The sequence below is a fragment of the Aotus nancymaae genome, unplaced genomic scaffold, assembly GCF_030222135.1.
Source record: "Aotus nancymaae isolate 86718 unplaced genomic scaffold, 86718_ANA_hifiasm-v0.15.2.pri h1tg000015l_1, whole genome shotgun sequence".
In the NCBI taxonomy this organism is placed as follows: domain Eukaryota; kingdom Metazoa; phylum Chordata; class Mammalia; order Primates; family Aotidae; genus Aotus; species Aotus nancymaae.
The window spans coordinates 7905091-7972501 of record NW_026988427.1 but is presented as its reverse complement, the minus strand read 5'-3'; the positions used below and the strand labels follow the sequence as shown (position 1 = coordinate 7972501).

Genomic DNA, 67411 nt, shown 5'->3' with positions numbered 1-67411 from the left:
AATTTGGTTCAGACATAGTCCTCTGATCTCAGGTGTTCCAGAGTCCCAGTCCTGGTCATTTTATACCATCTCCTGCGGTTTGTAGAAAGGACTCTTAGGGAGAGAGCCTGCATGTGAATGCAGCCAACACTGGAGAGCAAGACTAAAAGATGGAAGAAAGCGGCCGGGCATGGTGGCTCACGCCTGTAATCCCAGCACTTTGGGAGGCCAGGACGGATGTATAACCTGCGGTCAGGAGTTCGAGACCAGCCTGACCAACATGGAGAAACCCTGTCTCTACTTTAAAAAAAAAAAAAAAAAAAAAAATCAGCTGGCCGTGGTGGCGCATGCCTGTAATCCCAGCTACTCGGAGGCTGAGGCAGGAGACTTGCTTGAATCTGGGAGGCGGAGGTTGCGGTGAGCTGAGATAGCACAATTGCACTCCAGCCTGGGCAACAAGAGCAAGACTCCACCTCAAAAAATGGAAGGAGGAAGGAAGCCGGGTGCGGTGGCTCATGCCTGTAATCCCAACACTTTGGGAGGCCAAGGCAGGCCCATTACGAGGTCAAGAGATCGAGACCAACCTGGCCAACATGGTGAAACCCCATCTCTATTACAAATAAAATAAATTACCCGGGCGTGGTAATGTGTACCTGTAGTCCCAGCTACTCTGGAGGCTGAGGCAGGAGAATCGCTTGAACCCAGGAGGCGGAGGTTGCAGTGAGCCAAGATCATGCCACTGGACTCCAGCCTGGCAACAGAGTGAGACTCCATCTCTAAGAAGATTCCTGACGAAATCCAGCCATACCTGAAGTGAAACACTCCTTATTTTCTCCTTCTGCATGCCAATAAATCCTTTTAATGTGTGTGCTTGTTACTGTGAGAGGTTTTTAAGACCTGCAAACACAAGAGTCCTGCTTCATTAAACACCTCAGAGGAAGGCTCCCTGACTGTTCTCTATCATTCTAGAAAGTTTTCTAAATTCGTAATAGTCATCACACTGTGTAATTATCTTGTTTACTCAATGAAACTCATGTGCTGACAGTATGATGATGCTCATGCCCCGACAGTAGGGACCTTATCCATCATTTTTTCTTTTTCTTTTCTTTCTTTTTTTTTTTTTTTGAGATGGAGTCCCACTCTGTTGCCCAAACTGGAGTGCAGTGGTGCAATCTCGGCTCACTGCAACCTCTGCATCCTGGGTTCAAGTGATTCTCCTGCCTCAGCCTCCCAAGTAGCTGGGATCACAGGCACACACCACCACACCCAGCTAATTTTTGTATTTTTAGTAGAGACGAAGTTTCATCATGTTGGCCAGGCTGGTCTCGAACTCATGACCTCAAGTGATCCACCCGCCTTGGCCTTCCAAAGTGCTGAGATTACAGGCGTGAGCCACCATGCCGGCCAACCTCGTTCGTCTTAATCACCACTCTGTCCCCTCTGCCTGTGGGCGGAAAGATGACGCTACAGTCTCACAGTCTCAGCAAAGCAGGCAGTGGCAGCAGGGCATTGAAGATGCTGGCAGAGGACTGCATAGCACAGTCACAGTGTGGGGCCAGTGGTGGGGAGTAGGGGTAGGGAGACAAACCTGCATCCCTTCTCCGACCAGCCACAGAACTTTCTCCTTGTGAGAGAAGACACCCTTCCCTGTGCTCCAGGATAGAGAGGTGAGAGATGGGCTGTCTCTCCAAAGTTAACAGATCCTACAGGCCAAGCCCACTTTTCACCCAACCCTGCACTTTTGTGGACCCAGTAGTGATGCCAGCTACTGTTAGGAACCAATGGGATTGTTCCATCATAAAGGGTTAGGGGCCAGGTAAAAGAGCACGCACAGAGGTCAGCCCTGCATGTGCAGGAATTCACATTTACTGAGGTCCCCAAGTGAGATATGCTCCATCCTTTATCTCATTTTTTGCCTCCACAACAAAACAACCTGGTGAAGATGAACTCAGGCTACAAGAGGGGAAGTGACTAGCCCATGATCCTGCGAGGAGTTGTCCCGGGAGCTTCACCAGCACCCAGGCTGTCTGATGGGGACACACCCCAGGGGACCTAGATGCTGTAGAAACTCCTGATGGGGCTGGGAACAGTGGTTTATGCCTGTAATCCCAGAACTTAGGGAGGCCGAGGTGGGCAGATCAAGAGGTCAGTTGTTCGAGACCAGTCTGGCCAACATAGTAAGACCCCACTGCTACTAAAAAAAGAAAAATGCAAAAAGTTAGTCAGGTATGGTGGTGTGTGCCTGTAATCCCCGCTACTCAGGAGGCTGAGGCAGGAGAATCGCTTGAACCTGGAAGGCGGAGGTTGCAGTGAGCCGAGATCATGCCACTGCACTCCAGCCTGCTGACAGAGCGAGACTCCGTCTCAAAAAAAAAAAAAAAAGAAAAAAGGAAAAAAGAATCCCCCCGATGGGAGCCAGGGCCCTCTTCCAGGAGAATACAGGTTACTCCAGGGGACACTTTGGGAGTTTCTGCTAAAAATTAAAAACTGTGTGTGACCCCAGTGATACCACTAGAGAATCACTCACTCCCAGGCATGAAGGGGCCTTTCCCTGCAAGGTTATCTGTGACCCAAAGACAAACAACTCTATGTGGCTGGGGGTGGGCATAATAAAACACACTGTGGCGTGTCCATGCTCTGCAGTACCACACAGCAGATAAATAATTGGGTACAGCATGTTCTAATGTGGAAAATCCTCCAAAATGTGCTGTTGTTCTGTGAAATAAAGCAGAGCAATACACATGACATGATAACTTTATATAAACCACAAGCACACAGGCACTTATAAGTGTAGAGAAAGAAGACAGAATGTTCTAGAAGGATACATGCCAAACTAGCAGGGAAACAGGAAGGGGACCAGGATGGGGGGTAGTGATCAAAAAAGACTTTTACCTTAGCTTTAATTTTTTTTTAAGAATACAATTTTTAATAATTACAATAATACAAAGGACTTCCCAAGACCCCCTCTTTGTCCCTGCTGGGCCACCATCCTTTGGTGGAGCCCAATCCTTCCTTTGGAGACTGGAGCCCACCACCCCTCTTGGCCCATTTTAGTTGGCAGAGTGTGCCCCTCTGCCATGATTTCCTCTGAGACTCTTTTCCCAACATACCCGCTGAGGCAGCCCTGGGCTGAGGGAGACCTGCTTCCTTCCTCCCAGTTTCTGTGCTCCCAGAATCTTCACCTCCCAGTCCGGCCAGGCCCCATCTGTGGGGAGAGAGGCCCAGATCCATGACCTCCTCCTTCAGACCCGGGGCAGAGTGAGGGGTACCAGCTGGTCAGCCCATGGGCCTGTTTCACAGCCACTGCTCCAAGCTGACTTCTAGGTGGTTGAAAAAGATGGTGGAGCCACTCCCCGACCCTACCAGGTAGGAAGCCAGGAGGGGCCAGTCCACCCAGTTCACAGCATGGAGGAAGGGACAGCACACACAGTTTTGTTTTTTGGGTTTTTTTTGAGATGGAGTCTCACTCTGTCACACAGGCTGGAGTGCAATGACGTGATCTTGTCTCACCGCAACTTCTGCCTCCCGGGTTAAAGAGGTTCTCCTGCCTCAGCCTCCTGAGTAGCTGGGGTTACAGGCACTGGCTAATTTTTACCATGCTTGGCTAATTTTTACCATGCCCGGCTAATTTTTCTATTTTTAGTAGAGACAGTTTTACCCTGTTGGCCAGGCTGGTCTCAAACTCCTGACCTCAGGTAATCCACCTGCCTTGCCCTCCCAAAGTGCTGGGATTACAGGCATGAGCCACTGCTCCTGGCCCACACACTGTTGTTGGTTGACTTCGCTGTATCCTCGCAACACTCCATTTAGCAGAGGGCCTGGCTAAGAGTGCAGGCATGACTTTCTTGAGGACATGCAGGGGCCCCAAGCCCATGTGGCTCCAAGTCCCCAAGAGATAATCTGCTACTTGTCTCTGGTTCCCCCCACCTTCACCAAGTCTTGGGGCTGGGGAAGAGGATGGCACAAGATGGGCATAGGCCAAGCACAGGGCACAGTGTCCTGGATTCTGGGCCAGGGTTCCAGGGGGCAGGAAAAGGCGCTGGCTGCTTTTCTGGAGCCCTGCTGGAAGTGCTGATGCAGCCGGCCCAACCCCTAGGGGGGTGATCACAAGACGCACCCCGCAGGTTGTCTAGCCTGGTAGTCAGGTGACCCAGGCTTCTGAGGAGGTGTAGAAGATGCTGGAAGTCAGCTTCCACGGGGAAACAAAGGCCCAGGTTGCGGGGAACACTCTTGGTTCATTACATTGAATCAAATGCGGCTCAGGCTGAGCACAGGACTATAAACTGCACAACTCCAGGGGGCGTCATTCATATCCTCGATGGTCCTGGCGGGGCCCAGGAAGAGCTGGAAACGTGAATTGCCCATGTGGACTGTGAAAACTGCAGGGTCTGGGCGAGGGTGCTCAGTAACCATCTTAGCACTTGTCTCCAGAGAACTGGCTTGGGGTTAGAGCAGGGACAGAAAGCCAGGGAGGACCGCCATAGAACCAGCATCACCCCTGAGGCTGGCCCAGTGTGCTGGCTGCCAGCGTGAAGTCCCGGCTAAGAAAGGTAGGTGGGGATCACTCCACTAGCCAAGGAGGTCACCGTGTTCCTGACCCAGTGCTGACCTGGAGCCCAGACCACAACCAGGAGCCTGGAGTGTGGAAGTGGAATCGGAGCCCGGAACCCAGAAGCTGGAGCCCAGACCACAACCTGGAGCCTGGAGTGTGGAAGTGGAACTTGGAGCCCGGAACCCAGAAGCTGGAGCCAAGAGCCTGGAGCGCAGAACCTGCAGTCTGGAACGTGGAATCGGAGCCGGGAACCCAGAACCTGGAGCCCAGTATCTAGAACCAGAGCCCCAAGCCTGACATCTGAAGCCAGAAACTAGGGCCAGGGGATTGGGTCGCAGAACCCAGAGCCCAGAACCCAGAGCTTGAACCTGAGAATTTAGAGAGCAGGGCCTGGAGCTCCCAGCGGGGAGAAGATCCCAGAACCTGGAGAAAAGCTCCAGGCCTGGAATACAGAGCCCAAGATGTGAAGTCTAAAGCCAGACCTCAGAGCTTCATGTCCAGATCTGGACACCAGACCCAGGCCTGCTTTGGTGCCATGTACTCAGCCTTGCTGTCTGGCCTCGTCCTGAGGCCAGTGTGATAGGCTGGAGCCACATGAGGAAGTAAGCTGCAGGGAAAGAGGTGACTTCTGAGAAAAGCCCAAAGCAGCCTCAGCTCTTTTGGCCACAGACTTTGGCCTTATCAGTAAATGAGTGACCAGTGCCTGGGCCACCAAGATTAATAATAAGCACAGGGCACTTATCCCCTAAACAGGCACGAGGCATTCTCAGGTCAGCCAACCCTGCCCTAGGCCCATAGGATTTATTTTAGCCTTAGGTCCTCATCTGGAAAATAGAACTTGGAACAGACAACGTTTTAGGGCCAGGCGGCTCCGATTGAAGGCCAGGCTCTCCAAGAGAGGACGAAGTCAAGGGGGCCAGGAGAGGCACTGCTTTGTTCCCCAAAGGGAACCCACTGGTGAGAACCACTTTTTTGACCAGAGATACAGAGGAGATGAGCCCCTGATGTGTGCAGTGTGTACTCGTGACTGTGTGCACAGCAATTGTGCTGGTCTGACTGCCAGGATGAGATGTTCTCTGTCATACGCCCAACATACAGCACCATCCTGACTCATCACGGAGCTTAGATATTTGTTGAATAAATAACTTGCTTGTGAGAAGAGGCAGGAGCTCTCAAACTACACTGATGGGAAATCCCCCCCAGGTTACACTGGTCATTAGTCAGTTTCCCACCCCTGCAAAACAAAAATCCAGGTCATGGACAGAATGGTTCGTTCGTTCCTTCCTTCCTTCCTCCCTCCCTTTCTCTCTCTCTCTCTCTTTCTCTCCTTCCTTCCTTCCTTCCTTCCTCCCTCCCTCTCTCTTTCTCTCCTGCCTTCCTTCCTTCCCTCTCTCCCTCCCTCCCTCCCTCCCATCCTTCCTTCTCTCTCTTTCTTTTCTTTTTGTTTGACGGTTTCACTCTTCTTGCCCAGGCTGGAGTGCAGTGATGCAATCTTCGGTCACTGCAACCTCTGCCTCCTGAGTTCAAGCGATTCTTCTGCCTCAGTCTCCCAAGTAACTGGGATTACAGGTGTGCACCACCATGCCCGGCTAATTTTTGTATTTTTAGTAGAGATAGGGTTTCGCCATGTTGGTCAGACTGGTCTTGAACTCCTGACCTGTGATCTTCCTGTCTTAGCCTCCCAAAGTGCTGGGATTACAGGCATGAGCCACCACACCTGTCTTCTTCTTTTTTTTTTGACACAGGGTCTCACTCTGTCACTCAGGCTGGAGGGCAATGGCGCAATCACAGCTCACCGTTGCCTTGACTTCCCAAATTTAAGCAATTCTCTCAGCTCAGCCTTCCCAGCTACAGACACATGCTACCACACCTGGCTAATTATTATTTTTTTTTTCGAGACGGAGTTTCGCTCTTGTTACCCAGGCTGGAGTGCAATGGCGCGCTCTCGGCTCACCGCAACCTCCGCCTCCTGGGTTCAGGCAATTCTCCTGCCTCAGCCTCCTGAGTAGCTGTAATTACAGGCACGCGCCACCATGCCCAGCTAATTTTTTTATTTTTAGTAGAGACGGGGTTTCACCATGTTGACCAGGATGGTCTCGATCTCTTGACCTCGTGATCCACCTGCCTCGGCCTCCCAAAGTGCTGGGATTACAGGCTTGAGCCACCGTGCCCGGCCCTGGCTAATTATTTATTTATTTTTTTAGAGGCAGGGTCTTGCTATGTTGCCCAGGCTGGTCTTGAACTCCTGGGCTCAAATGATCCTCAGACTTCAAGTGCTGGGATTACAGGTATGAGCCACTGTGCTTGGCCAGAAAGGTCTTGAATGTTGGGTTTTTTCCTTTTTTTCTTTTTTTTTAGATGAAGTCTCGTTCTGTCACCAGGCTGGAGTGCAGTGGCATGATCTTGGCTCACTGCAACCTCCACCTCCCAGGTTCAAGCACTTCTCCTGGCTCAGCCTCCCAAGTAGCTAGGACTACAGATGAGTGCCACCACACCCAGCTAATTTTTGTATTTTTAGTAGAGACGGGGTTTCACCAGGTTGGCCAGGATGGTCTCGAACTCCTGACCTTGTGATCTGCCTGCCTTGGCCTCCCAAAGTGTTGGGATTACAGGCATAAGCCACCACGCCCAGCTGGATGTTGGTTTTTCTTCCCTTGACTGTCTTCAAACTTTAGGTCCTGTGGAAATCCCACATGTAGCAAACTGTGCATTTAAGGAGCACATAGATCTGAAGAAGAATTGCAGAAACGGTGGGTTGTGCCAGCCTCCACAGCTTGCTCAGTTCCTGGATGCACACGCTTGTTCTTGGATCGTTCTCTCCCTCTGTTCAGCAGTTATGCTGCTCCTGGAGAAACTGGTTTTTTTTTTTAGATGGAGTCTTGCTCTGTCACCAGGCTGGAAGCAGTGGCACAATCCCAGCTCATTGAAACCTCCACCTCCTGAGTTCAAGTGATTCTCCTGCCTCAGCCTCCCAAGTAACTGGGATTACAGGCATGAGCCACCACGTCTGGCTAATTTTTTTGTATTTTTAGAAAAGACGAGGTTTTACCATGTTGGCCAGGCTGGTCTTGAACTCCTGACCTCAGGTGATCCACCCACCTCGGCCTCCCAAAGTGCTAGGATTACAGGCATGAGCCACGACGCCCGGCCTAGCTTGGCATTTTGAAAAGATTGCTGTCTGCTGTTTTGGAGCATGGATTGGGGGCAGCAAGGGCAGAAATTGGGACAGAATGCTTAGGAGACCACCATGATGACCCAGGGGAGATGATAGGCCCAGTCCAGGGAGGTGGCCACAGAGATGCCTGACAGCAAAAGATCAGGGAGCTCCTGGAGCAATAACATTGGGAGAATTGGGGAATGGGTTGGAAATAAGGAAGTGGAGGGGAAAGAAACAGCAAGGATGCCTGCTTGGTGTCCGGCCCAGATGGATGGACCGTGTGCTGCACATCAAGATCAGGAAGGAGGAGACCCAGGTATGGGGTGAGAACTCAGGAGGCAGAGGTTGCAGTGAGTCAAGATTGTGCCACTGCACTTCAGCCTGGGTGACAGGGCAAGACTCCATCTCAAAAAAAAAAAAAAAAGACTCCTCTCCTCCAGGGCTTGAATTCAGCTCTGCACACCCCACCACAACAGCCAAGGACACCGGGACAATCAATGTGGGGAGTGCTTCGGCAGACCGGGGCGCCTCCACCCCAATAGCCGAGACTCCCGGGGCAGTGCGGGAACAAGGCGGCCTGAAGCAAGCCTGTCAGTGTTTGTTTATTGCCTGTTGAGGGGGTAGATGGGGAATGGAGTTCATTGTGAGGGCACATTCCCCATTCTCTGAGCACAGTGTGTGCTTCTGCCTTGCAGAGCCAACTGCTTGTGCCAGAGGCCGCTCAGACAGCCTGAGCAGACGGAGCTTGGCATCTTCCCTCCAAAACAGCTCCTCCTGCTGGGTACCTTTTCACAGCGCTAGACACCCCCAGCCAGGCAGGCTCTCAGCCCAGAAAAGGTCTGGGGAGGCCATGGCCAGAGCCCAGGTGCACAGACAAGGTGGGAGTCGCCACCCAGGGGGACACACAGACTCTGTCACTGACCAGGGAGGAGGCAGGCAGTAGGCAGGGAGGCACTGAAATGGCAGAGAGGTTGGGAAGAGACACTTTGGGCTGAAATGGAGCCGCCTTCTCTGCTTTTATGAGTCCCAATAGCAGCTCTGATCAGATCCAGCATTTTCTCACTTTCGCTGGGGCTGTACCCCCAAAATAAATTTTTGGAAGTGGTGGCTGTGTAAATCCCCGGCATTCTGGGATCACATCTCTTATGATGGATTTGATCGATAACTAACTGCCTCCCCCACTAAACCCAGAGCTCCGTGACAGCAGGGAAGGCAAAATTCCAAAACATCAAAAAGCACAACCTTATTAAAAAGGAGAAACACCCCCAGTTCACCAGGAGCACCCCGGATTTAGCTGCACCTGCCAAGGGTCTGAGCTGCGTGAGCGGGGAAGAGAAACAGGTCATGTGGGCCTGGGTCTCTGGGTCCACTGTGGGGATGTCAGCTTGCTCGTAGGTGGAGAAACTCGATGTGACATTAACAGCACCTCCGAGCCCAAGGACCCAGCGATTCTGACACAAGAACTCAGAAATGATTGCATTTCCCTGACTCAGAGACACCCTCCCACCTGGGCATGAACCCAGCCCTTGCCAAATATCCAGAGACCTGAATGCCATCTATTTCCTTCTCTCCCTCCCATCACCAATTCTACTGGCCAGGTGTCCCTGGGATGCACCTGTTCTCCCCAGCCCCTCCATTCCCATCTTAGTTCAGGCCTTTTCATCTCTCGCCTGGACCACTTCGTCAGCCTCTTAATTGGCCTCTCCACTTCCAGGCTCCCTTCGACGTGTCCTGGCTCCACCCCAGATGGGCCATTCTAAAAGGCAGATCAGGCCCTTCTCAGTGGGGCCAGCGGCTCCACATTCACTCAGACGCATGTCGTGGACCCAGAGTCGGGCATGAGAGACCCGCCACGATTCAACATTCTGTGGCCTCTCCGGCTTAGGGCCTCATCTCACACTCCCTCTCCTCTGATCTCCCCCAACCCCAATCCCCACAGACTCACAGACACCCTGACGCTTGGCAAAGCCATACGATGTTTTTGGAGTCTCTCTGTCACCCAGGCTGGAGGGCAGTGGCGCGATCTCAGCTCATGGCAACCTCTGAAGGCCACAGGATGTTTAGGTCACTCCCTGGGGAGTCCTGTCAGGCCAGGAATGAGGGGACCCTGGGAACAAGGTGCTGAGTGGCATCAGGGTCTCTGCCTGGGGGCGGGGGATGTGTCTGGGTTGTGGTTGACGGGAGAGCCTGACCACAGATTCCCCATGCAGAGCTGACGATTAGCAATTAACCGGGAGGAATCTCAGGGGTGAGGTTAATCGGGGAACAGAGGGAGGGCAGCTAGGGTTCTAGGGACTTTGCCCTTGACCTGAGGGTATAAAGGAGGAGGGTCCCAGTTCTCCTCAGGGTCCTGGAGGCTTCCTTGAGCTGCTGAGCTGAAGCGGAAACACAGAACCCCAAGGTGAGCCCAGGGCCCTCACATCCCAACCCTACCCCCAGCTCTGAGTAGGAAACAGCCCAGCACTCCAGCCCCTTCATCTCTGTCCTATCTGTGCCCACCCCAGCCTGCCCCATATAACATGTCAGTCCAGCCAGGCACTTTGGGAGGCCAAGTGGGCAGATCGCCTGAGGTCAGGAGTTTGTACAAAAATTAGCTGGGCATGGTGGCAGGCACCTGTAATCCCAGCTACTTGGGAGGCTGAGGCAGGAGAATCACTTGAACCTGGGAGGCAGAGGTCGCAGTGAGCCAAGATCTCAGCATCTTTTATCACCACTATATCTCAGCATATCTGGTTCAGAGCCTGGGCTAGAGCTCAATAATACTCACTGAATGAGTGAATGGGTGAATGAACGAACACCTCACCACCACCACACACACCCCGCCGAGACTCACCTGCAGATGTCCAGCACAGATGTGCACATGTGAGTCTCAAAGGGGTGTGTGTGGTGGTGGTGAGGTTGGAGGGTGTGCCTTGCCAGGTGTGCGTTTGGGGGTGTTTGTGCAGGTGAGGGTGTGCGGGCGTGAGTGTCCAGGACACAGCCATTGTCATTCAGTGTTCCTGTGATCCACTGACCTGCAGGCCTCACAGCGGTGCCCAGGATGCTGTCCTATGGAGAGAGGCTGGGGACCCCTGCTGTTTCCCCACTCCCAGTCCGTGGGGGGCACATGATGCGAGGGGCAGCCTTTGCCTATGTGCCCAGCCCTCAGGGTGAGTGCTGCTCCCACACCCTGGACCCTGCTTGCCCACGGTTGCCCACATCCCGGGTGAGACCACTTCTCCTCCCTGTCCCTCCCCACCTCCCTGCCTTGAGGCCTCTAGGAGTTCCTGACCAGCCTCCCTCCCCAGTCCTGCACAGGATCCCGGGGACCTCTGCCTATGCCTTTCCCAGCCTGGGCCCTGTGGCCCTTGCCGAGCACACCTGCCCCTGTGGGGAGGTACTGGAACGACATGAGCCACTGCCTGCCAAGCTGGCCCTGGAGGAGGAGCAGAAGCCAGGTGGGCCTGGGCGGGGGCAGCAGGGGCAGCAGAGTTCCTGCTCTGGCCTCTGCCTGCTGTGCTCATGGCTGACCCCTCCAGAGCCCAGGCTGTTCCCCAAGCTGCGCCAGGCTGGTGCCATGCTGCTCAAGGTGCCACTGACGCTCACCTTCCTTTACCTCTTCGTCTGCTCCCTGGATGTGCTCAGCTCAGCCTTCCAGCTGGCTGGAGGTAGGGCCCAGGTGCAGGAGACCCAGGAGGGGTTCCTGAAGAGCCTTGGACAATGCTGGCTTATGCTCCCCAGGAAAGGTGGCTGGTGACATCTTCAAGGATAATGCCATCCTGTCCAACCCGGTGGCTGGGCTGGTGGTGGGCATCCTGGTGACGGTGCTGGTGCAGAGCTCCAGCACCTCCACATCCATCATCGTCAGCATGGTCTCCTCTGGCTGTGAGTTGGTCCACCAGGGTGGGGAAGAGCCTGGAGGCACTGGGTCGTATTGTCTGGGGACTAGGGCAGCGAGGCAGGGCTTAGGTCTGGGGCAGGGGTGGAATAAGGGCTGAGAGCAAAGGTCAGGGCTCCATTTCCCACCCTGTCCCCTAAAGCATGGCCAAGAGTCTGAGCCAGCAGAGGCGCCTCAGGAGCTGGGAAGGGTGGCAAATGGGGAGCGTGGCCACAGGAAGGCTGGCCTCCATTCAGCCTGACTCCTGTATCAGCCAGGGACACCAAAGGAGCCCAGACTCCAGCTGTATGCAACCTGGATGATTTATAGCAAGGAACTGGCTTCCCAGATGGTGGGGCTGTCTGGGCAAGTCAGGAATCTGTAGGCCAGGGCATTGGAAGGGCAGGTGGGAACTCTCAGGCGGGCGCCCACGCTGCAGTTCACATAGGGTTTCTCCTTCCTCAGGGAAACCTCAGTTCTGCTTGAGGCCTTTCATCCTATTGGATGAGGCTGATCCAGGTTACCGAGGATAATCTCCTTTCCTTAAATTCATAGACATGAATTGCATCTACAAAACGCCTTACAGAACACCTAGGCCAGTGTTGGGTTGAATAACTGGGTACCACAGCCTAGCTAAGTTGACACATAAAACTAACCATCACACTCAGGGACACGTGTGCACACACAAGCACAAATCCCTATTTGCACATAGGACACAAGCCCATGAGCCCTCATAACGCAGGCCTCACACGCGCACACGTTCACATCCACGCACCATGCGCGGTGCATGTACGTCTACTCGCGTGGATGAATGCACATACCTGTACATGCACAGCACAAGCCCACGTGCACCTGTGACACCAAGGTTAGGCAGACTCAGCAGCATGGCAGTAGCAGCCACTGGGGACTGGGACGTGGGTAGGGGGCCTGAGAAGAAATGTGGTGGGGCAGGAGCTGGGTGACCCCCAAATTCGTTAGGACGCCTTATCTTCTACCAGTGCTGGAGGTGAGCTCTGCCATCCCCATCATCATGGGCTCCAACATCGGTACCTCTGTCACCAACACCATCGTGGCCCTGATGCAGGCAGGGGACAGGACTGACTTCCGGCGGTGAGGGGGGCTGGGGGTTGGGGCGTGTGCTTGCGGGAGGGCAGCCCCAGATGCTACGAACCCCAGGTGTGTCTGTGCTCTGGCTCCGGACTGCCTTGCAATGTGGCCTCCCTGCCCAGGGCCTTCGCGGGGGCCACGGTGCATGACTGCTTTAACTGGCTGTCCGTTCTGGTCCTGCTGCCCCTGGAGGCTGCCACCGGCTACCTGCACCACGTTACTCAACTTGTGGTGGCCTCCTTCAACATCCATGGTGGCCGTGACGCTCCTGACCTGCTCAAGATCATCACAGAGCCCTTCACAAAGCTCATCATCCAGGTGACAGCAGAGCCTGGCGTGGGGTAAGGGTGGGGGTAGCAAGGGACCCGCCCTCCCTCACTCCCCCACTCACATCTTGCCCACAGCTGGACAAGTCCGTGATAACCAGCATTGCCACTGGTGACGAGTCCCTGAGGAACCACAGTCTCATCCGGGTCTGGTGCCACCCAGACTCCACAGAGGTACGTCTCAGGCCTAGCCCCAGGTAAGAGGACTCCCTCTTCAGACTGTTGGTTGCATTGTCTGTTAAAATGCTCCAGACAGACCTTGAAGATCATTTAGCCAGGAGAGGGCAAATATGTGGCCCTTCTACTGCGCTGACAGTAAACATTGCTAATTCCTCCCAACTTCACACATTCCCTTAGGCAGACATCACCAATCAATGAGAGTTGTTATGTAATTGACCTAGCCCAGTGGTTCTTGAAGTGTGGTCCCAGACCAGCATCTTGGGTACCGCCTGGGAAGAGATGCAAATCACCCTGCCCTTCTCTAGACCTACTGCATCCGGAAAACCTCTGGGAGTGGGGCTCACTGGCCTATGCTTCAGCAGTTCCTCTAGCTGGGCTCTGCGCTCAAGTTTGAGAACCACTGATGTAGCTCAGCCCTTGGGTTTCACAGGTAGAGACACAGATTCAGAGAGGCTAAGAAACGTGCCAGAGCTTGTCCTACAGTGTCAGGGCCTGAGAACCCCAGAGGGGTTAGTGACTCAGTTGGGCCATGTGTTGGGACCCAGGTAATGTGGGGAGGAGGCAGAGTGCTATAAGGATACCCAGGAAAGTAGGGTGAACAGGAAGGTGGGCTGCATGGGGACCTCCTTGGGGATACAACAGCCCCTTGTGCTGGCATTGGGGTTCCTTCTCCTGGAGACTGCCACAGGCAGGAGTTCCTTGTCCTTCTGCACTGTTTCTGCTGCTTCTAATGCTGGGGAGATCTGTTTGAATTGAGTGGACACTCACGGACCACTCATTATGCCAGGCTGGCGAGGAAGCAGGCAATTAACACACTTCCTTACTCAGCCGTAAAAAGGAAAATGCTTCATCCAAACCACAACCCACCACATTTGCTCCTCCTCGATGCTTACATACAAGCTGTAACTCCATGTAGAAGGAGATACGAGGAAATCCGGAGCCACAGCACAAGCACAAGCCTTTCCCCCCACCCTTTCCACTGGCTGCTCCGTGTGACTGGACCTTTATCTTGGTGCAAACAGAAAACACTCATCTGACTCGCCCTGCGATGTTCCTTTGCATCTGAAGTTGCTCCAGCTCAGCCTCTGAGCTGTTCAGAGCAGCCTGACATCAAAAAGCCCCAGCGGACAGCTTTTACGCTGACTTCATGACCTCTTTAATACATCAACCGCCTTTTCACGAGCTCTCTGGGCACTCTCAGAGCTCTCTGAATCACCACAAGCCTCCACTTCATAGCAAAATCTGGAAGGGAGAGAAATCACACACTTTGATCGTCTCAAAAAGCAAGCCATGGAAGAGAGCTCTGTTCCTCGCTGCCTCTGAGCTCCCCGCCGGCCACCTGCTGCGGCTTCAGGCCGTTCTCAACCTGCAGCCTCCGCGTCCTCACCTGAAGTCATCCTCACCCAGGCTCAGTGTGCGGAGGCCGCCCTCGGGCTTTCTCTATGGCTGAAGCTGCCACTTGTCCAGCTGGTTTCTCTTCCTCGCTCTAGCAGGAAACACTTTCCTTAATAGCAGGGGAGGGGCTGATTTCCTCGGCTTGGAGAGTAGCTGGTGGGTGGGACCCGAGCTCTCACTTTCATCCTCTTCCTGGGACGGTGCCCCGAAGGAGTGTGACTCACGCAGCGATAGATGGATAGATGCGCTTGCTTTTGCAAAGTGTGAAGTGCGTCCTGGCTCCTCCTGCCTGAAGACTTGGGTTTGTCCTTTGGCCACAGAGTCTCTCTGTGCTCCCTTCCAACCTGTTCCCATCGACTCCAGCTTTCACCACGCTGGACCCAAGCTCGCCCAAACCAGTCTCCAGGGAAGTGATGTACCAGGGAGAGGAGGCGAGTCTGAGGCCTTCCAGATGGGGAAAGAAGAACCAGCGGCAGTCGTAGTGTTCAGACACATGAGTCTCTCGGGACCCCGACAGTGTCCTGGGACTCACCTTCTTAAGTGGCCACGCTGTGGATTGTCAACCATACCTGCCTGGTTTAAACAAGCATCTTTTGAGGACTTGCAACCTAGGAGGCAGAAATTATCACATTCCCCATTTTACAGATGAGGAAACTGAGCCCCAGAAAAGTGCAGTACCTTGCCCAAGGTAGGATATAAATCCTGATAGAATCCTATCTCGTTGCCTCTCTCACTCACCAGTCTGACATTCTACTACGTATGTCTGCTTCCCATGCTGCCCATCAGGCCTGAACACCACCAGCTGACCACAGCCAGGTGGAGACCATTCCAGAGGTAGCGGGTGTTGTTCTAAGGAGGAGTTCTCCTTTTCGCCACCGGGTGGTGCTGCTGGCACAGTGCTCTCCCTCTGCTTCCAGAAGAACAAAGGCCCTAGAGCTCCCCTTCCTCTGCAGGGGAACTACTACTGTACAGGCCCACATCCTGACAGTCTCCTGTGAGCTTAATCATCTCCTTCAGTTCCCAGAGGGGCCTCTTTAATTTAGGGTGTCCCTGTAGGCACTTAAATCCCAATTATCTCTTCCAAAATGCTTCCAACTAGCCCCTGGAAAAAGGTGGACAGCATTATGGACTTCATGTGGCAGAGGAGGAAACAGGCCCAGAGAGGTTAAGTGTTTGCTCCGGTGACACACAGCTTGGGAACGGCTTAGCTGGGGTATGGGCATAGGGCCGTCCACAGGCCCATTCTGTTCTTCCCATGGAGCCGCTCCACCACCCACTTCCGGCCCCTCTGGCCTCTCCACCCAACCCCAGGCCCAGGCAGGGATGGGCACATCTTGGGAGAGTGCCCCAGATCCTGGGCCTCCCAGCTCTTTTATCTAAGCTGACTTTCCATCTTCTCCCTCTGCCTCACAAGGAAGCCACAGGGCCTGCTCCCTCCCCGCACTTCCCTCTCCGCTTGGCTTTGTCCCTCCTGCCGCCTCTACCTTCCTCTCTTGTACTTTAGGGTCTCTGGGCTTTCAGCTGGGGCCACATGTCCCCAGCTAGGGAGGTCAAGGTTCTAAAAACCTAGAGGGCTTGGCCCTCAGCTCTGTCCTGCTGCTGCCTCTGACAGCCCTAAGTCCAGCCCTAAGCTGGAACCCCAGTAAAGTTCCCCATTCTCCCCCACCCTCCCCAGGGCCCCACAGTCCTCCCCCTGGAGACAGCTGGGCCCAGCCCAGGTTAGGTCAGTGGGGCACAGGTTGATCAGGCACCCACTCATTTCAGGGGCTTGTCTGCTCCCTGGGCCTCTAGGCTGGGGATTCCCAGGAAGGTCCAGCAGGCTCATCCCCAACAGGGCCAGGGTCCTCAAGTTCGTCTGCAGGGGCCACTGGTCCTGACCTAGGGAGTCAGTCACACGTGCAGCCTCCCCACAGTGTGATCCTGAACGGGCCCAGGGAGGGAGAGGGTCGCTCCGTATTGGAAGGCAGTCTACCAAAGGCTCGTCATGAGCCGTGCCCAGCGATGAGCGCTTTAAACACATTTCCCCCTGAAACCTTTGCAGCAGCTCTTCTATTACCCTGCTTTAGAGAAAACAGGCTCTGAGAGTTGGCATGGCTTACCCAGGGTAGTTGGTATAAGAAGCAGGATTTGAACTTAGATCTGCCTGACGGCAAACACCTGGCTTTCTGTCTCCCTTACCCTCGTGGCAGTTACCATCACTTTCCCGGCCTGGTTTTCCCATCTAGCCCATCAGAGGCTATTTTTTCTAGGCTTCTTGGCCTGCCATTCAGGCCCAGGCTTGATGGGTCCCCAAGGCCCTGATGTGGCGAACTGGGAGCAGAGACGAGCACAGTGTCCAATTCAAGGGAGCACATCCCACTAAAATAAACCCTGACGTTACACCAGACGCTGTGAAAGTTCTTATCTTGGCCAGTCACGATGGCTGATGCCCGTAATCCCAGCACTTTGGGAGGCCGAGGCGAGTGGATCACCTGAGGTTAGTTCAAGACTAGCCTGGCCAACATGGAGAAACCCCATCTCTACTAAAAATACAAAAAATTAGCCGGGCGTGGTGGCAGATGCCGGTAACCCTAGCTACTCAGGAGGTGGAGGCAGGAGAATCGCTTGAACCCAAGAGGTGGAGGTTACAGTGAGCCAAGATCATGCCACTGCACTCCAGCTTGGGCAGAGCAAAAACACTGTTTCAAAGTAAATAAATAAATAAATAAATAAATAAATAAATAAATAACTTCTTAACCCGACAAGGCTACAAATTAGTTGTCCACAGGCCAGACTGGGCTGCTTCTGCTGATCTTCATTGAATTGTAAAGGATATCTCAAAGTGGTTGCCAATATTTACAGATTGGGAGTTTGTTGCTTTTGAAGGGGTTTCGTTTTTTGAGATAAGGTCTTGATCTGTCACTCAGGCTGGGTGTGATCATAGTTCACTCCACCCTCGACCACCTGGGCTCAAGAGATCCTCCTGCTTCAACTTCCTGAGTAGCTAGGACTGCAGGCATACACCATGCCCCGACTAATTGTCTTTGTGGAGACAGGGTCTTGCTATGTTGCCCAAGCTGGCCTCCAGTAATCCGCTCACCTTAGCCTCCCAAAATGCTTGGATTACAGCCATGAGCCACACTGCACCGGGCCCAGATTGGGAGATTTTTTCTAGAACTTCAGAGTTGTGGCTTCTTTCATAGAAATTGGGCAATTTAGCCATGCTAGGCTGTGTCCCCGGATGGTGACAGTGACCAGGAGCTGAGTAGTTGCTGACTCTATAGGGCCAGGAGAAACTCTCCCCACCTCTTCCACACATAGCCCAAGCTGCTCACTTAGTTACCCACCAGCCCTGTGGACCTCTGAATCATAGGGCCTCCCTAAGGGGCCCCTTTGCCCCACTGACAGTAGGTGGACAGAAGAGATGTGTGAGCTGGGCCCTCTGTCCCCGGCACCCCCGAGGATAAGGAATTGATCTAGAGGAGCATGGAGCTTGGGCTAAGGGTGTCTTGGAGGAGAGGATGGAGCCAGGATGCTGGGAAAGGGGCACCAAGAAAGGGATTGGTAATGAAAGATGAGGAAGGGGGTGTTTTCAGACAAACAGGAGCGTGTTCAGCAGCACCCAATGCCACTGAGACAGGGAGGAAAACAAAGACAAGAAGCCACTGGGTGTGGCCCGGGGAGTGACAGGGCAGAACACACAGAGGGCCAGATTCTTGTGTGGCAGGTACTTTCACCACGTGTCCTCAGTGGAAGAGACAGGCTCAGAGAGGGCAAGAGATCCATCCACGGTCACAGAGCAGGAGGCCCATCTCCATCTTCCCTATCCCTCCCAACCCCCATCTCAGCCCCAACCTCAGGCTGTATTTTCCTAATTCACTGAGTCACCCTCCTCTTAATCTAGGCTCCCACCTCCATGTCCAGGGCAGAGGCCAACTCCAGCCAGACCCTTGGAAATGCCACTATGGAGAAATGTAAGTGCCTGCAACATGGGAGGTGTCCTGCAGGCAAGGGCAGAGCCTGGCAGTGGCAGGGCCATCCCACGCCCAACCACTATTGTGTCCAGACCCAGGAAGGATGGCTGGCAACCAGCCCAGCCCCTGAGCCTGGATCAAGCTCTAGTGTCGAGGCTCAAGGAGCCTGAGTGGGGCCTTAGGCTCAGAACCCAACTGGGTGGCAAAGGTGGGGACCTGGGAGCCAGGTGTGGGGTCAGCTGTCAGGAGCTCCAACCCCTGCAGGCAAACACATCTTTGTGGACACGGACCTGCCAGACCTGGCTGTGGGGCTCATCCTGCTGGCAGGATCCCTGGTGCTGCTGTGCACCTGCCTCATCCTCCTCGTCAAGATGCTCAACTCCCTGCTCAAGGGCCAGGTGGCCAAGGTCATCCAGAAGGTCATCAATACTGGTGAGCTGTGAGCAGTTGGCTGGGCAGGGCTGCAGGATGGGCCTGTTCAGATCCTGCTAAGTCCTGCCACTGCCTTGATTTGGGTAAACCCTACCATCTCTGAGACTCAGTTTCCCTATGTGAAGAAGGTGGTTTCTGAGGCCAATGAGGTGCTGACAGCTGGAGACCTGTGGCTGCCTCTGGCTGTGGTTCTGTTTTAGCAGGTGGAGATGCTTAGGGACCATTGTTTGATTCAATCAGCAAACAGTCCTTAAGCCCCCATTGTGTGACAAGGAAGGTGTAGTGCCAGGGATAGAGGTGAGACAAATAGAGATGGGTCCTGCCCTCAGGGGCTCACAGCCCAGCAGATGGAGGCAAGCAATGAAAACTAACTGGGATTGGCAAGTAGCTCACACCTGTAAATCCAGCTCTTTGGGAGGCTGAAGCAGGAGGATCGCTTGAGCCCAGGAGTTCAAGACCAGCTTGGGCAACATAATGAGACATTTTTTCTTTTGCATTTTTGTTTTGTTTTGTTTTGAGACAAAGTTTTGCTCTTGTTGCCCAGGCTGGAGTGCAATGGCACAGTCTAGGCTCACTGCAACCTCCACCTCTCAGGTTCAAGCAATTCTCCTGCCTCAGTCACCCCAGCAGCTGGGATTACAGGCATTCGCCACCACGACTGGCTACTTTTGTATTTTTAGTAGAGATAGGGTTTCTCCATGTTGGTCAGGTTGGTCAGGCTGGTCTCAAACTCCCGACCTCAGGTGATCCACTCGCCTCGGCCTCCCAAAGCGCTGGCATTACAGGTGTAAGCCAATGCACCTGGCCAACTTTGTCTTTTTTTTTCTTTTTGAGACCAAGTTTCACTCATTGTCCAGGTGGAGTGCAATGGTGCAATCTTGGCTCACTGCAACCACCCTCTCCTGGGTTCAGGTAAGTCTCCTGTCTCAGTCTCCCAAGTAACTGGAATTACAGGTGCCTGCCATAATGCCCAGCTAAATTTTTGTATTTTTAGTAGAGAGAGCGTTTCACCGTGTTAGCCAGGCTGCTCTCAAACTCCTGTCCTCAGCTGATCCACCCACTTTGGCCTCCCAAAGTGCTGGGATTACAGGCCTGAGCCACCTCGCCTGGCCAAGACTTCGAAACTTTGTCTTATTTTATTTTATTTTTTTTGAGATGGGGTCTTGCCCTGTCACCAGGCTGGAGTGCAGTGGTGTGTTCTTGGCTCACTACAGTCTCCACCTCCTGGGTTCAAGTGATTCTCCTGCCTCAGCCTCCTGAGTAGCTGGGACTACAGGTGTGCACCACCACGCCCAGCTAATTTTTGTGGGTTTTTTTTTTTTTTTTAAAAGACGGGGTTTCACCATGTTGGTCAGGCTGGTCTTGAACTCCCGACCTCAGGTAATCCGCCCGTCTTGGCCTCCAAAGTGCTTGGATTACAGGCATGAGCCACCACACCCGGCTTAATTTTTGTGTTATTGAGTAGAGATGGGGTTTCACCTGTTGGCCAGGATGGTCTTAAACTCCTGACCTCGTGACCCGCCCGCCTCAGCCTTTCAAAGTGTTGGGATTACAGGTGAGAGCCACAGCACCCAACTGAGACTTTGTCTTTACAAAAAAATTTAAAATTAGCTGGGCATGGTGGTGTGCTCCTGTAGTCCCAGGTACTCAGGAGGCTGAGTGGGAGAATTGCTTGAGCCTAGTAGGTTGAGGCTGCAGTGAGTTATGATGGCACCACTGCACTCCAGCCTGGGCAACAGAGTGAGACCCTGTCTTGAACAAAATAGAGAAAAAGAAAGAAGGAAGGAAAATAAATGAATTAGGGGGATAAATTCAGAGAGAGGTACCTGCCAAGGACATAGCAAACATGGCAATGCGGTAGGTATGGAAGAAACAGCTTCCAGTGGGCAGTCTGAGGCCACTCAGAGCAGCTACACTAGTAGCTATGATGCGGATGAAGAGCACTCTGGGTGGAGGAACAGTATGTGCAAAGGCTCAGAGGCAGGAACCAGCTTGGCAGGTCGGTGGCACAGAAGGGTGGCCAGTAGCTGGAAAAAGCAGGGTGAACAAGGGGATTGGCTGAGTGGGGTCAGTGAGACGGCAGGGAAGGGGCCAGAGCATGGGGTCTCCAGGCTCTGCTCAGAGCCTGGACTTTATTGAGAGGTACATGAGTACTCAGAAGACTTGGGGCAGGGGAGCAACACCATCTGATTTTTCTTTCCCCACCTTCTTTTTTTTGAGATGGAGTCTCCCTGTCACCCTAGGCTGGAGTACAGCTGCATGATCTTGGCTGCAACCTCCACCTCCTGGGTTCAAGCAATTCTCCTGCCTCAGCCTCTCCGAGTAGCTGGGACTACAGGTGTGCGCCACCACACCCAGCTAATTTTTTTCTGTATTTTTAGTAGAGACGAGGTTTCACCATGTTGGCCATGCTGGTCTTGAACTCTTGACCTCAGGTGATCCACCTGCCTTGGCCTCCCAAAGTGCTGGGATTACAGGTGTAAGCCACCGTGCCTGGCCCCTTTTTTGTTTTTTGAGACAGAGTCTTCCTTGTCACCCAGGCTGGAGTGCAGTGGTACGATCTCAGCTCACTGCAACCTCTGCCCCCCAGCTTCAAGTGATCCTGAGTAAACTGGGACCACAGGTGCGTGCCACCACACTTGGCTAATTTTTGTATTTTTAGTAGAGACAGGGTTTTGCCATGTTGGCCAGGCTAGTCTTGAATACCTGGCCTCAAGTGAGCCTCCTGCCTTGGCCTCCCAAAGTGCTGGAATTACAGATGTGAGCCACTGTGCCCAGCCTGTTTTTTTTTAACCATAAATTTTTTTTTAATAGAGATGGGATCTTACTATGTTGGCCAGGCTAGTCTTGAACTCCCAGCCTCAAGTGATCCACCCACCTCAGTATCCCAAAGTGCTGGGATTATACATGTGAGCCACCTTGCCTGGCCTTGATTTTCATATTAAACTTCATCCACTGGGAGGGGCTGCATGACAAATACTAGAATAAGGGGCTGTGGGAGCTCAGAGAAGGGAGAAAATGTCTGTCTGCTAGAGAGCAGGGGGTCAGGGAAGGTTTTCCAGAGGAAGTGACATCCATGCTGAGTCTGAGGATAAATATTTGGATGCTGAGTAGGATATTCCCGCCAGAGGGAACAGCCCCAGCAAAGTCACAGTCGCCTGATGGAACCAGGCTGAGAAAGGCTTTTAATCCAGGAGCAAAAAGGCCAATGGAAGCCACTGCACTGCAGTTGACAGGATACTGACGAGGTCCTAGTGGGAAAGTGGCATCCAAATGCCTCCTTTCCACAGAGGTCTGCTCTCCCAATGCCCCCGCTCTGACTCCGGCCTGCTGGGATGGGGTTTCCTTGCAGATTTCCCTGCCCCCTTCACCTGGGTCACAGGCTACTTTGCCATGGTGGTGGGTGCCAGCATGACCTTCGTGGTTCAGAGCAGTTCTGTGTTCACCTCGGCCATCACCCCACTCATCGGTGAGTGTCCATGCAGAGGTGGAGTTGGGTGGGACAGGGAAGGTCTGGCAGGGAAAGGGCTGAAGGAGACACTGGGAGTCCCACTTCCTCTCCCTTTGTCCCCAGGCCTTGGTGTGATCAGCATTGAACGGGCCTACCCACTCACACTGGGTTCCAACATCGGCACCACCACCACGGCCATCCTGGCTGCCCTGGCCAGCCCCAGGGAGAAGCTGTCCAGCGCTTTCCAGGTATGCTGGGAGCATAGCCCCGCCTGGGGCAGGATGGATTTGGGATCGGGGTGTGGGGCCTGACAAAGGTGTGACAACATGCAACAAACATTTTGACTGCCTACTAAGGGCCACCTACTATGCTCTATGGAAACCATTATGGGCAAAGTAGACCCAATACCACCCTCAAGACCTTAGCATCTAACAGGAAGACACTGCTCATAATCACAGCAATAAATAGCAGTGAGTCGGATTTGCACCATAAGGAAGAGGAAGAGGTGCTATAAGAGGGGGCCTGGTGCAGTTGGGGAAATCCACTGTGGGGCACAGCGTTGAAAATGGCAAAGGGGGAATTGTTCTAGGAGTGTAGGAGTAACTGACAAGCCAAGGCACTGACTGAGTGAGGGTCCAGAAACTGACATCAATCCTTTAGCTGCCAGACTTTAGCAGAATCTGCTTGGGGGATTCCTGAGCGAGGCGTCGGTGGGTAACATGTAGGGAGCTCAGGGCAGTAGTTATTTACCAACTGGTCCAGAAGTATTTCAATATTTTCATAACCAGCACAGCTACCCCGGGGTGGTCTGGGGAGATACATCAGCCCTCAGTGGCAACTTTCCTGCTGCCCAGACCAGGTCGGGGTTCCTATCATCTACCCCTGCTGGCCTGACCCAGGACCTGGGAGCCAGCGCCCACCTCAGCCCCTCTGTCTCATCCTCTGCAGATTGCCCTCTGTCACTTCTTCTTCAACATCTCGGGCATCCTTCTGTGGTACCCGGTGCCCTGCACACGCCTGCCCATCCGCATGGCCAAGGCGCTGGGGAAATGCACAGCCAAGTACCGCTGGTTTGCCGTCCTCTACCTCCTTGTCTGCTTCCTGCTGCTGCCTTCACTGGTGTTTGGCATCTCTATGGCAGGCTGGCAGGCCATGGTAGGTGTGGGCACACCCTTCGGGGCCCTGCTCGCCTTTGTGGTGCTCGTCAATGTCCTGCAGAGTCGGAGTCCCCGGCATCTGCCCAAGTGGTTACAGACATGGAACTTCCTGCCTCGCTGGATGCATTCCCTGAAGCCCCTGGACCGCCTCATCACCCGCGCCACTCTATGCTGTGCCAGGCCTGAGCCCCGCTCACCCCCACTGCCCCCCAGGGTATTCCTGGAGGAGCTACCCCCCACCACGCCCTCCCCCCGACTTGCACTGCCTGCTCACCACAATGCCACCCACTTCTAGGCTGTGGGCCCAGACTACAGCTGGGAATGGGGAAGGCCTGGGTGGAAAGTCAGGGGAGTGTGTGTGTATGTGTGTGCATGTGCCTGTGCCACTCTGGGTGCCAGTCTCTCCTTCTGCAGCTCTGAAAAGGTCTGGGCTTGTGTGTCAGTGTCGGTGTGTATGCATGTGTGGGGGTGAGTCTGCATGTGCACCTGTCGTGTGTAGAAGCTTTTGTGAACATGTGTGCCAGCCTATGCACACATACACAGACACATCTGTGGGAGGCTGTGCGCAAGTTGCAGGGTATCTGGGTATGACTTTGGGTCCTCTGCATGTGTACACGACTAGGATAGGCATGAGTGAGAGTGGGTCTGAGTATATGACTGTGCAGCTGTTTGTGCATAGATGTTGGTGCCTGCCTCACTGAATGTGCACACCTCCCTGCCACCTTCCTTCCTCCAAGGTACCATTCACCTCATCCTCACCCAGGTCTTCTGCTCCACCACAACTCCCTTCACAACACTTGCCTGATGGAAAAAACAAAAGGAATTAAACTCTCCTTAGGCATTCAGAAGTCTTTTTTGGTCTCCATCCATGGCAAAAGGGAAGACCAAGCCATGGGGTTCAGCAGCACCATCTCCCCTCAAAGACTCACTGCAAGAGCAGCCTACTCTGCCCTGGCCAGGTGCAGTTCCAGAGAAGCCAGCCCTGCAGGCTCACCCCAACCATCTGCCTTAGTGAGTCCAATCCACAATTCAAACTCCCTGGAAGCCCCTCCTAGGCCTGGGGCCACCCCCAAGGCAAGTGTAAGGAGGAATCTGCACCCCCATCCCCTGACTCCCACCTGGCTGAACTTCCTCTGGTCTCCCTCTGCCCTCTAAATTCATCCACCTCAGCCAGATGCTCACTCCTCTTTGCTGGGATAAGATCAAGGCTCCAGAATGAGTGTCAGGTGGGGTGTGCCATCAGGGTTGCTGGGAGAGGAGAGGGGATGGGGAGGGTAGTGGTGGGCAAGGGAGGTCATGCCCTGCACCCCAGCACATGGAGGGCAGGGACCAGACACCCTCTCTCCCACTTTTGTCCACTATCTTTGGGCAATAAACCAGGCCTCAAACTCACCCGCTTTTCAATTCCCACTCCTCTGTAGGTCACCCCGAAACTGAGGCCTACAGTGTGAGTCCTGTGGGTAGGGATGCCAGAGTTCCTCCCTCTAGTTCAGGAACTCCTTTGGGGCCTTAGGGAAGGCCTGGGGAAGGCAGGATGTAAGGTCCCAGGTTGTGATGGTCTTGGACATGTGCCCTCTCAGTGGGCCTCCTCGGAGGAATGTGGGCGAAGATGCAGGGGCCTGTGAGCCCCAAATCTGCTTTACAAGCTACCAGGTCCATCCTGTTACCCACTCACACTACTTGCTAGTGCTTGGGATGTGAGTGGAGGGCAAGAGCAGCACACTGGCCTCTGGCCTCACTCCCTGATGGGGAGAGGTGTTCGCAGGATGGGGAGGGGGCTCCCTTTACTTGTCCTGCCTAATGTGTGGAAATATCTGTGAGAAAGGACGCTAAGGATGAAATGGACTTTGAGAAGGCCCCCACCCTTGGACTCTTCCTCAGCTACGGAGTCCCTAGGACCCTGGGAAGGCGCCAAGGAGAAGCAGTCAGGCCCTGGCCTCTGCAAGGCGTCCATGGGAGAGCAGGGAGGAAGGCACAGAATCCTGGCAGCCTCTAGACTCAAAATCCTGGCTCCATCAGGTAACCTCCTTGCAAAGATCAGTTTCCTTATTTACAACTCCCCCCATGGCGCAAGTGGAGGAGGAGCCAGCCACACCCAGGTCACAGTTTATTTGGCCCGCGCTACCGGGCTACCCATGGGCGGCCTGGGCTGCCAGGCTAGGCGCCCTGCATGCGCAGCCCGCGGATGAGCTCGTGCGCCGTCTTGTTGAGGATGCCCCCGTGGACGCCGCGTCGGCCCATGAGCACCAGGAGCGCGCGCGGCGCGTGGCCTACACACACGGCGCGCGCGTCCAGCCCATTGGTGCGCGCGTCCAGCACGCCGTCGCCCTCGGCCAGCAGGTGGTCGCGGATGACGCAGCAGCGGCGGCCCCCCACGCTCAGGCCCGCCTGCAGGAAGGTGCGCCGGTCGGGCCCGGTGAGCACGCCCACCTCCTGCGGCGAGACGGCAGCCAGCAGGCCCCCGGGCCGCGAGGCCCACACGCAGCGGTTGTCCGCGTGGCCCACGATGGCCACGTCGTCGATGCGCTGGTCCCGCAGCACTGCACTGATGTAGCCCTTCCAGTCGCCCATCGTGCTCCGAGTGCGTCCCCCAACCTCGCGCTTCTCTGTGCTGCGTAGAGGCGCAGCGCCGGGAATGCCTGCGGTGCTGTGACGCTGGCGGGGCGGGGCTGTGACGTCACACAAGGGGCCGTCCCGGAGCGACCACCCAGGCTAGGGCACGTGGGGCGTGGGCGTTTAGTGCCCAGGCAGTTCTAGGATTACCCTGTAGGACGGGTTTGGCACAAAGTGGTGGTTCGCTCTTGTAATCCCAGCGCTTTCGGAGGCTGAGGCGGCCGGATCTCTTGAACTCAATAACGAGATTATAGTAAACTATTATAGGATCCTGCCGCTGTACTCCAGCCTGGGCCACAGAGCTAGGCCCTGTCTCTAAAAAAAAAAAAAAATTTTTTTTAATTGAGATGAAGTCTCACTATGTTGCCCAGGCGGGCCACGAACTCTTGAGCTCAAACAATCCTCCCGCCTCAGACTCTCAAAGTGAGATTACAGGCATGAACCGCCGCATCTGGCCAATCTTTTTTTAATTTTAAAAAGATGATTTTATGAACAAAAAGATACCATGTTTGGACAGCCAGACCTCCACCTGTATGCCAAGCCCTGTGCAAGGAGAAGCTGCATGTTATTCCTCATAAGAAACTACTATTTTGTTTACAAAGCAGTTCGCAGACCATACATTAAGATCACCTGGGGAGTCAGGGAACCAACCATTAAACCCCCAGATTGTGGTTCTCAAGCATAAAAGAACATCAGAATCCCCTGCAACAGTCTTAAACAGATTGATACTTCCCACCCTAGACTTTCTGTTCAGCAGTATAAAGTGTAGCCCAAGAATTTGTTATGTCTAAGAAGTCCCCTGGTGATGTATTGCGAGCCAAGGGACTCTGAGACCCTTGGCATTAGTGCATGTTCGGGTAGGGACAAGGATATGTCACTCAGCCCTCAGGGTCCACACCACAGCCAATGCTAAATATTATTAGTATTATTTATTTATTTTGGAGACGGAGTCTTGCTCTGTCGCCCAGCCTGGAGTGCAGTGGCACAATCTTGGCTTACTGCAACCTCTGCCTCCTGGGTTCAAGTGATTCTCCTGCCTCAGCCTCCTGAGTAGAGTAGCTGGGACTACAGGCACACACCGCCACATCCGGCTAATTTTTTGTATTTTAGTAGAGACGGGGTTTCACCGTGTTGCCTAGACTGGTCTCCAACTCCTGAGCTCAGGCAATTCGCCTGCCTCGGCCTCCCAAAGTGCTAGGATTACCGCCCGGACAATGCTAAGTATTTCTAACCATGATTCTCAACTTTGGCTGGTTGTACATGGAATTATCTGTGGAGTTTTAAAAACGTACCAGTACCTATGCCCCACTCCTAGACATAACTGATTTAATTCGTCTGAGGTGGAACTTGGACACAGATTGTCTCAAAAAGCTCCCCAGGTGATCTTAATGTATGGTCTGAGAACTATTGCTCTGTAAACAAAAGGTTAGTGAGTTTCTTATGAGGAATAACATGCAGCTTCTCCTTGCACAGGGCTTGGTATACAGTATCCTAGGCTCAGTAAACATTAGCTGGACCGGGATCTAGATCTTGCACGTTAAGATCTCATAGACCTTGTTTTCTGAGAGCTGTGGAGAAGGGTGAATCGCTTTTCTGTCTTGGCATTTTCCGACGGGACCCAAGGAGTAGCGCTTTCCTTATCAGCATTTTCAAAGCACTTTATTATTGAGTTCCTGCGCCATCTTGGCGCGGAGCTGGCCTCACTGGGGGAATGGGACAGCATCTTGCCGTCAATGCCCCAGCCACTCTCCCACTGCGGAATCGCTGAGGAGGGAAAGACGAATCCCTGAGCAATCAGGAAGCGGTGTGCTCCTGGATCCAAGACAGGTAGTTGGCCACGTCGGTGTAGACGCCTGGCTTGTTGCGGTCACCACAGCCTGATCCCCAGCTGACGACACCTCGCAGGGTGAGCCGGTCCCCTGCGGCCTGATCCTCACACACCAGCGGACCTCCGGAATCACCCTGGGTCGGAAACTCGCAGCTCAGCGCCTTGGGCCTGGGATTTGTGCCTGATGACCTCAGGGAAGGGCGCTAACCCGGCTAAGGACTCACCTGGCACGCATCGGTGCCGCCCTCGAGGAACCCTGCGCAGAGCATGCCGGGGAGGATGGAGGCTCCGTGCACGTCCGGGGCTGAGCAGCGCTCCAGGGAGAGGAAGGGCACCTGCGCCTCCTGCAGGAAGCTAGAATATTCCTCCGCCCCTGCGAACACAGAGCGCCTTCCTCACACCCCACCTGACAACACTCGCCGCCCGGATGATGGACGAGGCTGCGGCAGGCTCTTCTAAACCCACTCTTGCCCTTCTCCTCCCCAAGGGGGAGGAAGTGCCATTAATTCAATTTCATAGACAAGGAAACTGAGGTCCAGGGAAGAGCCAGGATTTGAATGGGCGGGAGCGGAAGCAGAAACCCCACCCCCACCTCCTATCCAGAGTCACAGAACCTGGCTACCAAACTAACCCGGAGTGCGGGGCCAGGGTCCTAGTTGGCCTTTGCAGCCCTGCGCCCAGAGAGAACCAAGAGCAAGTTCGATTCTCCCTGTACCCCCAGGAGATTTGGGGATCCCAGCAGTGAATCCCAGGCCCTGGGAGGCCCTGCACATTCTCACGGGTCAGCGCCACCTCTCCTGTAGGCACCCGGGACGATACCAAAGTCAAAGTCGCGGGCTTCTCCCGCCTAACCCAGTGATCAAAGATCTCCTCCCCTAGCAGTTGTGCCTACCCTCGAACTGGTGGCCCCAACCGGCCACCTCGCAGAGCGCGGGCTCGGGCTCGGAGGGTCGCGTGGCGCTGCTTGGCAGGCACACCGGCTGAACGTAAGGCGACAGGAGCGCGCAGCTGCCGTCCGCATCCTCCTGCAGGCGCAGCAGAGCTAACCCGGGCGCAGAGGAGTGTGAGGCGGAGATGCCGGGGCCCCACCCTCTCTCCCCGTCCACGCAGGGCGCCCCCACGCACCCAGGTCGTGCTGGTAGTTGACGGGCGAGAAGGCCTCGTGCAGGCGGTAGGAGCGCACGGCCAGCGTCTGGCACTGCTCACAGCTGTGGTTATGGCGGTCCTGGCCCAGCACCACCGTCAGCTCCTCGGGTGCGGGCCTGCGGGTGGGCAGGGGAGAGGCAGCGCGCTCAGAACTGGCCACAAGCGTTCTGGGGAAGCCCCCTGCTCCCGACCCCTATCCTGTGTTCCAGCTTCCTCCCGGGGAGCTCCGGAGGGGCGTGGAAAGAAGGGTGGGGCGGGAAAAGGTAGGGCACGGGTTCGGGTGCGCGCTGGGAGACTGAGGAGCCGCGGCCTTCCGGGCGGCGCTGGGCGGGCGGGTACTCGCCGGTTCTGCAGGCAGTGAGCGGCCGTCAGCACCCAGCAGGGGGCGATGAGGCTGCCGGCGCAGAAACTGTGGCCCCAGTACAGCGCTGCGATGTAGGGGTGCGCCCCGGGCAGCGCCACCAGCCCGCCGACGATGCGGCTCAACGAGGACAGACGCTTGCGGAGCCGCTGCCCGCAACTCAGTGAGACGTTCCTGGTCAGGGGAGGCGACTGCTTCCGCCTCGTCGGCGAGGCTGTGGAGGAGCCGGGGCTGAGGACCGGGAGCACGCGGCCGGTCGGCCGGAATCCAGCTCGCCCCGCGCCCTCTCGGCTGCTCCTTTCCCCCACTTCCTAACCTCCTGGGGTCTGGGACTGAGGCGGGGTCCGGGACGTGGGCTGAGGTTTCGGCGATGTCGGCTGCGGGGGCATGGGCAGGTCGTCAAGCCTAGGGGGCATCGGGGTCGGAGGGGCCTGGCACTGTGCCAGGTCGCAGTACTCCCAGCTCAGCCGGTCACCGCTCAGCACGAAGCACCACGGACGGACGTCGTTGTCCGGGTTCCTGTAGCCACACGAGGGGGCGCAGTTAGGGCGCCGGGAGTCCGGGGCCCTGGGGCGGAGGGGTCGTCCAGCCCCACGCGGCGCACCGGCAGAAGGCGTGGCCGCTCAGTCCCCAGTTCCGCGCTTGCTCGGCAGTCACGTTCCGGTAGGTGGCCTCCGAGGCCCACGGCTCACAGGGCATACCGGAGAGCGTGGTCCTGGCCAGGCCGCGGTAGCTGAGCCCGCGGCCATCATAGCATCTCGCCTCGGTATCTGAGGGGAGAGGGGGCTCCCTGCAGCCAGGACTGGGCTTTCCCGCTGCCCTCTCATCTGCTTTCCCCACTCTCCCTTCTCGTTCCTGGCAAGCCCTTCTCATCTCGGGGCTGGCCTTCTGCTTCCCCCAGACCCTCACTCACCCACGTCGCAGAAGGGTCCAGTGTAGCCCACCAGGCAGTGGCACAGACGGTGGCCCTCCGCCTCTAGGCAGCGACCCCCATGGAGGCACGGGTTGTTGCGGCAGGCTGGGGGAAGGAACACAGTGAGCCACCCCTGGGCCTACAGACCCTCCAGAGAGCTCTCCTTCCTGGCGCACCACCCAGCCTCCTGCCAGCCTCTCTTCCTGATCCTCCTCTCTGGCCCGTTCCCAACCATCTGCTCACCCCGGCTGGCCAGCCGCTGGCAGTGTGCATCAGGACCCTTGCACCGGCATCTGGCCACACCTGCTTGCTCAGATCTATACCATACCTCATTCTGGTGGAAAAACCGGAGAAGCTGAGGCTCAAAGCACTTCTCTGGGGACAAAGAGGGACAGTGGTCTCAGGAGAGTCTAGGACTGTGCCAAGTCTCTGGGGTATCCGGGGACCTCTTCTGTAGACCCAGGGTTGCCCCTGTTCCCCAGCACCCCTGCCCGGGTTCTCGGCATCTCCTCACCTCTCTGGCAGTGGTCTCCAGTGAGGTGTTGTGGACAGAGGCAGTGGGGACCCCTTGGCGTGTTCACACAGGTCCCTTGTTTCTGGCAGGGGCTGTGTTTGCTGCAGTGGTCTGAGAGATAGACATGGTGGGAGGAAGAGCAGGGAGCTGAGTCAGACAGATGGGTGCCAAGGCCCTACTTGAACCTACCTGCCTTGTGACCTTGCTACTCCAAGTTTCCAGGGCTTAGTTTACCCACCTGCAAAATGGGACCACTCCTTCCCAGAACTCTCCCTCTGGATTTCCAAAGGGCATTGTGGAGGGAGAGAAGGGGCTGGGCCCAGAATCCCAGGTGTGTGGGATCTGGTGATACCAGGAGAGTATCGAGGGGGGAGGAGAGGGCCCTGGGCCACCCCAGAGGCTGTGTGTAGCACCTTTCACTTTCTTGGGCTCCAGACAGTATGCCCATTGCTGGTCCTGATCGAAGTTGGGGGTGGTAGCACACCTGTAGAAAGAGACAAGGATTCCCTGGCCCGCCCTCCCCTATCACAGCCCCCTCCCTCCAAGCAGAGTTCCTTGGACAGAAGGACAGGCAGAGTCCATGTCTCCCAGGTCCCTGCTCCCACTTCTCTGTGTAGTCTTACCAGGGATGAGGGCCTGGCCGGCCCTTGTGGATACATTTGTGGTACAGCTGCCGGTGGTACTGGAAGGGGAAGTGGCAGGGCTCCCCGGTGACAGTGAGAACTGCAGGGACAACACACTCCCTGAGGACTTCCCCTGTGCTCAGCTGCCCAGGCACTGCCCCTCAGGGTCTGGTCGGGAAAAGGACAGACCCACAAAAAGGTCGCTGTGCATTGAAAACACTTTCTGCTTTGAAAGTTGGGTTCAGAAGTCAGATAGCTGGAGTAGACTCCTGACTCCACCACCTGCTATCTGCGTGACCTTGGGTAAGTCTGGAGTCCCAAGGCCTGGAAGAGCACTTGCCACAAAGTAGGCATGTGATAATACTTGTTGATCCTGAGAAATGGTCTAGGTGGACTTAAAAATAAATAAATAAATAATACTTGTTGAATGTTGAAGTCACTGTTAACCACTCTGAGCCTCGGTTTCCTCATCTGTAAAATGGCAATGATAATAGTACAGTTGATCCTCATTATTCTCTGGGTCTGTGTTGGAGAATGCGCCTACTTGCTAAATGTTACTTGTAACTCCCAAGTCAATACGTGCGATGCTTTCATGGCCATTTGTGGGCATGCACAGAGCAGTGAAAAATTTGCACATTGTTGTACCGGTTAAGGTTCAACGAGATGACACGCTGCTGCTTCTTGTTTCAGCACTCGTATTGAACGAGTGTCCTTTCAGTCTACTTAGGGCAATGTTTTTCACACTTTTTGCTTTTGTTGGTGATTTTGCTTTTGGAAATGGCCCCTGAGCCTACTGCTGAAGAGCTGTCTAGTTCCTAAGCACAAGAAGGCTATGTTAGGGAGGAAATGTGTGCTGGATACACGTCATTCAGGTGTGAGTTATAGTGCCATGAGCTTAGCATTAATGAATCAGCAGCACATATGTTAAGTAAAACGTCTTTAGACAGAATCACACATAAAACAAGATTATATATTGTTGGTTAATGAAAATGACCAGGGGCTCACAGGAACCTAATACTGTTTGCTAGTTCAGTGTTCACTGTGATTTTATAGAACATAACCATCGCAAATAATGAGAATTGCCTGTGTCTTCTTTAGAGGAATTGTCGTGAGGCTCATAAGATAATGCTGTGAACGCTGAGCAGTGTCTGGCACATAGTACCTGCTCAATACGCATTTGCCGCTGTTTTGTCAAAGGCAGAGTGCACTTGCCAAGAACCAGGACAGTAAATGGAAATGGATCTGAGCTAGACCTTTAAGATGTAAATGGGGACCTGGCGCAGTGACTCCATTCCTGTATTCCCAGCACTTTGGGAAGCTGAGGTAGGCGGATCACCTGAGGGCAGGAATTCAGCCTGACCGACATGAAGACACACCCCATCTCTACTAAAAATACAAAAATTAGCCGGGCATGATGGTGCTTGCCTATAATTTCAGCTACTCAGGAGGCTGAGGCAGAGAATCACTTGAACCCAGGAGATGGAGGTTGCAGTGAGCCAAGATGGCGCCATTGTACTCCAGCCTAGGGGACAGAGCAAGACTCTGTCTAAAAAAAAAAGATGCAAATGGGATGGACAGATGGAGAGGAGGGGGACCCTAAGCAGGGGATTAGGCAAGGATAAAGCACCAAGCGTAGGTAAGGCAAGAGGGAGGAGAAACTTTTGGGTGTGTGGTGAAGAGAGGAGACCGAAGGAGTCCAGGGTTGGAATGCACAGGGCCTCAACGCTATGCTCAGGGACGCAACCCCACCAAGTCAGACCCACCAGCATAGGGCCCATCCGGTTCACAAGCCCTGCACACTCTAGGTATATATATTTTTTTAATTTGTATTTTTTTAGACAGAGTCTTGCTCTGTTGCCCAGGCTGGAGTGCAATGGTGTGACCTTGGCTCACTGTAACCTCCACCTCCCAGGTTCAAGCAATTCTCCTGCCTCAGCCTCCTGAGTAGCTGGCATTACAGGAGCATGCCACTATGCCCAGCTAATTTTTGTACTTTTAGTATAGACAGGGTTTCACCATGTTGGCAGGCTAGTCTCGAACTCCTGACCTTGTGATCCACCTGCCTGGGCCTCCCGAAGTGCTGGGATTACAGGCATGAGCCTCCACACCCGGCCTCTAGGTATTTAGTGTCTGGAAGAATGAAGGCAATAGGGAGCTATGGCAGGGCCTGAGAAAGGGGGAAATGACAGGCACCCCTCATCTAAAAGGTAGTTTAATAATAAAAACTAATATTTGTAAAGCATTTCCATGCACCAGGTGATGGGCTGAGTGCCTCACATGGGTTTTCCTTCTCAACAACCCTAAGAGGTTTACTATATCAACCTGGTTTCACAGAAGGGGAAATAGAAGCTTGGAAAACTCAAATCACTCTCCCAGAGACACCCAGCTCATAAGTAATAAAGCTGGAATTCAGAGGCATTCAAATGCCAGAGACCAGCTCTTGCCCATTCCTTGCCTGTTGAGGCCCTGGCCTCTGTCTGGCATGTCTCTCTCTGCTCACGAGATGTACTGGGGAAAGGAAAAGAAGGGGAGAAGCTGATGAAACTGAGGAAGGCTGGCAGGAGCCCAGGTTTGATGGCGCCAGCGGCACATACCTCAGGCACCTGCTCCGAGCCAGGCTTGTGGGCACTCAGACACAGCCCATGCCCTGTCCTCAAGGATCACACAGCTCACAATCACTCTGAGACCCTGGTGCCCATGGGCATAAGACCTAGAAGCTGGTAGGCACTAGACTAGGCTGCTCTGAGACTGCACAAGCCCCACCATACACATCCCCACCCAAGGGGATCTCTGGAGGAGGAGCCAGGACACTTACCCACTGTGTGCTCTTTGTTCTTATGCTCCTTGGGGTCTTTCCAAGGTGGAATCTACAAGGCAGAGAAGAAGGCAGGGAACTGCCTAGAAGTCATAGCCTGCTACCGATCTGTTGCTAGTCTGCAGCTTCCTCTCACAGCCTAGAAATGCAGAGATACCTTCCCAAGACCCAAACCCTTTCTACCTCCTCCCATTGTCTTCTTAAGGTCCATCTCCCCCAGAAATGCGGGCTGTGCCCTTTCTTGTATCCACCCACTCTGGTTGTCTATCTCCTCTGCCTGGGCCTTCAGGGCTGGCCTCACCTTTCCACATAGGCCTCCTAGTCACCTGAAACTTTAGGTCATGAGCAGAGGCCATGGCTGTGATAGCGACCACCCGCTCCGGGACCATCATGGCACAATCCTGGTTCCCACAGCACTCACCGAAAGTGTTGACTCCAGGCTCACCAGCAGGAACCCTAGGAGCAGCAGGGCCCTCATGGCGTCTGTCTGTTGGTCCAACTGCCTGCCCAGGAGTCCAGATCAATAGGGCTGGCCAAAGGTCTTGGAAGTAGAGATTGGTCAAGCTGCCCTCCTGAGCCTGGTGGGGCACAGGCTGTTTGTGGATAGCCAAGTGGAGCGGCTTCCTTGGTCACCCGCTGAGGGTCAGGAAGTTGGGAGTTGGTAGGTAGGGGTAGAATGATGTAGAGCTGGACTCCCCCTCTCTTTTCTAGATAGTGGGACTAGAAGCAGGAGAAGGGACATTCTTGTGCTCTGGGTCCTGTGGAGATGAGGGGGTTAAGGAGAACAAAGAGACGCTCTCTTTCTTGGGGATCTTGGAGTCCACTGGGAAATGTGTTAGTTTTCTATGGTCATGTAACAGATTACCATAAACTTAGTAGCAGCTTACAACAGTACCCACTTTTTATGTATTTGTGTATTTATTTTGAGATGGAGTTTCGCTCTTGTTGTCCAATTGGAGTGCAATGGCGTGATCTAGGCTCACTGCAACTTCTGCCTCCCAGGTTCAAGCGATTCTCCTGCCTCAGCCTCCCAAGTAGCTGGGACTGCAGGCAACCACCACCACACCCAGCTAATTTATGTATTTTCAGTAGAGGCAGGGTTTCACCATATTGGCAAGGCTGATCTCAAACTCCTGTCCTCAGGTGATCCACTCGCCTTGGCCTCTCAAAGTGCTGGGATTACAGGTGTGAGCCACTGTGCCTGGCCAATACCCACTTATTAGTTCACAACTCTGTAGTTAAAAAATCCCATTCTGCATGACTGGGTTTTCTGCTCTGGACATCACAAAGCTGAGATCAAGACTGAGTTCTCTGGAGGCTCTGGGGGAAGATTCACTTTCAAGCTCTTTCAGGTTGTCTGCAGAATTCAGTTCCTTATGGTTGTAGGACTGGGGTCTCTGCTTCCTTGTAGGCTGTCAGCCAGGGACCATCCTCAGTTCCTAGAGGACACCAGTATTTCTGGACATGTCTCCTTTTTTTTTTTGAGATGGAGTCTTGCTCTGTGGTCCAGGCTAGAGTGCAGAGGCACAATCTTGGCGAACTGCAACATCCACCTTCCGGGTTCAAGTGATTCTCCTGTCTCAGTCTCTTGAGTAGCTGGGACTACAGGCATGTGCCACCACGCCTGGCTAATTTTTTGTATTTTTACTAGAGATGGGGTTTCACCGTGTTAGCCAGGATGGTCTTGATCTCCTGACCTCGTGATGTGCTCACCGTGGCCTCCCAAAGTGCTGGGATTACAGGTGTGAGCCACTGTGCTGGCCATGTGTCTCATTTTAAGAACTCACCTAATTAGGTCAGGCCCACAAAAGACATTCTCCTTATTTTAAGATCAAACAATCTGGGACTTTAATGACATGTGCAAAATTCTTTCACAGAAGCATCTACATTCGTGTTTGATAGAATAACTGGGAGGTGTGCAGACACCAGGGGTAGAGATCTTGGGACTATCTTAGCATTCTACCGACCACGGGAAGTGAGGCAAGAAAGCAGTAGATTTCATGAGAAAAGTGCTAAACCAAGGGGCACTAAGATGTGCAGCTGGAACACAAGAGAAGAAGATAGAGTACACATGTTCTGTTTTTCCTGCCCAGCATCTGTCCTGATTCAGTAATGACACTGATTTTTCCTTTAGCAATGACTCCTCTCTCACTTCTTCCATGGGCTCTAGTGTTGCCAACTCTACCCTCAGAACCAGGGCTAGGGGTGTGGCCTAGCTCTGGTCAATCAGGGCATGGCATGGGCCTAGGTCTGGCCAATCAGAACATGACATCTTTAATCCACAGTGATTGGTTCAGAGATAAGTATATACATAACTTAGGCCAATCAAAAGTTTAGCTTCGGACTTTTGCCAGAACTTTTGGGAAAGCAGTACTTTCTTTCCACTGGGGTTAACTAAGCACAGAGCATGTGGGTCTGAACACGTTGATGATCATCTTTGTCACTGTTTGGGCCTGTCTGAGAATGAAGCCTACACAGAGGTAAAGCAGAGCAAACAGGGCAGCAAGGATGGAGGATGCTGTGATAGAGAGCCTCCAAGACAGTCCCCATTGACCCTTACCACCTGGGATTCATTCCCTTGTATAGTGTCTTCCCACATTGAGTTAGGGTGTCCTGTGTGTCCATCAGAATATGACAGAAGTGACTGGGTGTGGTGGCTCACACTTGTAATCCCAGCACTTTGGGAGGCTAAGGCAGGTGGATCACTTGAGGTCAGGAATTCAAGACCAGCCAGACCAATATGTTGGCCAAACTGCATCTCTATGAAAAATCCAAAAATTAGGGGGTTTGATGGCAGGCACCTGTAATCCCAGGTATCTGGGAGGCTGAGGCAGGAGAATTGCTTGAACCCAGGAGGCGGAGGTTGAAGTGAGCAGAGATTGTGCCATTGCACTCCAGCCTGGGTGACAGAGTGAGACTGTCTCAAAAAAAAAAAAAAAAAAAAAAAAACCCAACAAGACAAAAAACAATAAAAAAACCAAAGAATATGGCAAAAGTGAGGGTGTTGGACTTCCAAGCTCGGGTCATAAAAGACATTGCAGTTTCTGCCTCAGTCTCTTGGATTGCTCATTCTGGAGGAAGCCAGCCACCAGGCTGTGAGCACATACATGCAGCCCTGCAGAGACACCCATGTTGGGAGAAAGAAAAGCGCCCTGCTGACAGCCAGTGCCAATCTGACAGCCACATGAAAGAGCTGCCTCAAGTGGATACTGCAGCCCTGACTGAAATTTGGCTTGCAATCTTGTGAGAGACCTCAAGGCAAAACCGTCCAGCTCAGCTGCTCCTGAATTCCTGACCATCAGAAACTGTGATAAATCATCATTAATTGTTGTTGCTTTAAGCCACAAGTTAGGGTGATTTGTTACACAACATTTGATAACTAATACTGATGAATTGACTTCTCATGACTTTGAGAGCCAAGGTCCTAAAACTAGAAGTATCCTTAAGACTTGGCCAGTTATGGTCAGGCACAGTGGCTCATGCCTATAATCCCAACACATTGGGAGGCTGGGGTGGGAGGATAGCTTAAGCCCAGGAGTTCAAGACTGATATAGGAAACATAGTGAGATCCTATCTCTCCAAAAGAATTTAACATTAGCTAGGTGTGGTGGCACGTGCCTGTAGTTCCGGCTACTTGTGAGGCTGAGGCAGGAGGATCGCTTGAGCCCACAGATCCAGACTGCTGTGAGCCGTGATTGTGCCACTGCACTCTGGACTGGGAGACAGAGTGAGACTGTATCTTAAAAAAAAAAAAAGACTTCTCACAGTTATATGAGCCAATAAAACCAATTTGAGTGGATTTCTGTCACTTTCAGTTAGAGTCCTAAGTTATACAAAGTAATCTGTAGGAAATGAAGACAGAATGAAGCAATTTATGAATTCTGCTGGAAGAGAGGCAGGCTGTGGAAGACTTCTTAGAAACACAGAAAGAGGGGGGCAGGAAAGGAGGGGCATCTTTTCAACGACAGGTTTCAAAGGTAACTGGTTTCAAAGTCATTGATATGACGTCTGTTAACTCCATGATGAAAGTGAAACTATTAGATATATTGATGTGTCATTAAAGTGAAAGCACCTTTGACACATTTTTTGTTTGTTTGTTTGTTTGAAAGAGACAGGGTCTCACTGAGTTACCCAGGATGGCCTGGAACTCCCAGGCGCAAGTGATCTTCTCTCCTCAGCTACTTGAGTAGCTGGGATTACAGGTGCACACCACCATGCCTGGCTCTGTCAGTTCTTGTTGCAGCTGAGTACAGACTCTGGCCCTAAGGCCACTCCCACATCGGCTCCTTCCTCTGAATGGAAGGGGCCTTTTGAACAGGTCTTTGCCACAAGTAGGGGTTTGCAGGCAGAGTGAGTAATACAGCTGCACAGAAGCTTGAATGCAGCGTGCCAAATGAGGAATGTGGTGACATAGGGTGCCTTGTAGGGAGTGTGAGATGAGGGGTGAGGTCCATTGGGATCCAAGGTGGACATTCATGGGCATTTGGATGTTCAACATTCATTCTCCCTTCCTCTTCCTCTCCTCTCCCAGTTCCATTTTGTGATCATTTCTTCCCAGTTGTGTGGGGAAAGGGTACTTTCTTTTTCATTTGAGACAGAGTCTCTCCCTGTCACCCAGGTTAGAGTTCAATGGTGTAATCTCTGCTCACTGCAACCTCTGCCTCCTGGGTTCAAGTGATTCTCCTGCCTCAGCCTCCCGAGTAGCTGGGATCACAGGCACACACGACCACACCCAGCTAATTTTTGTATTTTTGGTAGAAATGGGGTTTCACCATGTTGGCCAGACTGGTCTTAAACTCCTGACTTCATGATCCGCCTGCCTTCGCCTCCCAAAGTGCTGGGATTACAGGTGTGAGCCACCGCGCCCAGCTGAAAGGGTACTTTCTAGAGACCATCTCCACTATGGAAGCCTAATGGACCAGACCAACATCTCTCTACCATAGTATAGCCAGAGGGACCTAAACTCAGCCAACGGGTGTTTTCTCCCAGGACTCTGAATCCTGATCAAGCCACACAAGGATGGCAGAAAAGTTGGAGGTTGTGCATTCCACCACCTGTGCCCTGACCAGATCGTCCCTTCGACATGGCATTAAGTCAGGATGCCTTCCAAAAACCAAGTGTATGCAGTACGGCAACTCAAACTCATCATCCCTTGTCACCAGTGGTCTGGAGCAGCGGGACTCCAGGAACGGTGCTTTCGGTGGCTCAATAATATTAAGAACCCAAGTTCTTTCTCGTTTGTTTGTCTTCAGTGTGCAAAGCTTCAGACTGACTGCCCTCATGGTCACAAGGTGACTGTCACAGCTCCAGGAATCACACTCAAACTCAGTTATGTTCAAGTAAAGAAGAGGTACCTTCCCTCCCACTAGCTCCTTCTTAGGAACGAGGAACCCTCCCTCAAGTCTCAAGCTGACCTCCCCTCATGCTTTCTTAGCTAGAACTGGCTCACATGACACCCCTAAACCATGTTTAGCAAGGATAAGGGGATCCCCATAACTGGCCGAAACCTATTAACCCTGGAGCTGGGTCAGAGGCACGTGAGGTAAAGTGACCACTGAAACAGAGTTGGGACTCTGCAAACGAGGAAGAGGGGTGGCATGGATGGACAACTGGTGGACAACTTCGGTGTCTGCTCAAGGGACCTCGCTGGGCTTCCTGCTTCCTAGTCTTCCAGTGGCCCTTAATTCCTGCACATTTCCAAGCCTGTTCCTTCTGGTTGATGCCGTGACCTCCCGAGGGCCTTCTCATAAATTCCCTTTTGTTGAAGCAGCTAGAGTCATTTTCTGTTGCTTGCAACTAAGAGCTCTCTCTTCCTCATACTCCCAGCCTACTTAGTCACCTAGTTCTGTTCATTCCACTACTTATATATTTTTCTTTTTTTTCTTTTTTGAGGCGGGTGTCACTCTGTTGCTCAGGCTAGAGTGCAGTGGCGTGATCATGGCTCACTGCAGCCTTAACATCCCAGGCTCTAAGCGATCCTCCCACCTCAGCCTCCCAAATAGCTGGGACACAGGTGTGCACCACCACACCCAGCTAATTTTTTAATCTTTTGTAGAGGTGAGGTGTCACTATGTTGCTCAGGCTGGTCTCAAATTCCTGGGCTCAAACTATCTCCTCACCTCAGCTTTCCAAAGTACTGGAATTACAGGTATGAGTCACCACACCAGGCTACCTAAATATTTCTCAGATCTCTCCACGTCTCTTAATTTCTACGGCCTCTTCTTTGACTTCCAGAAAATTCAAGGTGGCTACAGCTATGAAACATAATTTGAGAGCCTGCAATGAACATCTATCATTTCCTGTTTACCATTCATTATCTCTGGTTCTAGAAATGGCCCTCAGTGTTTGGGGAATCGCTCCTCCCCACCCTGCCTCAATATACATAAAATAAAGCCTACCCCATCCCTTGGTTGAGGGTGGAGTGGACATTTGATCTGGACCTGGTCAATCAGAACACCACCTCTGTCTTCAGTAATTGGTTCAAAATGAACACCTGAATTAGCTGGATGCGGTGGCCTGTGGTCCCAGCTACTCAGGAGGCTGAGGTAGGAGGATGGCTTGAGCCTGGGAGGCAGAGGTTGCAGTGAGCCAAGATCTACCACTGCACTCCAGCCTGGACGACAGAGTCAGGCCCTATCTCAAAGAAAAACAAAAAAAGAGAACACCTGACCCGCATCAAACCAGTGAGAGGCAGCCCCCAGATTTTTCTGGAATTATAAAGGTAGAGGCTTTCTCTTTCCATGGAGGTTGCCACATTCCTAGCAAATGAGCCTGGAGCTGCTGGCAGCCATCTTTGACATCTCAGAGGGAAAACCTGCCTGAGAATAAAGATAATAAAGATTAAAAGCAGAGCCAGGGTATGGGCGCTGGGCGTGGTGGCTCACGCCTGTAAGCCCAGCACTTTGGGAGTCGAGGCAGGTGGATCACCTGAGGTCAGGAGTTCGAAACCAGCCTGGCCAACATGGTGAAACCCTGTCTCTAATAAAAATAACAAAAAAATTAGCCAGGTGTGGTGGCGTGTGCCTGTAATCCCAGCTACCTGGGAGGCTGAAGCAGGAGAATCACTGGAACCTGGGAGGCAGAGGTTGCAATGAGCTAAGATTGCACCACTGCACTCCAGCCTGGCCAAAACAGCAAGACTCTGTCTCACAAAAAACAATCAGGGCATGGGAAAGACAGATTTTAAACGACACCATTTGAGACCCAGCATCCAGAGATGCTTGAAGTCAGAACCACCACCTAGGCTTTTCTGTTACTTGAACCCCCAAATTCCTCTTTTTGCCTAAGCCAATTTTAGTTTCAACTAAAAGTAGTAACTTATGCTGCCAGAGTTCATACACTGTTACCAGGAAGTTTCTAAAACAAAACAAAACAAAACCAAACCGCTCATGTGATCATGATGGATAAGTCAGTAGTTTAAAGGACAGGAGAATACTAATACTGACCTTAGAAGCAGGGTAGGGAGGCACTGGACTTGAGTCAGGAAGACTTCCACTCCCATCTTGGCCACCGCCCCACAGCGTAATGATGGCTAAGGAACTCCACCTCTCTGAACCGGCATTGCCACACCTTTGTAGGGAGGGATGGGCACTCGTGCTGTCTGGCAGACTTGAGGTGTTTGAATGGGATTGCATGTGAAAAGGTAGAGCCTGGCGTATAGTTGGAGCTCAATCCATAGAAGTGTACAAAGAAACTTTCCTGTGGATACACTCTTCTCTACCATTTCTGCACACTTGTCCCCAGATCTTCTTGCACATCTGGCTGTCTTCCACCAACTGCTTTAGACCAGAGCAGAATGGCACTGTCCCCTGGCTTCTGTCTTTCCATAGCTGGGCTGCGGGTCCATGGGATGAGAAACTATCAAGTTCCTGCTCACAGGTGTCTGGATACACAGACACACACAAACCCCCTTTCTCTTTAGCGGGGACTTGGGACATAGATTTCAAGAGGTTGCAGAACTGCCTGCTCAAGGAGACGTTGAGGGGATCAGAAGATACCCAGCCTGCCATCCTTCACGCCTTGGTTGGTGGCACTGTTGCTTCCCCAGTCACTCAGACTGTCGAGAGAGTTTTTTTTTTTTTTTTTTTGAGATGGAGTTTCACTCTTGTCACCCAGGCTGGAGTGCAATGTTGCTATCTCAGCTCACTGCAACCTCCGCCTCCCGGGTTCAAGCGATTCTCCTGCCTCAGCCTCTGAGTAGCTGGGATTACAGGCATGTGCCACCATGCCTGGCTAATTTTGTATTTTTAGCAGAGATGGAGTTTCTCCATGTTGGTCAGGCTGGTCTCGAACTCCTGAACTCAGGTGATCCGCCCACCTCGACCTCCCAAAATGTTAGAATTACAGGCATGAGCCACCACACCTGGCTCAAGAGATGTTGAGGGGATCAGAAGGTACACAGCCTGCCATCCTTCACACCTTGGTTGGTGGCACTGTTGTTTCCCCAGTTACTCAGACTGTCAAGATAGAGCTTTTTTTTTTTTTGAGATGGAGTTTCGCTCTTGTCACTCAGGCTGTAGTGTAGTGGTGCGATCTCGGCTCACTTCAATCTCTGCCTCCCAGGTTCAAGCAGTTCTCTTGCCTCAGTCTCCCAGGTAGCTGGGATTATAGGTCTGCATCACCACATCTGGCTAATTTTTTTGTATTTTTAGTAGAGACTGGGGTTTCACCATGTTGGCCAGGCTGGTTTCGAACTCCTGACCTCAGGTGATCCACCCGCCTCAGCCTCCCAAAGTGCTGGGATTACAGGCATGAGCCACTGCACACGGTCATAAACTCTTTTAAAAAATGACATTTATGGGTCACAGTTTCCATGGGTCAGGAAGCTGGCACTGTTTAACTGAGTGCCACTGGATCAGAGTCTCTCACAAGGCTGCATCGGAGGGTCAACTGAGGCTGCCGGGGGAGGATCCACTTTCAAGTCCACTCACAAAGCTGTTGGCTAGAGACATCAGTTGCCTGCCACATAGGTCTCTCCATCTCACAACATAGCAGCTGGCTTCTCTCAGACTGAGCCAGTGAGGGAGCAAGAAGGGTTACCGAAGATGGTAGCCACAATCTTTTAGAAATCTTGTGTTGGAAATGACATTCCATCACTTTGGCTGCATTCTTTCCATTGGAAGTGAGTCAGGCTGGGTGCTGTGGCTCATGCCTGTAATCTCAACACTTTAGGAGGTCAAGGAGGGAGGATAGCTTGAGCCAGGAGTTCGAGACCAGCCTGGGCAATAGGGAGACCCTATCTCTACAAAAAAATTAATTAGCTGAGTATGGTGGCACAAGCATATAGTCCCAGCTACTCAGGAGGCTGATGTAGGAGGATCGATTGTGCCCAGGAGGTGGAGGCTGCAGTAAGCTGTGATCGCACCTCTGTACTCCAGCCTGGGTGACAGAGCAAGACCCTGTCTCTTAGGAAAAAAAATATGGCCAGGCACAGTGGCTCGTGCCTGTAAGCCCAGCACTTTGGGAAGCCAAGGTGGGTGGATCACCTGAGGTCAGGAGTCTGAAACCAGCCTGGCCAACATGGTGAAACCTTGTCTCTACTAAAAATACAAAAATTAACCAGGCATGGTGGGTGGTGCCTGTAATCCCAGCTACTTGGGAGGCTGAGGAAGGAGAACTGCTTAAACTTGGGAGGCAGAGGTTGCAGTGAGCCAAGATTGTGCCACTGCTCTCCAGCCTGGACGACAGAGAAAGACTCTGTCTAAAAAAAAAAAAAAAAAAAAAAAAAAAGCCTGGTACAGGCCAGGCCCAGTGGCTCATGCCTGTTATGTCAGCACTTTGGAAGGCCAAGGCGGGTGGATTATGAGGTCAAGAGATCGAGACCATCCTGGCCAACATGGTGAAATCCTGTCTAAAATCCTACTGAAAATACAAAAATTAGCTGGACATGGTGGCACGTGCCTGTAGTCCCAGCTACTCTGGAGGCTGAGGCAGGAGAATTATTTCGACTTGGGAAGTGGAGGTTGCGGTGAGCGGAAATCATGCCGCTGTACTCCAGCCTGGCAACAGAGCGAGACTCTGTTTAAAAAAAAAAAAAATGCTGGGTGCGGTAGCTCACGCCTATAATCCCAGCATTTTGGGAGGCCGAGGCGGGTGGATCACCTGAGGTCAGGCATTCAAGACCAGTCTGGCCAACCTGGTGAAAACCTGTCTCTACTAAAAATACAAAAAATTAACCGGGCATGTTGGTGGGCACCTGTAATCCCAGCTACTCAGGAGGCTGAGGCAGGAGAATCGCTTGAACTCAGGAGGCAGAGGTTGCAGCGAGCCAAGATCGCGCCATTGCACTCCAGCCTGGGTAACAAGAGCGAAACTCTGTCTCAAAAAAAAAAGAAATGTGAGTCAGGAGGTCCACCCGACACTTAAGGGGATCTCAAGGGTGTGAATACCAGGAAGCAACAGAGATCCCTGGTGGCAGGGGTACCTTAAAGGTGCCCACCACAGGCAGCCACTGGAAAGTTCCAAGCAAGAGAGTGACAGGATCCAGTTGATTGTTTCTAAGGTAGGCCGTCCAGTCACACAACACAAGATTAAAGGTGCAGAAGTATATAGGATGCAAAACCTCCCTCTCACCCCGTCCCCAGTCATTGAACTCTCTCTTCCCAGATGCAACCAGCAGTTCTGCTGCCTCAAGTGGCCTTCCAGAGGTGGCCAAGCACATAGTAGTTATGCCAGGTACCTGTTTCTGCATTATGAACTACTCCAAACTTAGTGGACTGTTTTATTATGCTCATGGATTCTGTGGGTTGGGAATTCTGGCAGGACTCAGCATGGATGAGTGGTCTCTGCTCCACCATGCCAGGGGCCTCAGCTGGATACTTGCATGACTGGGGGTGACTCAAATTGCCAGGGGCTAGAATTATCATATGGAGCCTTCTTCACTCAAATGTCTGGTGCTCATATGACTCATATTACCGGATCATCCCACTGTCCTGGGCTCAGCTGGGATTGTCCGCCACAGTAGAGCACCCATGTGTGGCCTCTCCATTTGGCTAGGGCTTCTCACAGCGGCAGCTGATTCTGAGGAAACAGCCCAAGAGAACAGTTCTGGAGAGCAGGCATTTTATGAGAGCCAGGCCGTATGGCCTTTTCCGACCTGGCCTCAGACCTCACTCTGCCTCATTTCCACCATTTTCTACCAATGATAAGAGAGTCATTAAGGTGAGACCAAACTCAAGGGGAGGGAAATTAGACTCTATCTCTTGCTGTGGGGGTGGCAAGGTTCCACTGCAGAAGTGCCCGTGGGATGGGAATGCATTGCTACACTCATCTTTAGAAAAGATCATCTGCTGTAGTAATGTTGTGTATCCCCACCACTTGTATGTATGTATGTATGTATGTATGTATTGAGACACAGTCTCACTCTGTCTCGCAGGCTGGAGTGCAGCAACACCATCTCAGCTCACTGAAGCCTCTGCCTCCTGAGTTCTAGTGATTCTCCCACCCTAGCCTCCTGAGTAGCTGGGACTAAGGTGCGCAACACCATACCCAGCTAATTTTTATATTTTTAGTAGAGACGGGGTTTCACCATGTTGGCCAGGCTGGTCTCAAACTCCTGACCTCGGGTGATCCACCCACCTCAGCCTCCCAAAGTGCTGGGATTACAGGCATGAGCCACTGCACCCAGCCCTTCTACCGATCCCTTTAAAGCTAGTTGTGGCCGTGTGGTTTGCTTTGACCAATAAAATGTGAGCAGAAGTGACTTGTGTCACTTTTGGGTGCGAGCTTTAAGGGCTGGATTGTGTGATTTACCACATTTTCCATTTCCTTTTACTACCTCTCATTGTAGAAGCACAAATTGCAATGAAGCCCTTATCATTCTGGGGCCCTGAGTGACTACTATGTGTAGTGCCACCCCACCTCCCAACAAGCTGTGTTGGACGTGTGGTGTATGCGAGAAATGAACTTTTGGGTCTTTTTTGAGACAGAGTCTCACTCTGTCACCCAGGCTGGAGTGTGGAGTGCAATGGTGCCATCTCAGCTCACCGCGACCTTCGCCTCCTGAGTTCAACGGATTCTCCTGCCTCAGCCTCCTGAGTAGCTGGGATTACAGGCTCAAGCCACCATTCCTGGCTAATTTTTGTGGGGTTTTTTTAGTAGAGATGAGGGTTCACCATGTTGGCCAGGCTGGTCTTGAACTCCCGACCTCAGGTAATCCGCCCGCCTCAGTCTCCCAAAGTGCTGGGATTACAGGCGTGAGCCACTGCGCCTGGCCCCCAGATGCTTCTTATGCAAGCCTTGCACACTGTTCTGCACCTTGATTTTTTCCATTTAATAACGTATCTTGGTGATTGTTTATATCAGTATATGAGCACTCCCACAATTTTTTTTTTAACAGCCACATAGTATTCCTGGGTAGGAAAGGACCACATTTTACTTAATCTCTATTAAGGACAATTAGATGTGATCCATCTTTTTGGACAGTGCTACAATGAATAGCCTTAAGCATTTCTTTCCTTTTTATTTTTTTTGATACAGAGTCTCACTCTGTTGCCCAGGCTAGAGTGCGGCAGCACGATCTAAGCTCATCGCAACCTCCACGACCAGCTAATTTTTGTATTATTAGTAGAGATGGGGTTTTGCCATTTGGTCAGGCTGGTCTTGAACTTCTAGCCTCAAGTGATTCACCTGCCTCAGCCTCCCAAAGTGCTGGGATTATAGGTGTGCATCACCACACCCCACCAACCTTAAGCATTTCTTATTTTTGCTTGAGTGCAATGATATTTATAAGATAAATTCCTAGACACACACATCTCAGATGGTTGTTGGCAGATTTTCCCTTTTATTTATTTATTTATTATTATTTTTTTGAGATGGAGTCTCGCTCTGTTGCTCAAGCTGGAGTGCAGTGGTGTGATCTTGGTTCACTGCAACCTCTGCCTCCAGGGCTCAAGCCACTCTCATGCCTCAGCTTCCCGAGTAGCTGGGACTACAGGAGTGCACCACCATGCCCAGCTAATTTTTTATATTTTAGTAGAGATGAAGTTTCACAGTGTTGGCCAGGGTGGTCTCGAACTCCTGAGCTCAGGTGATCCGCCTGCCTTGGCCTCCCAAAGTTCTGGGATTACAGGCGTGAACCACTGCACTCAGCCAATCTTCCCTTTTAAAAAAGATAACTCCCTGGCGCGGAGGCTCACATCTGTCATCCCAGCACTTTGGGAGGCCAAGGTAGGCGGATCACCTGAGGTCAGGAGTTCAAGACCAACCTGACCAACATGGAGAAACCCCGTCTCTATAAAAAAGAAAATCACTTTGGCTGTAGGTGGAAAATGGCTTGAAGAGCTGGAACCTGAATTTTCTGAGTGACATCTCTTCACTCCGTATCTATTGCCAAGTCCTGTTCATGCCAGCTCTGTGCCAGCTCTCCATCTGTCCACCTGTTTGCATGTCCTGGCCACTGCCCCAGTGTAGGGCATCATCATTCCTCTCTCTAAAGGTTCCTTCCGAAAGGTCTCTCATCGGTCTTAGGATATTTGGCCTGCAGACAAGGAAACCAATTCTGGGTAACTAAGCAGATGAGAAATGGATGGGACAGGCTGGGGGGCTTGCTGAATCCCGCTCCCCTAGGAAGGGCCTAGCTTGACTGCCTTCCCTCCCTCCCCCAACCTTCACTGCCTCCACAGTGAATTCTAAATGATCCCCCTGATGTCTTGTGCTGGTCACTTGTTCTAGAGTCAAAGACCTGGCTGGAAACATCAGAATCGTGCTCCAGCTACCAGAGACATGGGAGAAAAAATTCTGCCTCCCTTCTTTGATGTACCTAGTGGAAGGCAGGGTCTTCCTCCACATCTCATAGGATGCTTCTCAAACGGGAAAGGCTTTGGATATTGGGCACTAAAACAGCAAGCCAGCCCCCTCCCCGGAGCTTGTCCATCACACTTGCAGCCCAGAGCTCTCTATGAAAGCCAAATCTGATCACACGACTCAAAACCTCCTTGACAGCTCCCTACCACCCTCAAGATGAAGTCTGAAATTTCTTACCTGGCTCTCAAGGCCCTCACTGATCCAGGTCCCTCCTAAGGCTTCAGCCTAATTTCTTGCCCCCCATGTCCTCCCCATTGTGTACCTTTAAACTCTAGCTGGATGCTCTGCCATTAGGTGCTGAACGCAGGAGCCCTTCCTGACTTCCTCTATGGAACTTTGAACATGTGATACTCCTCTGTCCAGAAGGCTCTTTCCCTCCCTATGCCAATAACCTGCACATTTTCACTTAATCTTCAGATTTCACTTGGACACAATAGCTTTCACTAAGTGAGGTACCTTCCCTGTGTTCCACTAGCTCCTGGGTTTCCCTCTTTTAAGGTATTTATCTTAATTCTCTAGATCCATCCACGTTTCTCCATCTGCGCTGCCACCTTGTTAGTCCAGGCTGCTGCCATCTCTATCTCCCGGAATTCTGTAACCTCTTGACTGCTCTGCTTCCACTCTAGGCCACCTAGGAATCCACCAGAAAGAGTAAAATTTTTAAAATATAAATCATTCTTTCAGATATTTGACATTTCACTTAGCAAAAACACTTCAAACTCCTGGACGTGGTCAGGGCCCTCCATGACCTAGCTAGTACCCTTGCTCCTTCTGTCTCATCTCAGACCACTGGGCCCAGAAGCTGCAGACGCCTTCTCCTATTCCCTGAACACCGCACTTAGTCTGGCTCAGAGCCTCTGCGTTTGCTGTTGCTCCTACTAGATCCGCTCAAATGTCACACCCTGACAGTGTCATACACACTATCTTGTCATAACGTCCCAAGAGCAGTTGTCACTCTCTAAAACCATCTATTTGTTTATTTACTGAATAATTATCTTTATCTCACCCAGCCCTCACTTGCTCCCTCCACTTCTAGCAAGTAAGCAGGGAGCCTGGCTATCTTGCTGCCACCACTGTATTCCCCAGCACCTGACTCGGTGCCTGGCACAAAGAGGTTGCTCTGTAAGTATTTTTGAATGAATGAATGAATAGGGGACCAGAGAAGCCTAGATGAATCCGGCTCTGCCTTACTAGCAGAGTTTGGGCAAGTCTGTTTTCTGCTGTGTGAAGTGGGGGTGGAGGAAGTGGGATGTTAAGCTACAAGGTGTTGAATAGCTGTCAGATTTCGGCCTTGTTTTCTCCGCAGTCTTCGGGCTGGAGCCAGCCACTTAACGTCCGGCGCCCCAGCTCCCCACCTGTATAATGGGTGTGAACTCTTCCCAACGTCTAGGGGTGGTAGCGCTGCCTTATAAGGCAGCAGAGGCCGAGGGAAGGCGAGGCCGAGTGGGTGGAGAGAAATCACAACATCCGGCTGCGGGGGCCGGGCGGGGCGCCTGCGGCGACCGGGCGACAGGTCGGGGGACCGCTGCGGAGGTCGCAGCCTCCTCCCTGTCTCTCCTGCTTTCGATATGCACCCTCCTGGTTGGGGCGGACCCAAGGGAATACGGCCAGAGAAGTGGCCCAAACAAACCCCCTGCCAGCCCGCAGGAGGCCCAGGATACCAAGCGCGTCCCCAACAAAACCCTAGAAAAGCCATCTGTGAGCCAAAGGCTGCCGGGCCACACCTTCAGGCGGTGGCCCAATCAAAATGCACTATTTGAGATGACGGACATTTTCTTCACCCAATCACACATTCGATCTCCTGGGCGTGCCCCAGAGTACCCACCTCCGTGGTCCCGGCGGAGGGCTCGGCCCTAATTGGCAGTTGGGTATCCTACGAAAGCCTAGAAATTCGAACCTAGGGGCTGAACCCCGCTCTCAGACCAACCAGGAAGAGGTGACGTATTGGTCCCGCCCCTGTATACTCCTTTGAGCGAGTCCCCAGCTCAGGGGGCGGGGGAAAGATGAAGAGGAAGGCTAATGGGAAGACGGCGCGGGGAGCTTCTGCCTGGTGATTGGTCGAATAAGGTAAACAGAGGGCGGGGCGGGGCGGGCCAGCGCCGGGGTGGCCCCCGGGAGGGGGCGGAGAGTGCGCGGCAGGCGGCGGCGGCGGCCGGGGAGGCCGGGGAGGCCGCGGCGCGGTCACTGCTAGCCGAGCCGAGCCGCGCCGATCGCCATCCGGCCCCGGCTGTCGCGCGCGATCCCGGCCGGCGGCGCGGCCCGGCGGGCCCGGCGGCGCCGCAGCCCATGGAGCTCGAGAACATCGTAGCGAACACGGTGCTACTCAAGGCCCGGGAAGGTGAGGCGGCCGGGCGGGTGGCCGGGCCCGGGTGCAGGGAGCGTGGGTGCGCGGCGTCTGAGCTCCGCGGGGCGACACAGCCTTCGGATCCCCTAGGCCCGCTGGCTCTGCGCCCTACACCTCGCCCAGACACACGAGCTTTTCCGGCCCGTCGTCTTGCTCCTCCGCACCTGCCCCCGGGATTTGGGCCCAGGAAGGGGCGGGGGTCAGGTCGCCGCCCTCGCGGCGGGGGGTGGTGAAGGAGTGAAAGAAGGAGAGACGAAGAGGGAAGGGTGGGACCGGGGCCCCAGGAGAACCTCACTGAGGCCTCTTCCAGGTGAGATGTGTAAAGATGCCCCACGTGCTATGGGCCCAGACCTCAGCACTTAGCTTAATCCCGCACAAAGTTGGTGTTAGGTAAAGGCTGGAGAATGAATTAACGGAGCCTCTGCGTAACACAGCCCACCAGACTTGGGGAAACTCCTGGTCACAAATGGTACCTATAGAACTGCCACTTGCTCCGTGCCTCAGGACACTGAGGGCAGAGGTGAATGGATATTTGCCCTCAGGGAGCCCATGGTCTAGTGGGGCTAGCGGACACAGAAAGAAGTGGGAGCAGAGCATGCTGCGCTGTCAGTATTCCAAGTGCAAAGGCCCGGCTGGGGAAACCAGTCTGGTGGACCGAGTGTGTGTGTAGCTCCTCGTGGCTTCCACCCCAGATGTTATCAGGCTCTGTGTAGGTCCTGGGAGACACAGAAGGACCAGGCCTGGTCCTTACTGCCCTGTGGTCAGTCTGCTCCCACCTGCCACACCCCACCTCAGTAACATCACTGACCACCCACTCTGCCCCACCTTGTCCAGGGTGCTGGGGAAGCAGCAGTAAACAAGACGCTTCTTTTTGGAACTCCAGGGCAGGGAGAGAGATTATGATGTTTTTCCTCCCTTTGCTGGACTTCCAGGCTTAAGAAGTCATCTGCTTCACCTCTTCACCTTTCTGCCCCATTTTACATGTAGGAAGCTGAGGCTCAAACCAGGGACTAGCATCAGGTCACACAGTAGGATTGTGATTGACTCAGGCCTAAGACACAGGATGCCTATTCTACATGAAGCCCAGAGGAACCTCCAGCTGGGTGCCATAGAATTACCCCTGTCCACCCAGTGCCATGGTGAGATGCAGCCCAGAAACGGCATGGCAGGCTGGGTCCTCAGTGCCTGGGGAGCCTGTTTTATCCCCTGTGCCTTATCGAGCCCATGGGCTAGGCCTTCCTCCCAGCCTCTGGGGGCATCTGCCGATTCTGTTCTGCCTCGTCATCCAACCAGCCAGGGAGGAGGGGTGGGGAGGGCCAAAACAGGCCTTCTCTAGGGCTATAGCCAGTCAAGGCCTCAGGCCTGCTGATGGCACTGCCTGGCCGGAGAGTGTGGGTACCATTGGACAAGCTTTGTCAGGCTGTGGGCAAGGCAAAGGGTGATGTGGCCAGACTGGGGACTGGTACCTCCACTAAAGAACCCTTACCACAACCTGGCTCTGCTCCTCCCACCTGCATGTTTTTTTTGTTTTTTTTTTTTTTTTTTTTGAGATGAAGTCTCACTCTGTTGCCCAGGCTGGTGCAATCTCGGCTCACTGCAACCTCCGCCTCCCGGGTTCAAGTGATCCTTCTGCCTCGGCCTCCCACGTAGCTGGGACTACAGGTGTGTGCCACCATACCCAGCTAATTTTTGTATTTTTAGTAGAGATGGGGTTTCAGCATGTTGGCCAGGCTGGTCTCGAACTCCTGACCTCAAGTGATCCTCCCACCTTTGGCCCTGCAAAGTGCTGGGATTACAGGTGTGAGCCATTGTGTCTGGCCTACCTGCATGGCTTTAAACATGTCTCTTCTCTCTCAACTTCAGTACCCCTTTTTGTGGAACGGTTGGCTGTGGGACATAAAGACTAAAGGAAATCCTGATTGTCATTGAGTCCTGAGCCCAGGCCCCTGGATGGACTGCATCAGAACCAACTCATGAACTGGCTTTTCATGAGCTTGGGGCTCGGGCCCTTGACAGCTTCCCAAGTGATCCGAGGCCCCAAGTGGTTTGGGAACCGTTGGTATGTGTATAGAGTTGGCACGTAATAGATGCCAGCCATGTTTGGGGTGGGAAAGGAGCTTGGGTTGTGGCCATAGGGAGCTGGATACGGGACCTATCAGTGTCACCTCTGGGCTTGGGTGAATTGATTCCTCACCTTGGAACCTCAGTTTTCTTATGATATTGGGCCTTCTCTGGAAGAGTTGCTGTGAGGATGGAGTGGGATGTTGGGGCTTGAGCCTTCCCTCAGTACCCCTTATTTTCCCAGGCACTCAGAGGCATGGGGAAGGGGCCCAGGGACACTGAAAGGGGACAGAGGGTGGGGAGGAGCCCCACTGACTGGGCCACCCAAGACAGGATATTTGCATGTGACTCTTTGCTGCTGCCTTGATGTGGCTGGGAGGCGGGGAGGAGGAAGTAACTGAGGGTGGGAGGCCGGCGGATGGAGGGTAGGGTGAGGGACCTGTGGGGGTGGGGGAGGAGTTCCCCTTCTGGGAAGGCCTTGCCCTGGGTTGAGGGGTGGGGGTCTGTTGCTCACTCACAGTGAAGCAATGACTGCTGGGCTTTCTCTCAGCAGGCTGCTGGAGGCCTCTAGCAGGTTTCTCAATGGGCTCCTGCAATACTTCCTCCTCCAGGCAGCTTAGGTCAGGGAGTCATCGAGGGACCTAGCTTTGCCCCCTCCCTAGAAGGCAACTTCTGCCCTTGCACCACCTGCCCTCACCCAGGCCAGATAGATACAGGATTGGAAAACCAGAGGGGAAACTGAAGCCCAGCATGCGAAAGCGGCTGTCTAAGGTTGCCACAGAATTGCTGGAGCTGGGGCTCACCTCTTGACTCAGCCCTACGCGATGTGGACAGTGTCTCCTATTCACCACATAACACACATGGAAAGGTTCACAGATAGCAAGTGATGGGCTTACGGTGTGAATCAGAAATTCAGACCCAGCTCTGGGAGACTCAGGCCCCCTCCCTCCTAAACCTGGTGGCCCACAGGCCACACACATTTGGCTCCTTCTCTGACACATTTTATTTCTTTGGCTGCAGTGAGGTTTTTTTTTGTTTGTTTTTTTTGAGACAGAGTCTTGCTCTGCCGCCAGGCTGGAGTGCAGTGGCGTGATCTTGGCTAACTGCAACCTCTGCCTCCTGGGTTCAAGCGATTCTCCTGCCTCAGCCTCCCAAATAGCTGAGACTACAGGTGTGAGCCACCACACTGGCTAATTTTTGTATTTTTAGTAGAGATGGGGTTTCACCATATTGGCTAGGCTGGTCTTGAACTCCTGACCTCGTGATTCACCCGCCTTGGCCTCCCAAAGTACTGGGATTACAGGCGTGAGCCACCATGCCTGGCTTTTTATTTGAGACAGAGTTTCACTCTTGTTGCCCAGGCTGGAGTGCAATGGCACACATTCAGCTCCCTGTAAGCTCCGCCTCCCAAGTTCAAGCAATTCTCCTGCCTTAGCCTTCTGAGTAGCTGGAATTACACACATGCGCCACCACGCCTGGCTAATTTTGTATTTTTAGTAGAGATGGGGTTTCTTCATATTGGTCAGGCTGGTCTTGAACTCCCTATCTGAGATGATCCGCCTGCCTCGGCCTCCGAAAGTGCTGGGATTACAGGCGTGAGCCACTGTGCCTGGCCCTGTTTTTTTTTTTAAGTAAAATGGGGGCCAATATTTTATGTAAGAGTGAATTTCTAGCTGCTTTTGAAAAATCAGAAGAGCTGGCCACACTGAGCCAGAAACCCGCCTAGCAGCAATCAGGCAATCTGCTGGAGTTGTGCTACAGCTGCCTGTTAGAGGAGCCTTCTCTGTTCCTGGTCATCTCACATCTGGCCCATGTTTCCCACACCTGTTGGGCTCTGCAGGCAATTGAGCTGCCGTGGCCTCAGCTGCTGCAGATGGGGGTCTGCAAGGTCAAGCGAGGCAGGCAGCGGGCCGGGGAAACCCCTGTGTGCAGGGGAAGGAAAGTCCTGAGTGTCTCCCCTTGCCCCTGCCTTGCTCGAGCATCTGATAGCCATGATGTGGAGCCTGGCGATAGAGGTCTGGGAGCCCCCTTGTTCCGGGCTGCCCTGTGCATCTCTTGGGCTTGCCCCGCTGTCCTGGAATCTTTCCCTCCTGGGCCTTCTGCAGTTCCCACCACTGTGATGCCCTTCTCTCCTTTCTTAACCGGGGGAACTCCTACCTGGTGGGAAGCAACTGAGGCTGGACCCATTGTCGGAGCTATCTCCTCCCCCAGCAACCTCATTGCTCCTCTTGGCTCTCCCAGCTCAGGAGCCTGAAGCAGGAGAACCAAGTGTGTCCTGGAACGCGGCAAGAGCATGCTGGAACGTGCTTGGGAAGGCCCAAGGTGCCGCCCAGAGCGGGCTCTGCCTTGGCTGGGCCCTAGAGGCCCTGAACCTCGCTGAGGACCCAGAGGTAGTCCTGGGGCAGTGGGACTTGAGACCCAGTGCCCGATTGCTCCCACAGGTGGCGGTGGGAATCGCAAAGGCAAAAGCAAGAAATGGCGGCAGATGCTCCAGTTCCCCCACATCAGCCAGTGTGAAGAGCTGCGGCTCAGCCTCGGTGAGGCCTGGGCAGAGGCTGGGGATGCTGAGGCGAGGGGCCTTGCTGGGGCCGGGGGAGCCTCTCCTGAGACCTTGCCTTGGGGCAGAGGGGCAGGCTTGGTGGCTCCAGTGAACAGGAGGATGGGGCTGCACCATTGAACCTAGTTTCAGTTCCCAGGCTTGGGATGGGTGGAGAGCAGACAACAAACAGGGTCACACTGCTGGAGGTGGTTGAAGTGGTGTCAGGAACAGGGCAGGGGCAGATTGGGGCAGATGAGTCCGCTTTGGAAAGGAGAGCCAGCTAGGGTGAGCAGCAGCCACAGGACAGAGGGAGCGGTAGCTAGGCCAGCCCACAGACTGACTGCCTTGGGAGCCCCAGGCCGGGTCTTAGCCTCCCAGGCCCAGCCTTGAGTGGTGCCCAGCAAAGCCTTGATCAGAAGCCCTCAGCCTGGGCAGTGTGACAGGGTTACTCCTGGGAGGGGACAGAAGGGCCCAGGACCCCAGTTCCTGCCAATCTTGGCCAAGGCCCCAGGTCTGAGCAGCACCTAAGGTTGCTGAGGCCCCCCGGTGGCCTGCACGTGGGCAGAGCGCACCCAGGCCGCTTCCACCTCCTGGGAAGGAGGCCCAGCTGAGAGCTTGCCGGAAGCCACAGCTTCCTCTCGCACTTTCGCCAGGCAGGCAGCAGGTGTGGGCCTGGCCCGGGCTGGGCTGGGCCGGAACCTCACAGACCGCACCCAACCCCAGTACTGTGACATATGCAAGTCGTGTAAACCAGGAGACCAGGAGACCAGGAGACAACGCAGGGAGGTGGGTGGAGGCCTGGGCTCTGGAGCCAGATTCCTGGCTGTGTGACATTGAGCTAGTCAGTTAGCTTCTCTGGGCCTCACAGCCCCAACATAGCTGTGCCTACCTCAGGGTTGCGGTGAGGGTTCTGAAGAAGATCACGGCTGCCACACTGCAGAGCTGGAAGCTGTTGTGGGGGCCCAGGGCCTGGTGGTATGGGCAGGAGTGCCCCATCCATGGGCTCTGGGGCTGTGGACCCAGCAGCTCGCATCTCTGCCCACAGAGCGTGACTACCACAGCCTGTGCGAGCGGCAGCCCATCGGGCGCCTGCTGTTTCGAGAGTTCTGTGCCACGAGGCCGGAGCTGAGCCGCTGCATTGCCTTCCTGGATGGGGTGGTGAGTGCAGCCCAGCCCCGTCCAGCCCCACTGGTGGTCGAGGTCTCAGCCTCACGTGCCCTTCCTCCCCACACCTGCTGCTTGCTCTGCCCAGACCTCCAGCTTCTCTGCTTTCCACCCTGCAGGCCGAGTATGAAGTGACCCCGGATGAGAAGCGGAAGGCATGTGGGCGGCGGCTAATGCAGAATTTTCTGAGCCACACGGTGAGTGAGCAGTGATGGAGAGATGACGGCAGCCACTAGAGAGAGGAGTGACCACAGCCTGGGCAGAGACTGCCCTGGAGCTGCTCCAGGCAGCACGGCGGGCATGCAGCCCAGGGTATGGGCTGGGCTCTGGCCAGGCGGCCTCCCAGTGGCTCTGCTGCGCTCTGCCTCGTGGGTGGGGAGCAGGAAGGAGTTCAGCAGCCAGGCTGGCTGGCACACCCCCGGCCTGCAGCCTCTTATGGCACCGCCTGAGATGCCTGACCCCTCTCCCCTGGAAATGGGCAGCCGTCCAAGGGAATCCCTGCACTGACCTCTCTGGGGCTTGTTCCCAGGGTCCTGACCTCATCCCTGAGGTCCCCCAGCAGCTGGTGACGAACTGCACCCAGCAACTGGAGCAGGGGCCCTGCAAAGACCTCTTCCAGGAACTCACCCGGTAAGCCTGTCCCTGCCCACAGGCCTAAAATTGTGCCCAGAGGAGGGGGCTTCTGTGGGCTAGGAAGGTTGTGAACAGCTCAGTGGCTGGTGAGGGAGCTCAGCCGCCCGGCCCTGGCCTTGTCCCTGCTGTGGGACCTGGGCAGGCGGCCTCCCCTCTCAGTAGCACGCACAGCTTCAGCGCAGGCTGTGTGTCTCCCAGCTCGGGGGTTAGCAGGAGGACTGGCTGACAATGATGCCTGTGGGCTAAGCCTGCACAGAGAGGCCCGGCCCAACAAGTCGAGAGCCTGAGGTGTTGGGGGCTGGCGGGTGAGCTGGGCCTGCCTTCCCTCAACAGGCTGACCCATGAGTACCTGAGCGTGGCCCCATTTGCCGACTACCTCGACAGCATCTACTTCAACCGTTTCCTGCAGTGGAAGTGGCTGGAAAGGTGAGCTCCCTGAAGGCTGGGCCGGGACAGGCCAGGTCGCTGGGGTTCTTCATAGGCCTCGGGCTCTCCTGCTCAGCCAGCGTTTGCTTCCCCACCCCTCGCCACAGGCAGCCAGTGACCAAAAACACCTTCAGGCAGTACCGAGTCCTGGGCAAAGGTGGCTTTGGGGAGGTGAGTGGCCAGGAAGAGTGAACAGGATGGGTACGTTGGGCCCTGGACCAGCCCCTGGACGCCCAGCCAGGGTGCAGCTGTCCCCCATTCGTCCCCGTCTGCCTGGCCACAGGTGTGCGCCTGCCAGGTGCGGGCCACAGGCAAGATGTACGCCTGCAAGAAGCTAGAGAAAAAGCGGATCAAGAAGCGGAAAGGGGAGGCCATGGCGCTGAACGAGAAGCAGATCCTGGAGAGAGTGAACAGTAGGTTTGTAGTAAGTACAGAAGGAGACGCTCCCTTCCCGTGGCCACGCTGGTGCACTGGCCCTCCCCACCCCCAGGCCCCACCCTCCCACACGGGATACCGGGAAGGGCGGGGTTGGGATGTTGATGCCAGGCTCGGGGAGCAGGCTGAGCCCAAGGAGTGGCACCAAGAAGGCTTTTTTGGGCGGCCCTGCCACCAAGCACCCCGCAGCTCCTGCCTGAGGGCTTGGGTCCCCTCGGCCACAGGTGAGCTTGGCCTATGCCTATGAGACCAAGGACGCGCTGTGCCTGGTGCTGACGCTGATGAATGGAGGCGACCTCAAGTTCCACATCTACCACATGGGCCATGCTGGCTTCTCCGAAGCACGGGCTGTCTTCTACACCGCCGAGATCTGCTGCGGCCTGGAGGACCTGCACCGGGAGCGCATCGTGTACAGGTGGGGAGGGCTCGGCCACCCTGGGGGCTTAGCCCTCCCTGCCAGGGACTACAGCTGCACCTGGATGGAGGTAGCCAAGGCTGCCAGTCAGGCCAGACTGAAGAAGGACATTGGTGCAGGGCTGTGGCCTCACACATCAGGCCAACTTGAGTGGCCCAGGCCTGGGCTTTGGGCTCTGGGGGACCCACGAGGGAATCCTGACTTGGTCACACGCACCTCCATCCCCCACCGTGTGACCCTGGGCCGGTTCGCTCCCTGCTCCCAACACTGCTTCCTTTTCTAGAAAGCAGAGACTGTAATTCCTACTTCCCAGGTTGTTGAAGGGGCCCAGTGAGATAAGTACAGAGTACCTGGCATATGGGGCTGGGTGAGGGAGAACCCTGGCTCGATTGTTGCTGACTTCCTGTGAGCCTCACAACAGGCTGGTCAGGGGACAGATGAGTAGCCCCGTTTGACAGAGAGGAAAGGCAGAGTCAGCCACCAATGGGCGAGAAGGCCACTGGGGAGGCCCCCCGAGGTGGAGCTGCTTCCACTCGCCTAGAGAGTGCTCGGTGTCCTGGCTGTGTAGATCCTTCCTCTGCTCCCTTGAGTTTGGGCTGTTGCCAGGGAGAGCAGGACTGTCTGTTGCCCTGGCAGCAAATGAGTCTTGTACCTTGCTCCACACCTGGCCCCAGGAGGCAAGTGAGCTAGGAGGAGCTGGCCCGTCTGACTCCCTGGCAAACTGAGCAGCATCTAACCCTGCTCTTCTCTCTGCACAGGGACCTAAAGCCAGAGAACATCTTGCTGGATGACCACGGCGAGTGGGGGCACCTGGGGTGGGGCGCGGTGGGGTGAGACGCAGAGGCCTGGCCTGTTAACGGGTCCACCTGTTTCTCCACCCACATTCAGGCCACATCCGCATCTCCGACCTGGGACTGGCTGTGCATGTACCCGAGGGCCAGACCATCAAAGGCCGTGTGGGCACCGTGGGCTACATGGGTGAGTCTTCCCTGTCCTGGCCCACTGGCCTCCTGAGTTCCCTCACTGTCCACCCACCCAGCCGTACCCACTTCTGTTTGGGAGTCTTCTCTCAAAAGGGGTCTCAATAGAAAGGGCCCATCCCAGTGCTCCTCTTCTAGAGGTTAGGAGACTGAGACTCAGCCAGGACCACACACAGTTGTGAAGCCACACCATTCGTTTGCTAGATATTTACTAAACCCCGCTATGGCTGAGCTTGCAGGTGGCTACCGGGGAATGGAGGAGAGAGACCCAACTTGTTTCCATGGCCCCAGGCCCTGCCCTCCTTGTGCCCATCTGTGAAGGAAGCCAGTGGAGGGGTCAATGTGAGGCCTCATATTCCACTTGGGAACCAGGAGACAAGGGAGGCAGAGTCCTCGCTCTGCAGGCTCCACCTCTTGCTTTTTGTGTGGCCTTGAACCAGACACTCCACTGCTCCCGGCCTCACTTTGCAAGACTGTAAACACTCATCCCACCTGCCTCCCAGGGCTGCCTGGAAGATGAAAAGAGAGTACAGGAAAAACTCCCCATGGGGCTGCCCTGGCAGGTAGGAGGTATTCAGAAAATAGGAGTTTCCTTCTTTCTTCTTGCTGATATTAAATCCAGAAGTTGCAAACTGGTAGCCACGTGGGCCCAATTTCGCCTACATTTGTGTTTAAGTCAAATTGTTTTTAGTAAGCCAGATGGTTTCACATGCAAAGTAAGATTTCTGACTTCTCGTGTAAAATCTGAAGACCCAGGGACCCCGGATGTAGCCTCCTGCAGGGCCGTATCCACTCCCCTTGATGCTCTCCTACTGGCCAAGGTCCCCTCCAAGCTGGGACGGTGTCTGCCTGGCCAGCGGGTTTGAGTGGATCCCAGACTTAATGTCCCACGGGTGTTCCTGGGGCCTGAGGGTCCACTCCCTGCCTCCTGCCCAGTCCTAACTCCCGTGCCGCCTGCCCAGCTCCAGAGGTGGTGAAGAACGAACGGTACACGTTCAGCCCTGACTGGTGGGCACTAGGCTGCCTCCTGTATGAGATGATCGCAGGCCAGTCACCCTTCCAGCAGAGGAAGAAGAAGATCAAGCGGGAGGAGGTGGAGCGGCTGGTGAAGGAGGTGCCCGAGGAGTATTCAGAGCGCTTTTCCCCACAGGCCCGCTCACTCTGCTCCCAGGTACGGCAGCTCTCGGAAGCCCGGCCCACCGAGGCTAGGGTGGACACAACTTTCCCTCCCTCCCAGCCACTCACCTGCCCACCTGCCTGCCCTCCTCTCCCCTGCTTTGCCACAGCTCCTCTGCAAGGACCCCGCTGAACGTCTGGGGTGTCGTGGGGGCAGTGCCCGTGAGGTGAAGGAGCACCCCCTCTTTAAGAAGCTGAACTTCAAGCGGCTGGGAGCCGGCATGCTGGAGCCGCCCTTCAAGCCTGATGTAAGTGCCACCCCCTCTTGCCGAGGGCAGGGCCTAGCCGGGCTGGGGCTCAGGGGCTCTTGTAGTATCGGCCAGGATGCTTCCAGTGCGAGTGGCAGAAAAACCAATCTAGTGGCTTAGCCACAGAAATAAAGAGAATTCACAGTAAGGAAAAGCCCCAGGATAGGTCCAGCTCTTGGCATGCCTGGATGGGGCTCCGGGACCCTGACAATGCCCTAGGAACTCCGTCTCCCTCCCCGAGCTGTACTGTTTAGTGTGTAGTCTTCATACTGGGGCAGCACTCCCCAGGGTGTGACAGCAGTGCCCCCAGCAGCTCAGCCGCCACAGTAGACAGCTCCTTTTGCCCTTTCTTTCCTTCTTTCCTTCCTTCCTTCCTTCCTCCCTTCCTTCTTAACTTGCCTCCCTCCCCCTCCCTCTCTTTCTTCCCTCCCTTCCCCTTCCCCTTCCCCTTTCCCTTTCTTTCTTGGTCTTGTTCTGTTACCCAGGCAGCTGGAGTGCAGTGGCGAGATCTTGGCTCACTGCAACCTCTGCCTCCCAGATTCAAGCTATTCTCCTGCCTTAGCCTCCCGGGTAGCTGGGATTACATGTGCACACCACCACACCCAGATAATTTTTGTATTTTTGGTAGACGAGGTTTCACCATGTTGGCCAGGCTGGTGTCGAACTCCTGACCTCAGGTGATCTGCTCGCCTCAGCCTCCCAAAGTGCTGGGATTACAGGTGTGAGCCACCACAGTAACTTCAGAAGAAATCCTCATGGGGGAAAAAGAGGTCCTAATGCTGATGCCCATTGCCTCTCATTGCCCAGAGGCTCCTCACTGGTGACACGGGGATCATACGCCCACCTGAACCTGCGCCAGTGGGGGAGCTCAGTTCCCCAGAGGAAAACCACAATGCAATTGCCAGGAGTGGGAGGGGCTGTTGGGCTGGCCATCCTTCTGTGGGTGGTCACTTCCCCTTATAGAGTCTCACCCATTAACTGAGCGTCTCAGTGGGCCAGGCACTCAGCAGGCAAGAGTGTCCTCTAGCTGTCAGAGGCCAGGTGGCAGAAAACCAACCTAAACTCACTTAAGCCCAACATGGAGTGTATTGGTTCATTTGGCCAGGAAGTCCCCAAGTAGGGCCAGCTTCAGAGTTTCCTGTTGTGTGCCAGGATTCTCCAGCTCTTGGCTCGCCTTCAACTTGTTGACTTTCCCTCCCCTGAATTCAGCTCCTCGGTATGTGACAGCCACAGGGAAGGTTCTGATTGGCTAAGATGAGGTCATGTGCTTCCCCCTTCCCATGTCTATGAGGACTGGTCTTGTGATTAACGGTGCACCAGGAACACTGGAGAGGCCCAAAGGTGATGGGCAGGGCAGTCCAGGTTGTTATCTCTCAATGACACACGTGTTTCTTGATTCAGCAAATAGCTGCTGAGTGCCCATTTATGCCAGACCCTGGAGATAATGAGGCCCACTGGATCCAATCCTGCCCTTACATTCTAGTGAGAGACACACCCAAATAAACCAGTAAGCCACAAGGAATTCCAGCTAACATTGTGACAAAGAAAACTAAAGCAAGCTGCCGGGCTCGGTGGCTCACATCTGTAATCCCAACACTGGGTGGCTGAGGCAAGCAGATCACCCGAGGTCGGGAGTTTGAGACCAGCCTGACCAACATGGAGAAACCTACTAAAAATACAAAGTTAGCTGGGTGTGGTGGCACATGCCTATAGTCCCAGCTACTCAGGAGGCTGAGGCAGGAGAATCGCTTGAACCCGGGAGGCAGAGGTTGTGGTGAGCCGAGATCACACCATTGCACTCCAGCCTGGGCAACAGGAGCAAAACTCCGTCTCAAAAAAAGAAAAGGAAAAGAAAAGAAAACTAAAGCAAGCTATGAAGATGGTAGAGAATGATGGTGGGGGAGTGTTTTTAGACACGGGGGTCTCTGGGGAGCTGATGATAGTACAGAAACAAAATATGTGAAGCGGAGAGCCTTGCCAAGATTGGGGGTGTGAGCATTCTAGGTGGAAGGAGCAGCCAGGCATTGGCGGTCCTGAGACAGGGGCCCGCCCCGTGTGGCTGAGCAAGCCTGTGCAGGCAAAGAGGAGTGCGGGCAGGTTCTCAGTGAGATGGGACCATTGGGGGACCCTGGGCAGGAATGTGAGGTATGGGGAGTGGACCAGAGTGGGTGTGAGTGGAAGTGGGGAGGCCAGCGAGGGGGCTGCTGCCCTGACTGACTGCCTCACATGGGCTTCACTGGAACCACGAAGGTGGGCGCTGTCAGAGGTACTTGAACTAAGAGAGCCTGACTTTCATCAGCTCACCCCTGAGGCTAGCACTGCCACTCAGTCTATTCCTCTTTCCGTGCACATCGTCTCATTTAACCTTGAAGTAGCCACACTTTCTCTGGATCTTCCATTCAAAGTTGGAGATAAACTCAGTGCCCTGGAGTTTAACTTTTTAGAAGTAGATGAAAAACAAGCTTGATGATGATATTTTTTTAACAGCTTTATTGAGATTTAATTTATATACCATATAGTTCACCCATTTAAAATGTACAGTTCACCTGGGCACAGTGGCTCATGCCTGTAATCCTAGAACTTTTCGGGAGGCTGAGGTGGGTGGATCACCTGAGGTCAGGAGTTCAAGACCAGTCTTGCCAACATGGTGAAACTCCATCTCTACTAAAAATACAAAATTAGCTGGGCATCGCGGCAGGCACTTGTAATCTTAGCTACTCGGGAGGCTGGGACAGAAGAATCGCTTGAACCCGGGAGACAGAGGTTGCAGTGAGCCGAGATCGCACCATTGCACTCCAGCCTGGGCAACAAGAGCAAAACTCTATCTCAAAAAAAAAAAATGTGCTATTCAGTCAGGTATGGTGGCTCGTGCCTGTAATCCCAGCACTTTGGGAGGCTGAGGTGGGTGGATCACAAGTTCAAAACCAACCTGACCAACATGGTGAAACCCCATCTTTTCTAAAAATACAAAAAAAAAAAAAAAAAATTAGCCGGGCATGGTGGTGTGCACCTGTAATCCCAGCTACTCAGGAGGCTGAGGCAGGAGAATTGCTTGAACCTGGGAGGTGGAGGTTTCAGTGAGCTGAGATTGTGCCATTGCACTCCAGCCTGGGCAACAGAGCAAGACTCTGCTTCAAAAAGATAAAAAGGACAATTCAATGGCTTTTTAGTTATGCAGTCATCACTACAATAAATTTTCAAATATTTTCATGATGTGCCCCTCCCTGCAAAAAAAACCCATATCCTTAGCAGTCATTCTGCATTCTTCCCTCCCGCTGCTCCCGGCAATCACTGGTCTACTGTCTGTCTCTCTCTATTTGCCTCTCCTGGACATGTAGCTATGGAATCACACAGTACGTGATCCTCTGTGCCTGGCTTATTTCACTTAGCATAATATCTTCAAGGTTCATCCATGTTGTAGCATAGATCACTGCTTCGTTCTTTTTTTTTTTTTTTTTAGCAGCCTTTAGTCTTCATGCTTCATTCTTTTTTAAAGCTGAGTAATATTCCATTGCATGGATAGACCACATTTTACTTATCTGTGCGTCAGTTGGTAGACCTTAGGAGTGTCCCCACTTTTTGGCTGTTATTGCTGCTATGAACATTTGGGTACAAGTTTTTGTGTGGGAAGATGCTGTCATTTCTCTTGCTCTGTACCTAGGAGTAGAATTACCAGGTCATCAGGCAACTATGTTTAACCTTTTGGGGAACTGCCGGACTGTTTTCCAAAGCAGCTATACCATTTTACATGATGATGATATTTTAATTGACATCTTAATTGAAGGATTTAGAAAACAACGTTAAGATAAAAAAGAAGGTGGCCGCCTGGAGCTGAGGTGGGCTCCCAGTGTGGGGCTGCGGAGGTGGAGCGGTGGGAGACTGCCAGTCCTCTTACTGGCTGGGTGAGAAGACAGAGCAAGTCCCAGGTCACTGTAGGGCAGGGAACCAGGGAATCCCCAGTTCCAGGCTCTGTGTGGCACTGCCCAGCCGAGGGGCCAGCTGAGATTCAGACCACACTCCCCACCCCAGCTGTACACCCAGGTAGCTGTGGGGAGGCAAAGGAGGCGCCTGGCATTGGCCTTTACACAGCCTCACAGTCACTGAGCAGTGAGGAGTAATGTACCCAGTTCACAGAGGGGAAAACTGGGCTTCGGGGAGAAGGCAGTGCATGGGGAACCTGGTTTCTGACTCCAAATTAGAGAGCTGCCGGTGTCAGGCAGCACCAGGCCAAGACTTGAGTCAGAATCAGCTGAGCTGATTTCGTGTGTATCTGTGTGTGTGTGTGTGTGTGTGTGTGTTTCTTATCTGACCGCTGCCTCTCTCCTCCCAGCCCCAGGCCATTTACTGCAAGGATGTTCTGGACATTGAGCAGTTCTCCACTGTCAAGGGCGTGGAGCTGGAGCCCACTGACCAGGACTTTTACCAGAAGTTTGCCACAGGCAGCGTGCCCATCCCCTGGCAGAACGAGGTGGGGGCCTGCTCTGCTGGTGGGGTGGGCTCTAGGAGGCTGCCCTGGGGACAGCTCTCACAGCTGCCTGCTCCTCAGCAGATGGTGGAGACGGAGTGCTTCCAGGAACTGAATGTCTTTGGGCTGGATGGCTCAGTTCCCCCAGACCTGGACTGGAAGGGCCAGCCACCTGCACCCCCTAAAAAGGGACTGCTGCAGAGACTCTTCAGTCGCCAAGTAAGCCCCGGCAGTGGCCTACCTGGGGCCCCCGGCCTGGCTCCAGGGGACGGTGGGTGAGAGGCAGAGCTGGTGCCCGCATACGCTGGGAGTGGGCATCCTCCAGCCCTGTCGCGGTGCCCAGGGTCTCTGGCCTCATTCCCGCCTGTCCCCCACCCCTGGCTGGGCTCATGGCCTCTTTTCTCTTTCCAGAGGTGAGCAGTGTGGGCTCCCCGTGGGTTGGCCTTGCTGCCTGGCCTCGGGGAGCCACGGGCAGCCCTTCCATGGCAGAGGCGAGATGTGGGAGAAAGAAGTCTGGTGCCCACCCCGCTCCCCTTGCCCACTGCTTCGGTTCCCTGCACCCTGCCCCCTTTGAGCTACCAGCTTTGCTTAGCTTGTCTCCCCATGCCCTGTCTCTGCCAGCCCCAGGGGAGAGGGCTGGGTGGAGGCCTTGCCCTGGCAGACCGTGGGATCTACCAGCCCCCTTCCGTCTGTTGCCAGCAGCCCACTTGTGGCCTGAGCTGCTGCTCCAGGCTCCTTGTGGGGAGCCCCTTCTCCAGAGTGCACCCTCAGGCAGCTCCTGGCCTGCCCTGGCAAGGTCGGCCCCATGTGACATCCCTGGTGGTTAATAGCAACCACTCTGCCTCTCTCCCTCCCTCCATGTCTTCCCCGTCCCTGCAGGATTGCTGTGGAAACTGCAGCGACAGTGAGGAAGAGCTCCCCACCCGCCTCTAGCCCCGAGCCTGAGGCCCCCACCGGCAGCTGGCGGTAGCAGCTACTCCAAGCGCTGTTCACAGTTTGCACAGTGGTCTTCCCCATTGTCCACTCAAGTCGTGGCCTGGGGAACACAGATGGAACTGTCCCCAGTGTCCTCCGCCCCTCAGCCCCTGGCCTGGCTGAGTGTGGCAAGGCCTGGGCTGTCCCTGGGACAAAGGTGCGTCCCTTTGGCTCTTCTCCGTGGAGCTCGGGGCTTTCTGTATTTATGTATTTGTACGAATGTATATAGCGACTGGAGCGTTCTTAATTCCCACCGCAGACCTGGTGCCCCCGCCTTGGCTCCTGGGGGCAGCCAGCCCTGGCAGGGAGAGTGGGAGCTGGCAGAGGAGCCACTGCCAAACTCAAGGCTCCTCCGGCCCAGTTTGGACGGCTGAGGGTGGCCACAGCCCTGAGCCCTCAGCATTGTGCTGGGCCGCCCCCCTGCACCTCCCCAGCCTCTGAGTGAGACTCATGCCTGCCCCTGCTGCCCTGGGCTCAGGCTGCTACCCTGTGGGGCCTAAAGCTGTCCCTTCTCAGTGCTTGTAAGAGCTGGATCTGGGGCCTCTGTATCCCCTAGGCCTGTGCCAAAGTGGCCAGAGATTGGGCTGGCTGTGAGACCCATCAGTCCACTGCCCCAGCCGGCCCAGATAGGTCTGCCTCTGCCTTCCAGCCCCCAGGGCCTGGTCCCTGATGCCAGGCCCTGTCCTGAAGACACCTCTTTCAGAAACGCCCAAGCCCAGCCCCTAGGAGGGGGTGGGGCATCCCTGGACAACCCTGAAACATTCCGGACTCCCCTCATAACAATAGACACATGTGCCCAGCAATAATCCGCCCCTTCCTGTGTGCGCCTGTGGGGTGTGTGTGCGTGTGTGTGTACCTGTGTGGGTGAAGGGGATAGGGTGAGGCTGTGCCTGTGCCCCAGGCCCCAGCCCTGGCCCTTCCCAGACTGTGATGGCCATCCTGATCCCAGTGTTAGGGTAGCATGGGATTATAGGGCCCTGTGTTTTCCATATTTAAAGCCAATTTTTATTACTCATTTTGTCCAGTGTAAGCTGCCACGTGTCTCTGTGTGAATACAGTCCGAGCACAAACCTGGCCAGCCGCCCCTGCCTGCCTCTTTCTTGCTTCCAGTGCTCCAGGGGTCTTCCTGCTCCCCTGGCCCAGTTGGAAGCGGGAAGGGATTGGAGGTGGGCCTGGAGGGAGGAAGGGTGTGCCCTTCTGAGGCCCAGGAGCCCCCAGGGCTGACTCTGAGGTAGCCTCTCCAGGTAGCCAGGCTTTGGTAGCCTTTGGGCTCACCCAGTGGGTTTCCCAACTTCCTAAATGGGATGGGGCCTAAGGAAAGAAGCCTTGGGTGCCCCCTGGGGTGTAGGTCTGTTTCTGAGTGTGCTGGTAAGGTGGGCCCTGCTGGTG

General features: G+C 54.1%; 4 protein-coding genes across 10 annotated transcripts; 2 read left to right on the top strand and 2 right to left on the bottom strand.

Annotated features, from left to right (window-relative positions):
* Positions 1 to 10017: 10017 nt before the first annotated feature.
* On the top strand, positions 10018 to 24393 carry SLC34A1 (solute carrier family 34 member 1). Of its 3 annotated transcripts, XM_012466403.3 has the most exons (14): positions 10045 to 10089; positions 10413 to 10550; positions 10709 to 10837; positions 10976 to 11125; positions 11207 to 11335; positions 11409 to 11552; positions 12543 to 12654; positions 12774 to 12969; positions 13056 to 13151; positions 18436 to 18505; positions 18770 to 18937; positions 22290 to 22406; positions 22512 to 22636; positions 23337 to 24393. In XM_012466403.3, the coding sequence occupies exons 2-14, from the start codon at positions 10475 to 10477 to the stop codon at positions 23838 to 23840; spliced, it is 2016 nt and encodes a 671-aa protein (XP_012321826.3). In that variant the 5' UTR covers positions 10045 to 10089; positions 10413 to 10474; the 3' UTR covers positions 23841 to 24393. The 3 variants fall into 3 exon arrangements, with proteins under 3 accessions (XP_012321827.2, XP_012321826.3, XP_012321825.3); XM_012466402.3 differs by having other exon boundaries at positions 10976 to 11335; XM_012466404.2 differs by lacking the exon at positions 10413 to 10550 and having other exon boundaries at positions 10018 to 10089; positions 10976 to 11335.
* Positions 24394 to 25639: 1246 nt separating this feature from the next.
* Positions 25640 to 26201, bottom strand: PFN3 (profilin 3). Its single transcript, XM_012466334.2, has one exon. The coding sequence runs from the start codon at positions 26114 to 26116 to the stop codon at positions 25703 to 25705; it is 414 nt and encodes a 137-aa protein (XP_012321757.2). The 5' UTR covers positions 26117 to 26201; the 3' UTR covers positions 25640 to 25702.
* Positions 26202 to 27790: 1589 nt separating this feature from the next.
* On the bottom strand, positions 27791 to 41831 carry F12 (coagulation factor XII). Its single transcript, XM_012466401.3, has 15 exons — positions 41804 to 41831; positions 34780 to 35116; positions 34359 to 34410; positions 31544 to 31643; positions 31334 to 31404; positions 30921 to 31031; positions 30650 to 30781; positions 30407 to 30511; positions 30098 to 30263; positions 29810 to 30012; positions 29476 to 29707; positions 29112 to 29248; positions 28879 to 29028; positions 28211 to 28359; positions 27791 to 28120 (listed from the first exon to the last, which is right to left on the bottom strand). The coding sequence occupies exons 2-15, from the start codon at positions 34834 to 34836 to the stop codon at positions 27953 to 27955; spliced, it is 1833 nt and encodes a 610-aa protein (XP_012321824.2). The 5' UTR covers positions 34837 to 35116; positions 41804 to 41831; the 3' UTR covers positions 27791 to 27952.
* Positions 41832 to 50212: 8381 nt separating this feature from the next.
* Positions 50213 to 67096, top strand: GRK6 (G protein-coupled receptor kinase 6). 5 transcript variants are annotated; one of them, XM_012466397.2, is made up of 16 exons: positions 50213 to 50228; positions 55008 to 55103; positions 56151 to 56263; positions 56389 to 56466; positions 56799 to 56899; positions 57236 to 57328; positions 57436 to 57499; positions 57612 to 57752; positions 57988 to 58178; positions 58937 to 58974; positions 59067 to 59156; positions 60121 to 60329; positions 60445 to 60582; positions 64913 to 65050; positions 65132 to 65266; positions 65925 to 67096. In XM_012466397.2, the coding sequence occupies exons 2-16, from the start codon at positions 55052 to 55054 to the stop codon at positions 66015 to 66017; spliced, it is 1674 nt and encodes a 557-aa protein (XP_012321820.1). In that variant the 5' UTR covers positions 50213 to 50228; positions 55008 to 55051; the 3' UTR covers positions 66018 to 67096. The 5 variants fall into 5 exon arrangements, with proteins under 5 accessions (XP_012321820.1, XP_012321821.2, XP_012321822.2 ...); XM_012466398.3 differs by lacking the exon at positions 50213 to 50228 and adding an exon at positions 50285 to 50499 and having other exon boundaries at positions 65927 to 67096; XM_012466399.3 differs by lacking the exons at positions 50213 to 50228; positions 65925 to 67096 and adding exons at positions 50285 to 50499; positions 65459 to 65914.
* Positions 67097 to 67411: the final 315 nt, after the last annotated feature.

What these genes read in the sequence shown, in the direction of transcription:
- PFN3 (XM_012466334.2), bottom strand. Translation starts at nt 26,116, where the DNA reads ATGGGCGACTGGAAGGGCTACATCAGTGCAGTGCTGCGGGACCAGCGC.
- GRK6 (XM_012466398.3), top strand. Translation starts at nt 50,448, where the DNA reads ATGGAGCTCGAGAACATCGTAGCGAACACGGTGCTACTCAAGGCCCGG. An exon ending in CCATCCCCTGGCAGAACGAG is followed by an intron (nt 65,051 to 65,131) that starts GTGGGGGCCTGC and finishes GCTCCTCAGCAG; the next exon opens with ATGGTGGAGACGGAGTGCTT. An exon ending in AGAGACTCTTCAGTCGCCAA is followed by an intron (nt 65,267 to 65,926) that starts GTAAGCCCCGGC and finishes CCGTCCCTGCAG; the next exon opens with GATTGCTGTGGAAACTGCAG.
- F12 (XM_012466401.3), bottom strand. Translation starts at nt 34,836, where the DNA reads ATGAGGGCCCTGCTGCTCCTAGGGTTCCTGCTGGTGAGCCTGGAGTCA. An exon ending in GAACAAAGAGCACACAGTGG is followed by an intron (nt 31,644 to 34,358) that starts GTAAGTGTCCTG and finishes TTGTCCCTGCAG; the next exon opens with TTCTCACTGTCACCGGGGAG. An exon ending in TGGAGACCACTGCCAGAGAG is followed by an intron (nt 30,782 to 30,920) that starts GTGAGGAGATGC and finishes CTTTGTCCCCAG; the next exon opens with AGAAGTGCTTTGAGCCTCAG.
- SLC34A1 (XM_012466402.3), top strand. Translation starts at nt 10,475, where the DNA reads ATGAACGAACACCTCACCACCACCACACACACCCCGCCGAGACTCACC. An exon ending in GCCACCCAGACTCCACAGAG is followed by an intron (nt 13,152 to 18,435) that starts GTACGTCTCAGG and finishes CTCTTAATCTAG; the next exon opens with GCTCCCACCTCCATGTCCAG. An exon ending in GGCCATCACCCCACTCATCG is followed by an intron (nt 22,407 to 22,511) that starts GTGAGTGTCCAT and finishes CTTTGTCCCCAG; the next exon opens with GCCTTGGTGTGATCAGCATT.